The sequence below is a fragment of the Physella acuta genome, unplaced genomic scaffold (assembly GCF_028476545.2).
Source record: "Physella acuta isolate Inbredline_101_S28 unplaced genomic scaffold, ASM2847654v3 ptg000640l, whole genome shotgun sequence".
In the NCBI taxonomy this organism is placed as follows: Eukaryota; Metazoa; Mollusca; class Gastropoda; family Physidae; genus Physella; species Physella acuta.
In genome coordinates, this window is record NW_026732159.1 from 66479 (window position 1) to 138567 (window position 72089).

Sequence of the window (72089 nt, forward strand, 5' to 3'; positions counted from 1 at the left end):
TGTTCCATTACTTTTGCTTCAAATGTTCCATTACATTTGCTTCAAATGTTCTATTACATTTTCTTCAAATGTTCCATTACATTTGCTTCAAATGTTCCATTACTTTTGCTTCAAATGTTCCATTACATTTGCTTTAAATGTTCCATTACTTTTGCTTCAAATGTTCCATTACATTTGCTTTAAATGTTCTATTACATTTGCTTCAAATGTTCCATTACATTTGCTTCAAATGTGATTGAAGTCAACCACACTGATACAAAGCTGGTTGGTGTGTGATTGAAGACGTGGTCAGCACAAAAACCAGGTGATGACGTAGTTACAACTAAACACTGATGACGCTTTGCACACTCAGTGGGTCAAGGTCATACAGATCTGGACATACCAGTGAATTCGTGGGTCACTACAACTACAACATTAGTGTTGGTTGTCTATAGCGATCTAGCTGATCCTAACAGTAACTTTGAAATAAATGTATACCAATTAGGGCTACATACATTTACATTTTCGCAATCTCGCAATTAAATTTCATCCGGTTTATTAATTTCTTGGAATAATATTTAAAATATCATACCTTATTGTAATGCAAGACTTGGTATTTCTTAGAAAAGATCTCGAATAAAAGGATTCGATTACAATCCTGACATTTTGTAACATTTTTTTTTTCTAAATCAATATAGCTACGTCACTTGGTGTAGTGTTGAAATATGTAGAAAGGTAAACCACAAGTGATCTAACAGCGGTAAGTTAGTTACGTATTGTAGATCAGTGGATTTGCTTTGCGATTTAGGGGAGGTTATCTAAAGAAATAATTAATAGCAAGAATTATTGGCGTGTCGTAAAGTGGTTCAGTGATTAAAGCGCTAATGAAGCAGTCGATAAGGTAATGATTGAAGTCCAACAGGATATGCTGGTCAAGTAAAATTAACATGAAAACTTTTCACTAAATGTGACCGCTCTTTTAGACTCTATATTACAACATACACAGTCAAATACACAGCTAAACGAAGATAAACATTTATGCACGTGTAAACAGTTATAAACAGCTATGCACGGCTGTATACAGCTATACAAAGCTATACACAGCTATACAAAGCTATACAACTATACACATCTATATACAACTATACACAGCTATATACAACTATACACAGATATAAACAACTATACAAAGCTATAAAAAGCTATACAACTATACACAGCTATACACAGCTATACAAGGCTATACTCAGCTATACTCAGCTATTCAGAGCAATACACAACTATATATGGCTATACACATTTATAAGCAGTTATACACAGCTATACTCAGCTATACTCAGCTATACACGGCTATACAACTGTACACAGCTATACACAGCTATAATGCCCTAATTCCTTGCTATGTAATGAGGGTGTGAGGGTGGAATTGTGCTGTGGCGGAGGGGGGGGGGGGGTTGTCAAATCGTGTGACAACGTGATCAGGTTGAAAGGTTGAACAGCACACCTTGTGTATGCCTTAACACTACAAAACGATGACATATTAATTTATTTACAGAATTTTTATTTGGATAAATTCTTTTTAAAAGTTTTAATAAAGCATAAGTTAGGCAAACTAATGTATTTTGACACCTTAATCGTTATGTAAGTTTGTTTTTTCTGCCTCAGCTAATGTATAATATTATTTCTTAAAATTTTAAATTACTTCCTTTTTTTTTAGCTTTACTTTTAAATAAACCAAAAGAAAAATGTAGGCTATTTAAGCACGATTTTTTTTGTCAACAGTAGTGAACGATACCATTATCTTCCACTGTTTAGGATCAGTGTCAACTCTAGGATATGTAAACAATATTAGGGAACTCCTGTTCATCAGACCGATTCAGTGATTACTACCACCTAATTATTTCTCCTGTTACAATGAAGCTTTAAAGTTAAAGTTCCCTTTTCAAACCTGACGGTCTATAAGGCAAGTGAAGTGGAGTTCACTTGTTTCAGTGACCTTCGGCATGTGAAGAGATAGTGTGGTCAGCACTATGCCCAGGCGCCTTTACTTTCCCTAACGTGAGTTAGGTACCCATCAGAGTTGGGTGGACTCAATGACAATGAAGCTTTACTTTAGGTTAAAGTATCTGTGCATCCATCTCTCCATGTGTCAGTCTATCGACTTAATATTTACTTTATTCATAAATAATAAAATGTAGACAATAATACACGTATGAAATATGTAACAGTCAAATGTAGGATGAATGTATGTTTTGAAGGAAGGTGTAAAAAGGCGATATAAATCTGAAATATATTGTGGGCAGGCGTATGCGCAAAAGAGGGGAAGTGAGAGAAAGAATAAAAAAAAGGATGACGAAACTGAAAGTCGTGGTTCTAGTAGTGTAGCTGCTATATATCTGATATCAATAAAAGACTGTAAAATCACCAATAATGTGGTTGGTATTTGCCTATAGTTTGTGCCATGAACCCAGTCATACAAAAGGGCTGTGACAAAATATTTATAATTACAAGCTTTTAAATGCACTAAAATTATAGATAAAATGAAATAAATTGTCTTTCTATCACCATAATTGATTGTAAATAAATTGGTCAATATGAAAATTTTAACACGTTTTATCGACTAAAGCTTTTACTTAAATAAAGTTTGTTTTATTATTTTATTTTAGTGCAATGAAAGGTTTAGATATTATTGCGTTGTCATCGGAGATCCACACATATACTATCTACAAAGAAATGAAAGCGGTAATCTATCGTTTTGGGTACGTAAAATCGACCGCGGCTATTAATGTACGAAAACGTTACCTCATTGTCAAGGCTGTAATAGAAGTATATTGTGATATGTTTGTGTCAAATATTATAGATAAATGAATAATAAGCCTAAATCAATGGCTAAATATATTAATATAGGCCAGAAATTAACTTTAAACAACAGTGTCTGCAAGCAAGATTTGCTATATAAACAGCAGCCATTTGTAAAAAGGAGTGACTTCCGCCTGAATCTCGCGCTATAAGTCTATAACAATAAAACTTTAACAAGATGGCTGCTATAGTAAATGAGCATGGTTGCATCTGTTGGAAACATCGCTGGTGTTCATTTATTACTGAAAAGTTTTAATTCAATTGTTTAAAACCAGGTACATAAATGAAACAAGGAAACATTTTGGTATTTTTCAAAACATAAATCCTCCTCAAAATGTGAAATAATTATTAAAATGTAAGGAGTCACCTGTTTTTCACATTACTAGTCGCGGGCGATTTTACGTACCTAAAACGATAGATTACCATGAAAGCGCTCATTTTGAACCGTGTTAAACTTTAGATAACAGATTTGACTACAAACAGTCACACTACCACATTTACCGACCCACATATGAAAATTGTGACTAACAGACTTGTAAAATATCAACACTACAACCCAAACTCCTTCAAACAGGAAACAGCAGCCGATAAATTACCTATCTAATCATGACACGGAAACATACTCAAACATTGTTTACATTTGAGACAGTTCAAAGAATTAGCGGGCACTCTACGGTGTCTCGCGAAACTTTAAAAACTCGGATCGTTTAACTAGCCAGGTGATGGTAGATAGCGGAACAATTTAATCCAATAAAATATATGGGCTTCGATGTATAATGTGGTTAAGATTTATAGACGGAGACCCTATGTGGTAATATACAGCTATAATGTTTCATGTGCGAGATTACTGGGGATCAGGATAAACAGTATCAAGGCGGTTTTTATGATATACGGCACTGTGCATTTTTTAGACGATTGCTAGAATGTTTGACTTACCAACGCTCACTCGGAGCATAGAACAGCAATATAATTATGTGTGACGTTTATAATTTAACTTTTGACACAGCGGTGTTTACAGAAATAAAAATGTATTGCATTATATATAATGTTGTGTGTTGATTGCTTCCCATTTTAACAATGAATTTAACTAAGGGAAACAAATTTACCAAATCTTTTAAAGCACGTCGAAAAAACAAACAGAAATTCAAAAGTAACAAACTAAAAGTGAAACTAATTGTTTTTTAAGACATTAAATACTAATATAATTTTTTTTACACAAATCTTTGTCTAATTTTAAGTTTTTTGGAATTTAAGAATTATTATTACACTACAGCTATAAATAAAAGTAGGAGTATTATTAGATTCTCAATTTATAGACTAGAAAAAAAAATTGGTGTAAATGATGTTTAGAATGAAATTTTGAATTAGACAAAATTATATTTACGGTAACCTATTGTATGCAGCCCACACTACTCTCCAAACAAAGGGCCTTTATGTTATATAATTATTTTTACTTTCCAGACCCCTCCCAACCCGGTGTACCATATTGAAACACCGTTTTTTATATTTTAATTTTCTATGGTATCGAGAGTGTTAAAATCTGAATACTGGCAAGCGGTTTTTTTTTCAATAGAGAAAGGGTTAAAATACAAGGAAAGGGTTTGTTCCGCGATGCCTCACAATTCTTCCGTTGTTGTTTTTAAGTTAAGGTGTAGGGTAGTCGTATGTCACGGCTATACAGGCCGAGAGGTGAAACGTGTTAAGAACATTTGTGAAAGTTGTTAAGTGGGATATTCGATTTCAGATAGTTCTAGGTTGTGATGTTGCTGTTGGTCATTAGCGTTGTGGTGTTGCTGTAGGTAATCAGTGTTGTGGTTTTTTTTTTGTGTGGCAATAGTGTTTCTGAAGGTCATTTATGTTGAGACAATCTATTGAGATTTGAGAACTGCTTTCATCTAGCTGAACAGTGCATGCGTATGTAAAAAAAAAAAAAAGCTGTCGTCTGCCTTCCTCGACTTCTCTCTCCTGCCACCGTGCCCTACAATCTTGTATCTGACAGGCCTTTGGTTCCTGTGAGATGCCCATACTATTTCAGTGCCTTTGTTGCGACTAGGCTCTTAAGTTTTCAGAGGAAACAATCACATTAGTGTTCCTTTCACGGACCCTATCATTGTACACATCTAGACATACATAACAAAAATCACACACAATTGTCTTTAGAGATATACAACAACAACTCCTTTGTTTACATTTAGACCTACATAGTAACAATTCCATTATTTACATTTAGGTATGCATAACAACAATCCAATCGTTTACATTTAGACCAGTGGCGTGCAGAGGGGGGGGGCGGACGGGGCCCAGGCCCCGGGCATCCACCACTGGGGGGCATCCAGCGGAGGTAAAAAAAAAAATTTTAATTAATTAGTTTTTTTTTTTTTTTTTTAGTAATTTAAAAACTGTTGTGATATGTCGTGTCATGGTGTCATCGTAACTTTCCATATGTTTTGCGATCTCACTCAAAAAAATTGTAACACTCAATCGTCTGTCAGCCGTTTTAACATTACACTGTCCGTATGGCAAAACTTATATAGAAACAGCGGGCATCAGTGAAGGGTAGTCCTGCGGAAGTCAATGATATTCCATTAATAAATGTGTGTCATATTTATTTAGTATAGTGTAGGGGCATCGTTTAGAGTACTTGTGACCAAGTTATTCCCATGCACTGTATTAGGGCATCTTTAAAGTAATATGCGCGTATTCGTTATACTCATTTTCAAGGACATCCGTCGAGTAATTAAATCATATTTATTTTTATACACTATAGGGGCATCTTTAAAGTAATTATTCGTATATTCATTATAATATATTTTATGAGCATTTACTAATATGCCCACTTCACTTTATAATACATTTTAAAGGCATCCATACAGTAAGTATGCCCATCTTCATTTTATATATTGTAGGGGCATCTTGAAAGTAATTAAGCTTATATTCATGTATTACACTCGAAGGACATGCAACAGTAATTACACCAATCATCGTTGTTAACATTGGGGGCATCTCTAAAGCTATTTTTTAATGTACTTCTTCATTATTATCCATTTTAAGGGCATCCAAAGGGTAATTATGCCCATATTATTATTAAAAAATTTTGGGGCATCTTTGGTGAAATATATGGCCATTTGCAGTGTAATAACTTTTTTTTGTTAAATTGTATGGGCAGCATTCAGTGGCGTAGCTAGGATTTTCGGTCCCGTATGCAAAAATTAACAATGTTAATGTAAGTCGCCCGCCCTCCCCCACACTGAATGCCACTGCCTGTACACTAAGAAAGGACTTGGGGCCTTTTTTAAATTAAATTATTTCTACAGTAGAAAAAAAAAACTTGATTTCATTAATTTTTTAAAAATTATTTATATAAAATAAATATCAAAATTCCAATGTAAAAGTTTTAACTTTTTAAAAGAAGGAAAATGGCCCCTATTTGCATTGGGCCCCTATGCCTTGCTTACTCTAGCTTTAAGGTAGCTAAGCCACTGACAGCCATCAGTATATTTTTTTTTCATGCATTATATAAGCATACTTAAGAATAAGAATGCCCATATAATGTTTTTGATACACTGTAGCGACAATCTTAAGAATACGAATCAACATATTGTTTTCGATACATTGTAATGATATCATTCAGAATAATTGCGCCCATATTGATTTTTACAAATAGGAGGAGCATGCTTTAAGTAGTGTTAAAGTTAAAGTGTTTAACTCTGAGTAGAGCTTTCTTTAAAGTAATTGGGAGCACACGCAGAGCCAGTTTTATTTCAGTTAATAGTAGAGCTATCTATAGAGTTATTGAGCCCATAATGATGTAATGAAATGTGGGGATGCGGTGTGGGTTTTTAGGCTATGGAAGCCGTTAGTGGATTATCCCCCACCTGAACTAGACAGACGTACTTGGGTGTTAAATTTGTGAAAACGCGTCCAAGCCTAGGGAGGGTCTGACATAGCATAGTGGATTTTTAAACACAGTCCGATTTAGAAATGTTTTTTTAAGCTGGCAGCTTTAGTGGTCATCCATTTATGACGTCCACACGGGGGGGGGGGGGGGGGGGTCCGAAAAAAATTGACTTTTGTGGACGCGTGTGGACAGGGGGAGGGGGGGTTGGCCCAATGTGGACGTCCACACATTAAATCTAACATTATTTTTGGTAGTGTGAAAGAAAAATATTTCCTAGCGAAGCTAAAGTTCAACTATCCTATCTCTCTGGCCCTTTAACCACCCAGCTTGGGTCTATGCCCTGGCTTAACCTGGAATACAATAAGATATCCAATTACAAGTTTCCCACATTTGCATCCCAGGTCAAATACCAGGCGACCACTTCTCTAGGTAGGCTGGGTCATCCCAGTTCAGTTGTGAGACGGGAGAGGGGTGGAGGGGGGGGGGGGGGGGGTTAGCACGCTGTCCCGGTTCAGGTGTGGGACACGAAGGACAATAAAACACATTTGTACCAGTATTTGTAATACTATATACACTCAGAGTATATACACACTTAATGCAGTAGCTTGAGTAATAGTGGAAGAAGATTATGCAAAAACTTATAGTCAGTGTGGACGTCCACGGGATGGGGGGGGGGGGGGTCCGTCAAAAGTGGACGTTTGTGGACAGGGAAGAGGGGGGGGGGGTCCAAAATCCCAAAAATGTGTGGACGTCATAAATGGATGACCCCTTAGCCAACCAAGGTACACTTCTGTTATATTCAAGGTTAAGATAGTTTGAGAGTATCTAGCTAGCATCACCCATCTCTTTAAAGAGTTGACGTTTTGACCAAGTGGTTTAGAGAGAAAAATCTGAAACATCTCTAGTTCAATGCACACTCTCACCTGTATTAGTTACACTATAGGAATTCCTAAACAGGCCAAGAGAGAAACATCCCATTAATAAAGGCGTATCTGACGCCCTAATTGCAGACACGGACAGCGTTTTTGTCCCTGCGGTCCCGGGTGGTAATACAATACCGGATGAGACTCTTTTGTAGTGCATCACAGCCCACCCCCCCCCCCCTCCCCACCACGACCCGTCCCGCAATTGTCTCCCCCCCCCCCTTCTCCCAAGTTCCAACCATTCATTCCATTTGGATTTAGCTGGCTGTAGTCAACGTTTTCATCTCAATTAAGATAAGTACATTTTTTTAAATAAATGGTGTATATATATATATATATATATATATATATATATATATATATATATATATATATATATATATATATATATAAGTATTTATGGGGGCATCTTCCGCTTGATTTTGCCCCGGGTATCTACATAGGTCTGCACGCCACTGATTTAGACCTACATAGTAACAATTCCATTATTTACATTTAGGTATGCATAACAACAATCCAATCGTTTACATTTAGACCTACATAGAAACAATACCACAATTTACATTTAGACATACGTAATAACAATCCAATTGTTTACATTTAGACCTATAAACAATCCTTTTTTTTACATTCAGACACAGGCAATCCCATTGTTTATATTTAGACTTACATATTACCAATCCTGTTGTTCACATTTTAGACATACATACCAACAATCAATTTGTTTACATTTAGACAGAGGACCTACATACTAAAAAAATTAAGTGTAGACAGAGAACACAATCCCATTCAAGCATTCAACCTACACACATACAATCCTTTACGTAAAAAATAAATAATTAAGAGAGCACTTTAACTTAAAGTTACACATTGACAAACACTAAATATAAACAAGTTGGGCAATAATTCTCCCATCCCTAGTCCACCCCACCCCCATTCACCCCACCGGGTAGTATTTCGTCTATCCTGGTTTCAAGTCAAACCACTTCTGTCACAGCCTCTACTACCAGATCTACTAACAAACACATAATCCCCTAGCCGACGACGCATCAGCAGTTAATGGCGTCACTCGCGGTCGCGCGCTGCATACTCCGCGGCACTTATGCCCATATTTGGAAGGGTTCCCGCCCAGCCTTTCCAAACAGGTAGGCTAAGTAGGCCGCTGTGTCACAACTGCCCGTATTTAAAAGATTTTTTTCCCCACTTGCATTCATAACATTACGTTTACTGGATGTGTGTGTGGTGAAATTGTGGACTTTTACTTGAGGGAAATTTTGGACTTACATTTTTAACAGGTAAACAAAAATAATCGATTATATACGATATATTATATTATAGGCCTTTAGTTTTGATTGTAATAAATTTAAGAGAAGCCTAATCTGCATACTGAATTTAGACGTAAGCTAGGATTAGTTATCAATTTAATTTTTAAGGTTTGCCTAATCTACATACTGAAATTAGACGTAAGCTATGATTATTTGTTAATTTAATTTTTTAAGGGAATCCTGTTCTACTTGTTAAAATTAAAAACATGATTATTTGTTATTCTTTTTTAAATTGTTGTCGTTTAGTCTATAGTTGTTGAATGTAATACTATACACAGCATGTAAAAGCGAAAGTTTAACAGCTAGATTTAGGTTTATAAGTTTATGGTTTATGCTAAGGTTAGATTGTTGCTTAATTTAACAGGTTGAGCTGACCCAGCTTTGTAAGCCGCAGCACGGGATTATGTTTAAGATTAGATTATCTATTATCTTCTCATACGCCGTAAGGTGTGCTAGCAGTGTGCTGTAACATTCACTTGTCAATCAGTCACATAACTCTCTACACAATCTATCAACACGTTCCTTTACACAATCAATATAGCACCAACACTTTCCTTTACACAATCAATATAGCACCAACACTTTCCTTTACACAATCAATATAGCACCAACACTTTCCTTTACACAATCAATATAGCACCAACACTTTCCTTTACACAATCAATATAGCACCAACACTTTCCTTTACACAATCAATATAGCACCAACACTTTCCTTTACACAATCAATATAGCACCAACACTTTCCTTTACACAATCAATATAGCACCAACACTTTCCTTTACACAATCAATATAGCACCAACACTTTCCTTTACACAATCAATATAGCACCAACACTTTCCTTTACACAATCAATATAGCACCAACACTTTCCTTTACACAATCAATATAGCACCAACGCTTTCCTTTACACAATCAATATAGCACCAACACTTTCCTTTACACAATCAATATAGCACCAACGCTTTCCTTTACACAATCAATATAGCACCCAACACTTTCCTTTACACAATCAATATAGCACCAACGCTTTCCTTTACACAATCAATATAGCACCAACACTTTCCTTTACACAATCAATCCATCACCCAATACTCCTCTCTCCTCTCTACAATTATGTTGATTGGGAGTGGGGGGGGGGGGGGGGGGGTGGCAACACAGCATAATATTCGCTCTGGACTACATAAACTAGGAATAAAAACAAAACAAAAACAAATGGCATTGAATTAACAAAGTGGTGTGGGGGTGGGGGAGATGGGGAAACTGATTGGACAACTCCAATACATCAAAGGAAGTCTATAATTACCGTATCGATTAATGAGCTCCATATAGTTTGTACAATTTTAACTTGATATTGGTATAACAACAGTCAGCAGTGACGTACCTTGCTAACATAATAAGGTTTCTAATGACGAACATGGCAAACACCATTATGTCTCTACCTATACATATTTATCAACATCTATGTCTCTAAATGCGGACACTATCAACTTATTTATGTCACAAAAACAAAGTAAATCGTCGACATTATCCTGTCTCTAACTACGAACATCGTCAACATCATTCTGTCTCTAACTACGAACATCGTCAACATCAGCCGTTCTCTAACTAAGAACATCGTCAACATCAGCCTGTCTCTAACTACGAACATCGTCAACATCATCTTGTCTTTAACTACGAACATCGTCAACATCTTTACGATTTAAAAACATCCTTCACCATCACAGTGCAACAAACACATTTATATTTAGACGTCAAGTTGGTTTGAAAAAACCGGTTCCCAACAATCACACGTCTACTAAAGCTTTGTCGCCTGTCTCACTAGGGTAGTTGTTATATACAGGTTCTCAACAATAGCAACAATCATACATGTTGATTACATTTTTGTAGCCTTACACACTAGGGTAGTTGTAATATACAGACACGAAACAATGGCAACAATCATACATGTTTATTGGAAGCTTTGTAGCCTTATACACTAGTTGTAATATACAGGCCCCAACAATAGCAACAATCATACATTATGTTAATTACATTTGTGTAGCCTTATACACTAGGGTAGTTGTAATTTATCCTTTCAATTCAGAAAGGAATAGAACAAAGAAAACATAACTCAAACAAGAAAGATAACTCGAATGTAAAATACTAGCCAGCCTGTTGCATTGGCTAATGAAGCGTGGCGATGTACGATAGAGTATTGCGATGTGGCTAGCTTGTTCAAACCTATTGACCTACTGACAAGTAGAATTTGGTTTTGATGTAACATTGACTTCTATGAGAGTGACGTCACTAGGTTTAGTAACAGCTGGAGGTATGGTTGGTTGATGCCCCTTCGTCACCCCCAGTGTTTCTGGGGGGGGGGGGGGGGGGGCGGTAGCCTTTCTTCGGGGGGGGGGGGGGGCGGACACTGTTAAAAGTATATATTTTCTATATAAATTATAAAAATTTCATTTCGTTCGGGGGGGGGGGGGGCGGTAAAAAAATTTTCGGGGGGGGGGGGGAAGGCCCCCCCCCCCCGAAGAGATGTCTGGAAGAAACTCTGGTCACCCCCCACACCACATACAAACACTACATTTTTACATTTAAAAAATCTATTCTCGTCTAAAAAACTAAACAACACCGAAAACCATAACGGCTGTCGCTATGCAGGGAGTCACATGACCTACCCCCACCCTAACCCCATCAACGCTCAATAAACTGTCAATAGATCGATATCAAGGCTATGCGTGGAGATAACTGGAAATCGGGAGCTTGTTTCAATCAAATCAACATCAGACAAATTCATCCAACGTCTTTCCCAATTATTGAACTAGCGACTCTGGATAACACGTTCAGCCATAGGCCTACATGCTGATAAAAGGCTGTGGGGAAACAGTAGCAATAACACTTGCTTTAAGTTGAACAGTAAACTTAAAAGTGAAAGTTTTTTTATCTGCCATCTTTATAAAAAAACATGTGCATAATGATAATTTCGTAAATATATATATATATATATATATATATATATATATATATATATATATATATATATATATATATATATATATATATATATATATACCGAGACACGTATAGTAACATATGCCAAGGTCGTAAAATCCATTATACTTTTAACTTTCGAATTGTCAACGATTGATTTTTGCCTCAACCCCCCCCCCCCCTCCCCTTTTCCCAAACATCTGTTTCCTAGTGTGTATGGTTAAGTGGGAGAGAGTTGGGGGGGGGTATTTAGTATTCTATTGATGACACGATGTAAGAACTATCTATAGCTAACATCTGGCTGTGCCAGTAACCTGTAGCTGCAGCTATATTGATGATTAAGACTAGGCTACCTGCTTGTGGCTACCCTCGTGTAGCATCTACCTGTGGCTACCTTCATGCGAGATTCAGCAATCATTTATTTCTCGACAAAGAAATTCAAATTGTTTATAAAACAGTTCTTGTAACAGTTTTTGCTGGAATAATAAAGCTTGTCTTTTTTTCTGAACCTGGACTAAATAACTCATCCATTATCCATTGATCCTTTATTTAGAACAGTAAAAGTTTTCCTTCCAGACCTAAAGATCAATAAAGCAGGTGAAGTAGAGTTCATGTTTTTTTACTTCGCATATGAACAGGAGGTGTGGTCAGCACCAAGCCTAGCCGCTGTTTACTTTCCCTATAGTTCCCGGTACCCATCAGAGCTGGGTGGACTCAGGGATGACGTACCTCTGTCTCGTGTCCACGGAGATCCGAACTCGAGACTTTTGGACAAGCAGTCGAGCGTTCTACCACTCATCTTTTGTTCAGATTTTAGATAAATAATACGTCATGTCTTGGCCAACTGTCTAATTTAAAATTATATAATTAGAAATTATCTAATACATCTGATCTAGCATACTAGGATGTATACCTAACCCTAGTCTTAAAATAACTAACCTTAACTCTTTTTTTTTAAATTCTAGCATCGGATTACATTGTCTCCCCTCTCTGTACATAATCGTGTGACGTCATCAACATGGCACAAAACGAGCATGCGCAACAGAACGGAACACAAAACAAGTAAGTTTACAGTTGTCCATTTGTAGACGTCTGTTTTGTTGGACACTATGTCAGACACTACGTCAGTCACTGGAATTCTTTGAACAGTGGAGGAAATAGGTAATAGGGTCACGGGTAGCCTAGTTTTATAATTGAACGTCTCGTTTGTTTGATTGTTTTTTGTTTTTTTCTAAACAACAAATGCCTCACGCAAAAAAAAAAGGATACAATGTCGTTTGTGCCCTAACCTGAAATTTGTACTACTAAACCAAATCAATCACAAAATATCATTTCTCGCGATACCAGATCACCCAATAGGTATGTTCGACAAGAATAACAATAGAACCTATTTAGAATTAAATTTAGACTTTAAATATGTTGGCAAAAAAAACAGAAGAAAAAAAACCCAGCAAAACAAAAGTGAATAGGAATAGTTAACTCAGGTAGTAAACTGCAATGCATCATTCCTCCCTCGTCTAAATACACCCCCCCCCCCACACACACACACTCCCACCCACACCTTTAAACCTGCATGTCAGGTAGACCTATCTATCACGTTTACTTTGTTACCCTACACCCCCCCCAACCCCCTCTAGACAGATGACATTAGATTCACTGGGTGGCTTTTATTCTTTGTCACGTGACCGACACCTCATCAAACAAATGAAAACAAATATCCCCCACTGTGACGTCACTTCCTGACGGGTTCTCTATGTTGCTTTGATAGATGTATCGGTGGGTGTCAGTCAAGTAGCTATATGCTACCTTTGGTAGCTGTAAAGGGATTGTCAGTAAAAAACGTTTCTATCCTACATTGGTAGGTGTTAAGGGATTTTCAGTGAAGAGATGGTAAGCTCCATTGGTTAGCTTTATTGGTTGATGTAAAGGGATTGTCTGTGAAGGGATTGTAAACTCCATTGGTGGATGTAAAGGGATTGTCATTGAAGGGATTCTAAGCTCCGTTGTTTGATGTAAATGGATTGTCAGCAAAGAGATTTAATGCTCCTTTGATAAGAGATTATCATTGAAAGGATTCTATACCCAATGCTAAATGTTAAGGGATTGTCATCTACCAATGATCTATTGGTAGATGTAAAGGGACTGAGGCTGTAGTATTTTATGCCACATTGGTGGATGTAAAGGGATTGTGTGTAGAAATATATGATCCATTGGTGGATGTAAAGCGACTGAGGCTGTAGGATTATTTGATCCACCGATGGATGTAAAGGGTGTGACGGTGAAACCGTTTAGGCCTAGCTCCACGTTATTCTTACACCACCCCTTACCTGCTCTATACTCCCCCCCCCCCCTCTATACAACTACGTACATTCCTATCTTTCGTCCCCCTCGCAGGCCCCTCTCTAGTTGGCTAGTTTGTCCACGTGACACACCGCCAATGTAAAGGCATATAAGGGGATGCAACAAAGGGATTCTCGCACTCTCCCAGCACTGAGCTCAGCTGGTGGTGTCGCACGCGGCGTTGGGGCCGTCGGCCCGACCTCCACGTGTTTTTCTGGGTTTGGTTTTACTTAGTTATTTCTTACTTTTACTTAACTTTACTTTTTATATGCATAATTGATTAACAGTGTATCAAGGAGTTTTAATAAATACCATATATAGATATTATCTTGCTGTCATGTATTTTTTTCATAAACACTATACATTGTTACTTTACATTGTGCTAGTCGATGACTTACCTGAATTACTTAACTTTACACTGCCCGTGCCTTAGCCCACAGGGCATTTAAATACTTATCTGACCTAAACTATTCCTGCCTGTGATGTAATTCCACGTGGCAGTTGAGTAGATATTTGTTACCTGCTGTACTACTTTTATCCTGCACGTGTATCAGCCACGGAGCAGTAGATATATATCATACACAGCCTCATTCTATTTTACTACAGGCCGTAAACTGCGGGCATTGAGTTGACCCGTAGTCATCGGACCTGCTATTTTATTTTATTAACCGGCCGTAAACCCTTGCCAGAGACAAGAGGTCATCGGACCTGGTAAGAACCAATTATCATTTTAATAAGGCTGTGAACTCTGGGCATTGAATTGACCCTTAGTCATCAGACCTTAATAATATTACCTCTAGTTATACAATACTAGAATCTATATTCCCGGTAAAGAAGCGGCACAGACCCTCTTACCGGTTGAATACCAGCATTTCACTGATTTTACTATTATATCTATTATACGGTACCAAATATTTATCTTTTACCGTTAACATGGGGGCTCGTCAAACTAAATACTAGACACGAGTTAGCCACTCGTATTTGAATAAATCCTGCTGTTTCACATATTTGAATTTTACTGCTGTTGTTTACTTTGAATTTTCAGAAAAAATATTTCTGTGTGTTATTGCTACCTGCTCAAGAAGTATTCTGTACAACTGACGGCTGCACAAGAAAGGCAAGACCACTGGAATTGTAGCTAAGTGTCAAGTTTTAGCTTTTGACTCTGACTTACTACGTTGATTCCTTTAGTGGTACTTTTAAAACTGGTCTCCTATTCTTGTAGTTAGCTTAGTAGTCTATTATTTGCAGAATAGGCCTACTTCTGTTAGTCTGTCAAATACTTTTCTTGTAGTTAGTTTATTGTTAGGCGTGACCCGGTACACGGCTTGAGCACACGCGTGTCACGTTACCAGTGTCAACGGCCTAGCCAGGCTGCATAATGAGTGGCTCCACTAGCATCCCCGCCCTCATCAGGTACGCCATTGACTATGGCTACGAAGGGGCGGCACTCAGTGCATTTGTTAGACAAAGATACCAAGAGAATTTAGAGGACTTACAAGAAGAAGAGGAACGAAGAAGATTAGACGAAGAAGAAAGATTAAATGAGCTGCAGTGGGAAGAAGAAATTAAATTAAAAGAGAGAAAATGGGCTATAGAAGCCAGGTTCTATGAATTTGAAAGATCGGAGTGGGATAGTATCAAACCAATAGCAAAACAAGAAGACGAAATGTTAGCAGATACCAGCATATCAATAGCTGAGAAAATTATTATTTGTAACGAACGTATAAGAAGAATGACCGAAATGAAAGCACGCTTGCAGATAGCCGAGCAGGCGATGCTTGAGCAGCTGAAAAACATGACCATATTAGGACCTGAACCAACACCCGCTACACCAGACACACCAACCCTGCCACAGGGAGAAGATAACACTCATGATGCTACACTGAGCCATAGCAGCAACTTCGTTAAAATTACTTCCCCTGCCCCGACTGAATCATCAATAAACACAGCACCGGATGCTTCAGTCGACCTTAATTATGCAAACAACCCAACCACTGAGATTGTCAGCCTTATCGGCCCCATTGTTATACCTACCACACATACCAAACCTTACCAGCCCCTGCCCAGAGGGAAAAAATTCGCCGACGAGAGGAGGATCGCTCTCGGTCCTGAATTACCTGTCGCAGCTATACAAGGGGCAGATAATCAACAAAGCAAGTTACAATTATCACCCTTAGCAACAAAATCTGGTTCTCGCCCCTTGCGGACCGAATCAGACTTATCGTCCCCAACTAACAGCACAGTCAATTACTGCGTACCTGGCCAAAACAAGAACTCTAACGCTCAAATTGGCCAACGCAGACAACCTCGTTGGAAGCCCCGCCCTCCTACATACAACTTGATGAAACAACGGTCCAAGGACACCAGCCTAAGTTATCGGGAGACGTGCCGTTTGCTCTATAGCTGTTGTGTCCATGTCTACCCATCTCTAATTACTGGCGCTTCACGTTTTGCCACCCACCCCATTCTGAGTTTTGACAAGTCACTAAGCATAACTTAGCTAGTTAGACTTAGGGTGGAATTTCTTAGTAAGTCATGGTCGATTGCCTGAACTTAGCTCAAATCCAGCCTTGCACTTAATTGATGCAAGCTGCACAGTTAAAAAATAATGAAGCTATTTTATGACTTACTTTGATATATGTTGTATACACAAGCATTGCTTTTTAAAAAAAATTCTATGGGCATTTATCATTGTCATATCTTATGTAATCATAACTTCATATCTATGCATAAATTTGTTGGTTTCCCTTGTTCTTGCAGTATTTTTCACAGGTTTCCACTGACTTCTTAGACCTGGTTGTCATACTTCTAAAACAGAACTTGGCGTTAGTTAATTTCCTGAATACAATGTAAACTTATACTGAACAAAAAAATGTCATTATTCACCGTTGTCTTATTACAATTTACATAAAAACAATTTTTGTTTTCTATAGCCTCTAATGGCATATCACAATGTTGTAATTGATGTTGGACTAATGTATACTCATTTTGCCTGTCAATGGCCTATGTTTCAATGTTATTAATTTTCGTCTAAAGACATTGTTATTTACATTTTTTGCTTAACTATACTTTGAAAGACACATGAAAAGATATTGTTTTATTTCTGGTCCGCTGAAAATTGCGTTACCACGAAATTTTAGCGAGGAAAGGGGGTGTGACGGTGAAACCGTTTAGGCCTAGCTCCACGTTATTCTTACACCACCCCTTACCTGCTCTATACTCCCCCCCCCCCCTCTATACAACTACGTACATTCCTATCTTTCGTCCCCCTCGCAGGCCCCTCTCTAGTTGGCTAGTTTGTCCACGTGACACACCGCCAATGTAAAGGCATATAAGGGGATGCAACAAAGGGATTCTCGCACTCTCCCAGCACTGAGCTCAGCTGGTGGTGTCGCACGCGGCGTTGGGGCCGTCGGCCCGACCTCCACGTGTTTTTCTGGGTTTGGTTTTACTTAGTTATTTCTTACTTTTACTTAACTTTACTTTTTATATGCATAATTGATTAACAGTGTATCAAGGAGTTTTAATAAATACCATATATAGATATTATCTTGCTGTCATGTATTTTTTTCATAAACACTATACATTGTTACTTTACATTGTGCTAGTCGATGACTTACCTGAATTACTTAACTTTACACTGCCCGTGCCTTAGCCCACAGGGCATTTAAATACTTATCTGACCTAAACTATTCCTGCCTGTGATGTAATTCCACGTGGCAGTTGAGTAGATATTTGTTACCTGCTGTACTACTTTTATCCTGCACGTGTATCAGCCACGGAGCAGTAGATATATATCATACACAGCCTCATTCTATTTTACTACAGGCCGTAAACTGCGGGCATTGAGTTGACCCGTAGTCATCGGACCTGCTATTTTATTTTATTAACCGGCCGTAAACCCTTGCCAGAGACAAGAGGTCATCGGACCTGGTAAGAACCAATTATCATTTTAATAAGGCTGTGAACTCTGGGCATTGAATTGACCCTTAGTCATCAGACCTTAATAATATTACCTCTAGTTATACAATACTAGAATCTATATTCCCGGTAAAGAAGCGGCACAGACCCTCTTACCGGTTGAATACCAGCATTTCACTGATTTTACTATTATATCTATTATACGGTACCAAATATTTATCTTTTACCGTTAACAAAGGGATTGTGCATGATATTCAGGTAGATGCTGAGCGAACGTTTTATAAGGCGAGACGTCACGAGCTCTTGAGGTCCCGGAAGAATATAATCAAGTGGCGCATGCGCATTCTGTGCACGCCGGGAAGGGGACGTAATGTAGTTGTGGAAGATATAAAGTAGTTGTCTAAGAAAGAATAAGAAGGTGAAAGTGAAAGATGTAAAGTAGTTGTCTAAGAAAGAATAAGAAGGTGAATATGAAAGATGTAAAGTAGTTATCTAAGTAAGAATAAGAAAGTGAATTGAAGGCATGTGTTCATAGTAGTTCACGTTTAGTATAGAAGCAAGTGTGTTTTATAACTACAGCACAGTGTAGCACCAACTATATATATAGGGATTCTAAACACGAATATAATACATTTTTATTTATATGAACGTTTATTTAAAGAATTCGACTTTCGATGTCATACAATTGGGCAGATGAAGTAGAGTTTCTTGACCTCGGCATATGAAGGGATAGTGAGGTCCCCACTATGCCCAGCCACCTTTATTGCCCCCCAACGTAAGTCAGGTACCCATCAGAGCTGGGTGGACTGAGTCACAAGTCGAAAACGGAGATCCGAACTCTAGACATCCGGGCTTGTAGTCAAACGCTCTACCGCCCCACCATAAAAATATGCATAAAACAAAACAAGACAGGGGGAATCATTCAAAGTTGAGTACGATGGAAAGGTGTGATTTTGTCCATTTCCTCTTCAAGAGGCCCATAGGAATGATGATAATGAAAAAGAACGGTGAAAACTAATTAAAGTAATTCTAATTATGGTAAATGAAAAGGGTATTTTAGTCTACTTCCGTGTGAAAATGACAACTAAAGTACCGTTTCATTTAGGTGGATGGCATTTTATATACAAGTATCAGTTACTGTATGTACATTTCTAGTAACGATTGAGCAATTTCCGGTAATCGGAATAGGTACTTTACTAATTTTATTTCCGATTTCTGAAAAAAAAAATAAACCTAAAGAATTTTATAATTATATATCACATTCATATGTAAATGTAATGTATTATATGTTACGTATCTTAGTTAGTAATCAAATTTAAAATTGTTGAATCTTATTGAAAGTTTTAATTACGCTTATAACTTAATGAAGGGGCCAGCGTTAACTAGTAAAGAATGTAAACTATGCGGAGAGACGTAAACAACCACGTGGGCTGGGGCGCTGTCGGGGGGTTAGGCTGGGGTGCTGATGGGGTTATCTGTCCGCCGAGATAACGGAACCAGAATCGGCAGCAGGCGGAACAGTGAGTTCCTTGAGTCCGGGAGTCACGTGACTTCATGTGGCACCTTCTGCAGGGTGTAACACTAACAGTGTGTCTGGGCATGTTAGTGTGACACTTTCAGGGTGTAACACTAACATGCGAGTGAGTAAGGCACCTTTAGGGTGTAACACTAACAGTGTGTCTGGGCGAGTTAGTGCGACACTTTCAGGGTGTAACACTAACAGTGTGTCTGGGCGAGTTAGTGCGACACTTTCAGGGTGTAACACTAACAGAGTGTCTGGGCGAGTCAGTGGGAAACCTTCTCTAGGGTGTTAACACAAACATGCGGGTTAGTATGACACTAACATGCTAGTTAGTGTTACACTAATACTGTCCCGAGCGCTTAGTTTCAGCACACTAGCATAACGACTGCACGAGTCTCGAGCGTGTAGTTTCAATGTACGAGGCCACAAATGATTCACAATACGAATGATTTCACTTTACGTATCACAGTGTGTCTTTATAAACTGTCTCGCAAGTGTCACCACATGTAGTTCCATTCTGCCCCCCCCCCCCCCCCCCCCCCCCATCAGCTGTACTTTATTTTCAACTAATCTCATTCTACAAATAAGTCAACCAGTAGGCACTATATTCCCATTTTTAGCATGGTAAATTTTTATGAACGTACTCGCATTTCCTCCTTACCCACCGCACGCCATTCTCTGCATACATGTTTATATTGTTAACTTTGATCAAGAAGTTTCCTTGTATAGAGTTGCTACCAATACAGCGTTACTCTACTCACTCTACGTCAGCATGTACTGGTAGCAATATAAAAAACACGTGATCATTTGCGTATTTATAAAAATCTTCTCTTTGATTCCGACTTCTCTAAAAAAAAAATTTATCTTGGTTTAAAGAAAGTAAAATATCTCTTTAGTTCAAGCGATCCATTGGGCAGATGAAGTAGTGTTATATGTTTTTTTTACCTCGGCATATGATAATGAAGGGTGGTGTGGTCAGCACTATGCCCAGTTGTCTTTACTTTCCCCAACGTAAGTCAGGTACCCATTAGAGCTGAGTGAAGACAAACACGATACTACAGTCGCAAGTACAAACTGAGATCCAACTCGAGACCTTTAGGCTTCGACCACGCCGTCCCTTGATTCTAGCTTGCAACATCTTTATTTTTCTTTTAATAATAATTTTTAAAAAGATTGAGGTTGTTGGCATATATTTCTCGTGTGACATCATCTTTCATCAAATTATAAGGCAACATCTACTTCACCTGATAAGACAGGTTTTTGATGTAAAACTCATTTTTTTTTACACACTTCGTTAGCGCGTGATAGCGTACGTCATTAGCTCGTGATGACACGTGTCTTCAACACATGTAAAAATAAACACACGAATCTAATCGTGGTGTCTGTGTTTGTTCCTGTGTGGTGTGTCTGTGTATGTGTCTGTATGTGTGTGTGTGTGTGTACATGTGTCTGTGTGTATGTATGTGTGCATGTGTCTGTGTGTGTATGTAGAGGAACGAACTAGAATTATCACGTTTACTTAACTGGCAACTTTTTTAATGCTTTACGTTTTTAAATTAAAAGTTTATCTGCTTGTGTTTATTACGAACCCAGAGCATTGACCGTAGCCGGGTTGTTTTTTTTCCTGGAATATTTTGCTATCAAATTTCCGGCATCAGGAAATATCACGAAATGTAGGGCCGTAACGTCCGTAAATGTTAATTTTAAAATATTTAGATCTTGATTTGGGTCGGCGAAGATTGTGTCTGAGTTAACTCAACGCGTTTAGAATGTCAGACAAACAAGGTCTAAGTTAAATTTGATTGGCCATTTCTTGTCCACGTGGCATCGGCACGCGCGATGACAAGATAATCTCCAAACAAATGGCGTCTTTTTGGAGGGAGAGAAACGGGGACTATGCTACTGGTATGGTGGGGTGCCATAGGAGAAGGATTGGAGGGGGGGGGGGGTGATGCGTAGGTTTATATCAGCAGGCATATATATATATATATATATATATATATATATATATATATATATATATATATATATATATATATATATATATACAGAGGCGTAGCTAGGGGAGGGCGAGGAGGGCGGCCGCCCCGGGCGCCGACCCTAGGAGGGCGCCAAAAGGGGTAGAAAAAAAATTAAAAGCTAATTTTAAGCTGCAGTTTTGAATTATAAACAGTCAAAGTAAAGAAATTTAACGTCTTAGAGCCTTGGCATACTGATTTAACTGTTTTCTACCTTGATTGTGTAACTGTAAAACGTATAACTTTAAGAAACAGTGACCGGAAAAACCGCTTTCCAGCTTTCCTAGATGGGGAGGGGGAGGCGCTTTTTCGAAGACTAAAATAGGAAAAATGCACAACGGATTAAGGAATAAATAACCGATATCACTCAGAAAAGAAACCCATTGAACTAAAGCGTATTTTACGACTATGTAACATGAGTTAGTGACGTTTAAAATCCGCTCGACCATTTTTGTTCAAGATCGCGGGGCGCTTTATCACTAACAAAAATCGCAGGATTTGTACTAGATCGGTTGCTAACTCTTAATGTACGATTTCACTACCCAGTTTTTCTAAGTAATAACGCGACTAGTTCTTTGTACGATTCTTACGATTCTCTCAACTTGATCGAGATAGATCAAATACTTTTACTTGATTGCATAACATCTTGCCTGGATCGCTGCATTATTAAAGAAAAATAAATATAACGGATTCTTGTATCGCTATCCGATCAGCATTTGTCGCATTCGGGCAATGGTCCATTCGGGCATTTGTCCCATTCGGGCAAGTGTCCATTCGGGCATTTGTCGCATTCGGGCAAGTGTCCATTCGGGCATTTGTCGCATTCGGGCAAGTGTCCATTCGGGCGTTTGTCGCATTCGGGCAAGTGTCCATTCGGGAAATCGGCCTTCGGGCAAACGGCTTTCGGGCAAGTGTCTTTCGGGAATTTGTCGTAGACCCATATATATATATATATATATATATATATATATATATATATATATATATATATATATATATATATATATATTTATATATATATATATATATATATATATAATAAATAAATAAATAAATAAATATATATATATATATATATATATATATATATATATATATATATATATATATATATATATATATATATATATATATATATATATATATATATATATATATATATATATATATATATATATATATATATATATATATATATATATATATATATGGGGGGGGCGCCAAACTGAAAGTTCGCCCCAGGCGCCGGAAAGGGTCGCTACGCCTCTGTATATATATATACCCGCGCAAATAAAATATTATTTTTTCGACATATAAACGTAAATCTAGACATCTCATCAGAGAGATATTTCAAATGAATGCAATGAATAGCCGCCTGTGTTAGATGGAGTTCTACAATAGCCAATTGTGTAGATGGCGCTTTATCTGAGGTTTAGAGGGCGGGGCGTACACTAGCACCACGTCAAGAAGACATCACTATCTTGTTGGTTCTACTGTCTGATCTCTGTTTTATTTGTGGTGTTTTTTTTTTTTTTTTTTTTTTTTTTTTTTTTTTTTTTTTTTTTTTTTTTTTGGCATCTAATTGAAAACCAGATTTATTTATTTTCAAATTTCACCCAGCAATAATTTAGTTGCTGTGTTTGTATTCCTAGAGCACAACTAATATGAGTTTAAAACTCTTTCTTTAGAGGCCCAATTAAGTCTAAGTATGACGTCATCAGTTTTTGTGTAGCTGCAAATCAAACCCTCTAAACACTGTGTAGCACGTGACTATACCATGAGATGACGGGGTGTGTTAAACAATGCAGGGGCTAAGACAATGGGCAGCAGATAGTTGAACATAGAAGGAGTAGGTGAACTCCTATTGCGACAACAATCCTGCAGTAGGTTTTTGTTTATGTGCGGCATCAAAACGGCCTGTGACAAAACGGCCTGTGACAAAACGGCCTCGTCACAACGGTCCCAACATAAGAGCACCGTCAAATCGACCCCGTTAAAAGGGCCAGCTACGAATGGACCCCGTCATTTAGGCTCCCGACAAAAAGGCTCCCGTCTATAAGGCTCCGGAGAAATAGTCTCCCGTCATTTGTCAGGAGCGTAAATGTCGGGAGCCAAGTTGTCGGGAGCGCATAATCCGCGAGTCAATATGACGGGAGCACATTTGATGGGAGCCATTATGTCGGGTCCTTTGAACGGGCTATTTTGACTGTCTTTTTGACGGGACCGTTTTGACTGTGCACCTTTTGTTTTATATCTCCTCAATGCTTCACAGTAGTCACTTCCTTATGCCCTCAGTAGTCACTTCCGTATGCCCTCAGTCACTTCCGTATGCCCTCAGTAGTCACTTCCTTATGCCCTCAGTAGTCACTTCCGTATGCCCTCAGTAGTCACTTCCATATGCCCTCAGTAGTCACTTCCGTATGCCCTCAGTCACTTCCGTATGCCCTCAGTAGTCACTTCCTTATGCCCTCAGTAGTCACTTCCTTATGCCCTCAGTCACTTCCGTATGCCCTCAGTCACTTCCGTATGCCATCAGTAGTTACTTCCATATGCCCTCAGTAGTTACTACCATATGCCCTAAGTAGTCACTACCATCTGCGATCAGTAGTCACTTCCGTATGCCCTCAGTAGTCACTACCATATGCCCTCAGTAGTCACTTCCGTATGCCCTCAGTAGTCACTTCCATATGCTCTCTGTAGTCACTTCCGTATTCCCTAAACCACCTAACCACTAAAATGCCCTAACATGTTCATGACGTGATATCCTTGGCAAAACAAATCAAACGTTCGCGATCCTAACCTAAAGATTTCTTCATCGGAAAACATGAGACACAAAAACCCGCGCCACTAAAACAAAACAATCGCAGTCACGTGATTAGAGAAAAGGGGGACAACCCAATCTTTTGTCACGGGTGACCTTTGCTTGTTTTCATGCGCTAAGTCTGACCTTAAGCCCGAGTCACGTGACATGGAGCAGACCTAAACTATTCGCTACTGTAGCAGTCAATGTGAATGGTCCGTTTGATCAGAGGTCGAGAAACGATGGACACCGTTTGACGCGGTGTGTCTGTAATACCGATCAAGATCCCTAACACAAACGCTGTTAGAACTCTAACCCCTACTTTCGCCCTATACAACCAAACTAGATTCCCATTTTTTGAGCAAATCCAGAACGTTAACAGAGAAAAGTTTTTAAAAAGATGGAATAAATAGCATTGAAAATCAAATGTACACGCTAAATCCACATAGCATTTGACGTCACTGATGTCTACTCCCCCCTCCTCCATCCCTCCCTCCCCCCACCAAGACACCCCCCCCCCCCCCCCAGTCCGAACGAAGAAATTGAATTTAAATAGAAAATATATACTTTTACCTGTGACCGACCTCCCCGGAATATTTATTTAGTCCGCCCCCCTCCTCTTCTGAGACTTACAAGTGCCCCCCCCCCCCCCTTCCGGAGAAAAAAAAGTCTGAAAGACACACTGATCCGAAGCAAAACATCTAAAGAAACAAAACAATACGCACCAAACAAACACGATTTCCCAACTGTCAACTTAAAAACACCCAAGTTTTATTTTTCTCGCCCTGAGACAAAAGACCTTCCTGTTCCTTCTTTTGTCGTCTGCCTGCTCGTCTGCAAGTCCTTATCTCTCACGTCTGCCATTGTGTCTTGCTGCCCCACGCCGCGGTGGCGAATAAAATCTTTCCAGAAATTTCTCTGCGATTTCGTTCCTGGTGTGTTTATTCAGTCGCATCTAGGAAATTGCGTTTGAGTTCATCGTATGAACTGAAGAAAAAACAAATATTTCGACGGTTTTTCCCGTTCTATCTTTTGTTTATAGCACGTAATCAGACTAGTTGATTTCACTTTAATAAGGGGGCGTCTCCTTTCGGCGTATGAGTTTTGCAACGAGTTAACTAAAACAAGTTTTAACACAACAAAATTAACCACTTCAGATTTCATCATCATCAATATGGGGTAGATGAAGTAGATTTCATCTGTTTCAGACACCTCGGCTTATGAAGGGATAGTGTGGTCAGCACTATGAAAAGTCGACTTTTTTCCCTAACGTGAGTTAGGTACACATTAGAGCTGGGTGGACTCAGCGACATGCTACTGACTTGAACCCGGATTCGAACTCGAGACTTTCGTGTTAGCAGTTGTTCTCTACCGCCAAGTCATATTTCATGCTGTACACATTTATGATATAATTTAAAAATAAAACGTTATTTAAATTTATATTTGGATTATTTTTTTCATCGAATAAGTTTTTAAAATCTTCTCTCCTATTAGCTAAACTAACAGACCAGCTGATCTTTACAAACTTTCCTATTACGTAAATCAACAGACCCATAAAACAAAACAAAACACCAATCCTTATTCTTCGTTCTGATACCGGCGTAACCTTGACCCCAGTTCCCCACGCGCATCCCACCTATCAGTTTTTATGAAACTCACACGTCGTTACCTACCTATGTTGTCTGCCCTCAAGCCAAACATTACTCACCCTCATGCCAGAATCGTCTCCCATCCCCCACAAATCCTGACTCACCAGAACTAAAAATATTTTATTCTAGAGAAGGAATCCTAAAGGATGAGCAGCGCTAGGGTATATAAGAGCGGTAAGTTTTAGATGTGAGTTCAATTCTCGTGTCCTTGCGGAAACGTTCAGTTTAATTAAGCTTAACTAATTAACTAATTAATTAATCATGCCTCAGTGTTGCTCTCTCGTTAATGTTCCTGCTAATTGTTCCTGTGGACGTTTGCTGATCCACCCAGATTATGAGTGAGTAATTCAGTTACATCTTCCATATACATAGCCTATACATATATATATATATATATATATATATATATATATATATATATATATATATATATATATATATATATATATATATATATATATATATATATATATATATATATATATATATATATATGTAAAGATATGTATATAAAGATATGTATATGTATATATAAAGATATGTATGCACATATGTATATATATATATATACATATATATATATATATATATATATATATATATATATATATATATATATATATATATATATATATATATATATATATAAAGATAAATATATATATGGCAAACTGTGTCTTATGTGCTAACCCCCCCCCCCCCCGTTAACACCTCTGCATCTCTGGCTGTATTAACTTACTATTGCATGTAGCTTTCCCCGTGCAAGTGAACAGTTAACTGCAGCTATTTCCCCAAAAACCACTACCCGCCCTGAGTAGTATTAAGCAGAAACAAGATCAATGTCCTAATCAAGGTGTTGAAAAAACTTGACAGTGATATACCCCAGTCTTGTCACACCCGCTTACACCCCAGCCTTGACTGATCAGCCCGAGGCTTTTAATGCCTGGTGTGATCTAATCATAAATCTTTTTTATCTCCGTCCGTTAACTTTTGCTAGATCTAGATACGTTCTCCTTGAGTTAGACTTTGATACGACAACACACTGACTAAATCAACCAATCCGTTATCGCGTCTTATTGATTGATGTATCTCAGCGTAAAAAAAATGTGATTGATTGGTTGAAAATATTATCCCTTTCTGTGTAGCAGGGTTATTTTTAGCCGCGTGTTTAAAAATAGAACGGGATTCTTTTGTATCTAATTCCCGTCTGTATTTATTTAGCCGGCGGAGGGAAAGTTGTTTCAACAGCTCTCGTCTGCCGGCTCGTGACGTGGAGAGGGTCACGTGGTTAATTTACCCACCTCCATTGGATGTTAACAAAACTTTGGCGCCTTTAGTCTCGTTACATTTTTTAACGAATTCGACACACGCACAATAAAATAATAAAAAATAAAAATACAACTGCATGCATGCAAACATTTTACACACAGCTAAAGCAACAATAATATGGCCAAGTGACACAATCTGTCAAGGCGTCAAGACATTTGATTAAATACCAGCGTGTGAAAGTAATGCGAAGTAATACCTCACCTAAATAACCATCACCATCTTCGCTACTTCACCTAAACCACCTCAAATATATCACTTACATCAACAACTACCTCACCTAAATCATCACAAATATATCACTTAAATCACCAACTACCTCACCTAAATCACCACAAATATCTCACTTAAATCAACAACTACCTCACAGATCTCACTTAAACCACCCACTACCTCACTTAAACCCTCATTTAAAATACCCCTACCTCACCTAAATCACCACAAATATCTCACTTAAATCAACTACTACCTCACATATCTCACTTAAAACACCCACTACCTCACCTAAACCACCTGTACTACACCGTCGATTCACCTGTATAAAAACACCTCATTTAAATTCATAACCCTCTGATGACGTAGACAGGCAGGTATGTGTCGAGTTTGATCAGCACACAAACTTGGCGTCAGGTGTGTGTGTGTGTGGGGGGGGGGGGGGGGGGGGGCTCAAACTTTAGACTCAAATCCCATGTGACCCACCCATAGTTTTTTTCTTGGGCTCTAATTAGTTTTTATCTCTGCATATTAATGAGTGCTTGTTTACACCTGGCTACCTCTCACAACCTGGGAGAGGAGTTAAAGCTCAGAGTTGACACAGAGCTTAAGCTCCGTGCGAGCTAATTTGAGAGAAACTACCTCTACGCTAGTCAACAGTATCTACTGTACTAAAAGGGACTTCACTTAACTCTATCATAGAAGGGACAGCTCGAAGCTGACTTTTCAATAAGTCTTGACGATTGCTTACCACGACATGGCTAAAATGAGTCCCAGTTTGAAATGTTATATTAAAATGACGTTTTAAACAAAACCATTATTTATTAACTTTAAGCAATAGCTTTTAAATAACTTTATCAGACAAAGCCTTTAGTTTTAGCTTCGTCAAGCTATTCCGCAGATGTAACTAGATAATTATTTTGAACTAGATCACATTAGTGAAGGTTTTTACATTTAGCTGTCTTGTTTACATATATATATATATATATATATATATATATATATATATATATATATATATATATATATATATATATATATATATATATATATATATATATATATATATATATATATATATTAACATGAGTCAACTTTCAATTTTGGTGTCTATGGAGAGGTGCCCCAATCCTTTGGGTCTTCGCCACTGTGCACACATGCTATTCACTCCACTCAACTCTAGCTTTCTTAGTTACAAATATATATATATATATATATATATATATATATATATATATATATATATATATATATATATATATATATATATATGTAACGAGCGAACAGTTACCCTGCTCGCAACGCCACATGTTACGAGATTATTTGCCTGTAGTGCCAAATGTAACGAGTTTAACCACTCATGCTACACAACATCGACTACAGTAGAAATACTCGAAGATGCAGGTTCGCTATTGATCCTTTTATTACATGAATCAAGAAATGCTTCAAAATAACACAATGAATCAACAGGAATGCTTCACAATAATAGTCTGAATCAACTGACCCCTAACAGTCCTCACTAGGCTTCATATAACTGAATCCACATGTCTATCGTCCTTCTTAACACAAAATACGGCTAACCCGTTCTATCTCCAACTTGATATGTCACACAGACTGACTGATCTAAAGCGAGCGATGAAGAGAGGGGAAGAGAACGAGTTCAGCCGTCCCCTCCTATTTATCCCTTGTATTCGTACTCATCTTCGTACTTGTATTCCTCCGTAATCGATACTTGTACTCGATGTCTCCGACCACTAGTTGCGCAGTTCTAACGTACAGTCCGTGTCATCAACATCTGCATCCTATCAATCAAAGTTGACAGGCCGTCTGAATCCCCTCGTACCGTTTCCCAAAATAGCACGCGTTGGCTTTGAGATTGTTATCAGTCCGATCCAATAAGCCACCTGCTATCGGTTGCGTCAGACTGTAATACTGCGTCTCGGCTTATCGTTCGTTATCAGATTTGTGACTAGTAGCTAGGCCCACCCTAGCTACATCCACCCCTGCCTTTTTTGTGTGTTTTCAACCACAAACAACGCCTGGCAGGTGCACTCCTCCAAAGTCAATCGCACAATCGTAAAAAAATTCTATTGTTCCACTCACTGTCCACGACGTTCCATTCGTATACGATTGACAGTTATACCTATTTCACATATCAACTGTGTCTACATCGTCTTCCTGAGACACAAAACAGTTCTAGAATTCACATCCACCCTTCTCGTTTGGTGCCTTCACCAGTTCAGTTTTATAGGTTTTTGCACCGTCTGTTCTCATACCAGCGCGACCATGAAAGACTTGATGGTTGCTGACAAAAAATTTCGTCTTCCTTCTGTTCCTCAAACTTCTCCGCGGACCACTTATCTGATGGTCTACTGTCTCTCTGCTTCTGGAAGGAACGGGATCCTCTTTGTTGCCGTTATCCTCCACTTGTATATCGCGGTTGTTCTGTTGATGGTGATATGGTTCCGGGATGGGTATGTGAATTTCCGTTATAGTTTCCGGTTCCCTAATTGTCTTGGATTTCCTTGTGTGTAACTGCTCTTCTTGCCTATTCCAATATTTCTTTAATTGAGCAATATTCGCCCACCGATCCGGTTTGGCGTGATCGATGGGTCTTATCTTAAAGGGGCCACCTGCTACTTTAGGCATCTCCACGACTTGCCATATCTCCTGTCCCCAGAGATCGTGGATTTTGTTTCTGCCTAACGGGTGGCTACGCAGTAATACCCTGTCATTCAGTTTGAGTGGCGGGTCCTTCGTCTGTACCGGCGGTTCCCTTCGCCGTGCTTCATGTTCTAGTCTTTCCTGTACTACCCTGTACATTTCTCTAATTCTTCTCATATGTTCATTCACATATTCCAGTGCGGTGTATGAGCCAGTCATACTCTCCCTTTTTCCTAGGAACAAATCAAGAGGGAGTCGAGCCTCCCGTCCGAACAGCAACATGTATGGCGAAAAGCCGGTTGTGGCATGGGGTGTGCAGTTGTATAGATATACCAACTCTGGGAGAAAATCAGGCCAACGTTTTTTTTGTTCAGGTTCTAGCGTACGCAGCAAATCATGCATGCTGCGGTTGAACCGTTCACACTGTCCGTTTCCTTTCGGATTAAATGTGGTTGTTCTAGATTTGTTGATCCCGTAGTGGCTGCACAGTTGGTTAATTACTTCTGACTCGAAAGCCCTTCCTTGGTCAGAGTGTAATTGTCTTGGTATGCCATATTTGATGAACCAATGTTCTATTAAGACCTTTGCCACTGTTTTGGCAGTCTGATCTCGTGTGGGCACCGCCACAGTCCATTTGGTGAATACATCAGTCATTACCAACACATGTTCCGTCCCATCCGATGATTGCTCCAACGACGTAAAGTCCATAGCCACAATCTCTAGTGGTTTTGTCGCTAGTAGGTGTCCTGATGGCTGTCTCATTTTGACAACTGGCATTTTCGCATGCTGACACCTCACACAAGCCTCACAATGGCGTTTGACCTCCATTTCCATATTGGGCCAGTAACACCTCCGTCGTAATATTTTGTGCGTCCTGTCCTGACCCTGGTGTCCTGCCCTGTCACGTGCCAACCTTAGCACTTCTTCTCGTAACTGTCCAGGCACCACCACCTGGTGTATTGTCCCATCAATTTGGTCATGAATTCTCCGCATGAGAACACCATCCTCTATACTGAGACGGTCCCACTGACTCAGTATTTTCTTTGTTTCTCGACCAAATTGTTCTCTTTCCCTTCTTCCTGGGAATTTTTGTTCCTGGACGTATTTCAATAGCGGTTGTAAGCCACTATCCGTTCTCTGGGCATCTCTTATCTTTTTGTGATTAAGGCAATTAAAATCACTACTGTCCATATGTCCGGGCTCTGTGGATATGTGCTCCACCCCGATCTGCCCGTTTTGCATCACTTGTACCCCATGAGGGATATCTGTTGACGCTCTGACCTCACATATTCCTGTCAGCGTTTCTTCCTCATCACCCGGTCTCTCGTAAGGATTCCTTGATAAAGCGTCCGCATTGCCATTGGACCGCCCCGGGCGATATTTTATCTCCAGGTCAAAGAGTGCCAATTCTGCTGCCCATCGCTGTTCGATGGATCCCAACTTTGCTGTCTTTAGGTGACTCAAGGGGTTATTGTCAGTGTATACCACACATTTAGCACCTAATAGATAGTCCCTGAATTTTTCAGTCACAGCCCATTTTAATGTCAAAAGTTCTAGTTTCATGGCGCTGTAATTTGTCATGTTCTTCTCTGATTCCTTCAGAGCTCGACTGGCATACGCAATAACCCTGAAACCTTGTTTTTGTTGTTGTGATAGCACAGCTCCCAGACCTTTAGAGCTGGCGTCGATTTCTAACCGAAATGGTTTGTCAAAGTCCGCGTATCCCAATATCGGCGCCTCTGTCAAAGCCTTTTTCAAGAGCTTAAACGAGTTCAGGCATTCATCAGTCCATAATTCACCTATCCGGTGTGTTTTACCTTTCTTTTTCTCCTTACTGTGTTTCTTTGTCATTTTGTTTACCAAGTCATGCAACGGTGCGGCAATTTTTGCAAAACCAGGTAGAAATTTTCTATAATAGGAAGCAAAGCCCAAGAATGATCTGACCTCTACCGTAGTTGTTGGTTGTTTCCATTCTTTAACAGCTGCAATTTTATCTGGGTCAGTGGCGATGCCATCCGACGAAATCACATAACCCAAAAAATGTACCGATTTCAGACCAAAGCAGCATTTGTCTGGGTTCAGCCTTACTCCTATCTCCCTAAGACGGAGAAACACTTGTTCTAATCTTTTTAGATGGTCCTCCCAAGTTTTTGAGTAAACTAGAATATCATCCAAGTACACCAACATTATTTGAAATAGAAAGTCACTCATAGCACTCTGCATTACTCGCTGGAATGTAGCAGGTGCATTAGTCAAACCAAACGGCATACGGGTCCACTCGTACAGTCCCAGTGGAGAAATAAATGCCGTTTTATGTTGATCGTTGGGGTGCATGGCCACTTGGTGGTAGCCACTAGCCAAATCCAGGGTAGAAAAAAATCTTGCTCCCCCCAACGCATCAAGACACTCATCAATACGAGGCAAGGGGAATGCATCCCTTCTTGTGATATTGTTCAATTTCCGGTAATCACAACACAGTCTTATCTCCCCTGACTTCTTTTTTACCACTACTATCGGTGCCGCATACGGGCTTGTACTGGTTGTAATAATTCCCTTTTTTAGTAGATCATTCAGGTGTGCTTTCACCGCCGAGTAGTGACTTGGTGGTAATCTTCGGTAGGGTTGCGCCACCGGCTTGTCTTGTAGTAAGGGTATCTGGTGTTTGATTACTTCCGTGTACCCCAAATCACCCTCATACGAGGCAAATATATCACTGTATTTATTCAGCAATTCATTTAGTTTTGGGTCCTCAGTTTCCGGGAATGTATATGATCGGCCATCCTCTTTCTTCACCTCGGCCGTCACATTGACCGACCTAATTGTTACTTCATTACTGCTGGTATTGATCAGTTCGATGCACTGTGCCGACCTTTGTACCTCGACGTTCTGTGGTACTCCTACCAGAGTGTTAGGCGGTATAAAAATTTCCTCATCCAAAACATTAGCTACCAACCCTTGAACTAGTCCGTTTTCCGCTGATGTGTATGTCCGCAGTAACACGACGCCTGCCCTCAGTGCGGCGCCACATGGTTCTATCATCACATCGCCATTTACACTTCTATCACCGATTTGTAATGTGATTGCCTTGACCGTGTTTGCCGGGACTGCTGTCCTTCCTCTGGTCTTGGCAAACCTGGCCAACTTGGATCCCCGATCTGATGTGGGCGATCCGACAATATTTGTAAGAAATTCTGGCAACTGGCCAAGAATATTCATGCCCAACAGGCAAGGTATATTTGACACATTTGTCTGTAGGTTGTGTTTCGTAACGAACACCCCAACCTGCTTCAACCTATGTCCCGCCACCACGACATCCGCCAGAAAATAACCACAGTATGGAATGGTTAATCCATTAGCTGCCGTCAGGCGCATGCTTGTGTCACACCTTAACCTATTGTCTTTTCCTTTCATCCATTTGGTGTAAAATTGTTCCGTAATTGTCGTCACCTGGGAGCCTGTATCCACAATTGCCTTCACCGCGATGTCCCCAATCGTAATCACCATTTCGGGACAGACTCCCATCATTTTGCTTCTTGGGCCATAACCTCGCCCCTCTGTAGCCTGGCCCTGCCTTACAGAGGACGACCGTTTCCCTGGCAGTACCGTGCCATATGTCCGGGTTGTGAACAAGACAAACAAATTGGTCGGCCGTCGGCCGTCCATTGGAGTGATGGCTTGGCAGGACGCGGCCGTCCAACCCGTCCCTGTTTTGTCCCGTTCTTTTCCTGATTCTCAGCTGTTGACCTGCTTTCTAACCTCTCCAAACGTTGGTCAACCTTATCTAGGTGGGCCAACAGTTGAGCCATCATGGTCTCCATCGTGTCGGCCCCTGTGGGTGGGGATTGTCTCTGTTCAGGCACAGAGACTTTGTCCACCGAACAGTTCGATTGGTCCTCATCCTCGGACCTGCGGATCGCTGAGTTCCTGACCTGAAGGAAGGTCAACTGCGGGTCTTTGTGGACCTCCTCTTCCAACTCTCTTCTTAGGATCGGGGTTGCCAGCCCCTCGATGAAATGGTCCCTCAGTAGGCGCACATCAATGTCAGGTGTTTTGACCTTTACCGAATCAAAGGCCCTGTTCATCCGGTGTGAGTACTCCATCACACTCTCCGCCAATCTCTGCCTTAAGCCTACGAACCCTGCTAGCAGTTGCGATCCCGACCGTCTCTCCCCAAAGGTCTCCATAATCAGATCCAGCACCTTATCTGGATCTGATTGGATGGTTTTATCGTGGCATTTGACCTCTGCCCTAACCGTCTCTCCTATACTGCCCATCAGCAGTCTTAATCTCTCCTCTGGTGACATGCTTCTCGAGGCCCAGGCCGCTTTGACCTCTTCACTGAACCTGTTGGTTAAAGTTGGATCACCGTCCCCGTAAAATTTGTTAATGTAGGACTCTCTGGGTAGGACCACTATATGGGTCTGCTTCTCGTCCAGAGTAGACATTTTATTCCGTAAGTAAAACAAAAGAGTTCTTTCTTACCGTGTGTATATGAAAAAAATTTTCCTCGATTTTCACAGTTCCTGAATGTCAGAATTCACACACACACTAAACACAGTTATGCACAAGGTTGACTATGGGTGCCTAACTCGGCAAGTCTAGTTGAATTCATCCTGTTCGCAGCGCCAATTGTGACCTTCCCCGAGTCTATCCTGCCCGACGACGCCAATTGTAACGAGCGAGCAGTTATCCTGTCCGACGACGCCAATTGTAACGAGCGAACAGTTACCCTGCTCGCAACGCCACATGTTACGAGATTATTTGCCTGTAGTGCCAAATGTAACGAGTTTAACCACTCATGCTACACAACATCGACTACAGTAGAAATACTCGAAGATGCAGGTTCGCTATTGATCCTTTTATTACATGAATCAAGAAATGCTTCAAAATAACACAATGAATCAACAGGAATGCTTCACAATAATAGTCTGAATCAACTGACCCCTAACAGTCCTCACTAGGCTTCATATAACTGAATCCACATGTCTATCGTCCTTCTTAACACAAAATACGGCTAACCCGTTCTATCTCCAACTTGATATGTCACACAGACTGACTGATCTAAAGCGAGCGATGAAGAGAGGGGAAGAGAACGAGTTCAGCCGTCCCCTCCTATTTATCCCTTGTATTCGTACTCATCTTCGTACTTGTATTCCTCCGTAATCGATACTTGTACTCGATGTCTCCGACCACTAGTTGCGCAGTTCTAACGTACAGTCCGTGTCATCAACATCTGCATCCTATCAATCAAAGTTGACAGGCCGTCTGAATCCCCTCGTACCGTTTCCCAAAATAGCACGCGTTGGCTTTGAGATTGTTATCAGTCCGATCCAATAAGCCACCTGCTATCGGTTGCGTCAGACTGTAATACTGCGTCTCGGCTTATCGTTCGTTATCAGATTTGTGACTAGTAGCTAGGCCCACCCTAGCTACATATATATATATATATATATATATATATATATATATATATATATATATATATATATATATATATATATATATAATCTAATGTGCTGACGTATATCCCAAACATCTTAGCCCCCCCCCCCCCCCCCTCACTTAAATCTTCAACATCTACTTCGCTTTTTCATTCCTCAAAACACAATTTTCTACAAGCAGTCATTTGACTCCATCAGTCTTTAGTGAGTCTTTACCTAATGCCATCTCTCTAACCAATGCTCTACCCCCCCCCCCACATGACCCACCAAATTTACCACCCCCACCCATCTACTCCACTCCCCCACCCCTTACCCTTGTACCACGACCGCCACCTTGACAACCCCACTTCCAGCTGTCAAGTGTCAAGTTCAGTAACACGTTTTTTGTCATGTTCAAGTTGTGGGGGCTTGTCACCGCAACAGTGCTAATGATGTCACGTGATTAGTACATGTGTTTGTGTCTGTGGGTTTGTGTGAGGGTGTCTGTCCGGGGGTGTGTGGGGGTGTGTGGGGGTGTGTGGGGGTGGTATTGTGGTCGCCTAAACAACTTCGGTGGCTATGTCTATGGAGGAGGGAGTAATGGGGGGGGGGGGAGGATCATTGTCACCACCGCACCATTGTGGCCCTGCCCCTCTTACAACATCCGGTTACTCTTTCTCTCACCTGCCTGCATGTTAACTTCCGCCATGTTGGCGTCCAACACCTACAGTGTGGTACCTTCAGAGAGGTCATTAACCCCAGGGGTCACTAACCCGTATGGATGTAAAGATTTACATTAGAAGAATATGTAAGCTTCTTGAAATGTAATAAACTATACTTAAAGTTATGTTTTAGTGATAACACTTGTGATAACTATGGTACAATACCCAAATTAAACCCAAATTAAGATTTCCATACACTTCATTAAAATTTCCATACGAGTCAATGCCAGACTCGTTAAGGATGGAGAAGTCTAGCCCAGTTAAGTTTGTAAATTCCTCTATTGATGTATTACATAGCGTCTCGCCCAAAACAATGATGTACGGCGCTGATTTGGTGCTGGCTTACGCTCCACAGGGAACCACGACAATTAATTAATTACTAATGACCTATTTTCTTCCCCCCAGAGATGAAGCTCTGTCCATCTTCGCCAAGTACCAGGTCAGCTTCGCCAGACGGCTCAAGAAACCGGAAGCCATGAATATGCTAATGACCGAGTTCAACCTCACCGAAAGCGAGGCTGAGATTTTCTTCCAGGCCTTCGATAAAGATCACAACGACGTGCTTAGTCTGTGGGAGTTCCGGCAGTTCTACCAGACGATTGGTGCCAAGTGAGTAGCTATTTATAGCACAGGGGTTTCCTGGTGTGGATTACACCGAGCATGCTCATTCACACAAAAAAACCGAATGATTTGCTATTTATAGAATGGGTTTCTCCACATGCATTGAGCATGATTTCTTGTTTACCTACATCCTACGTATAAACTATTTATAGAACTTTCTTTTTCTTTCATGATGAACGTGCTTTGCTCACCTGAAAAAAAAATTTGCTATAAATAGTTCGGATTCCCTCTTCGGATTAAACCTTGAAACATTAAAGCTTGGTCTTTAGAGTATCTAGGCAACCTTTATCAATGCCAGATTTAATATGTTGGTGAAAGTAAAAAAAAAAAAAACGCTACATGCATCATAGTGCTTGATTGACTCAAATAAATCTAGCGGTTAAAAAATATTTGAACACAGAATTTGCGTGGTAAATGCGTTCTCTACCACCTCATGTCTGTGTAGACTGTTAATAAACCTTATAGAAAACATCAATCCATCCCCTCCATAGTCTGGATGCTACAATGGTCATTTTGACCAGCTGTCTCCATGATTCTATACCCAATGACGTCATTAGTTCCCCCCCCCCCTAGTATTAGACCCGTCCATTCCCTTAAATCTTTTTTTGTCTGTTTTTTTTTATTAAACTTATCTCGTGCCTTGTAAGAAAATCTTGTCAAAATCAAAGTTTTTTTTTAAAGCAAAGCAGAGTTTCTTTCAGACTTTTTTCTCGGGGGTGTGGGCTGCCGAGGGGGGGAGGGGTTATGGGACACTGGTAAAAGTATATACTTTCTGTATAAAATATAGTTCGTTCAACCCCCCCCCCCCAAGCTATGCCTAAAAGCAACATTGAAGCAAAGTAACATAATTTTTTTTTTTTAATTTTCATTTATCAGACCTGTATTCTAATTAGAATTTAGAATAAAACAATGTTTAGGCTGTCCTTTCATTAATGTTGACCTTGATTTGCTCCACAGCGCGCATGACATGATCGAGCTATTCCGGAAGTTGGAACAGGAAGGTTCCGGTACTGTGGACATCGACAAGGCCTTCGACGAGCTGCGGGCAGCAGACAGCGGGAAGGGGAAGCTATCCGACGACGAGATCGCCATGTTTCTACGTACCACAGCCGGGGACTCTAAGACCATTGACCTCCACAAGTTTATCAACATGATGTGCAGGCTCAAAGTTTACAAAGGGATGGAGTAAACATCGGGACTATCACGTGACTGGGGAAAATAAATGCGGATCGGATGTTTGTGAATGGATTAGTGAGGATGAATAAGTAAATGTTGGGAGCGGTGTGACGTCATGGCAATGCAAACGTATGTGGCGTCATGAATGGGCGAAATTTTTTTTTGACGTCATGACATTGCAAGTATATATTCTGTACATACAGTTTAATCCGACATATCGTTGAACTAGCCCAGGTATTTAAATACATATATCACATTGTATGTACATTTATATTTACACTTTAAAATACATTGTTGGAAAGCGTTAAAGGGAAATAACGCTGTTAATCTTAATAGGTGTTTTCTTTTTAACAGTTCGCTCCCTTGGTTGATAATTTTTATTTTTTTTATTTTATTAAATCAATGGAAATTCTTTATTTCTAAAATAAAATTAGTCATTTGGGTATTAATAATACCTAGTTTTAATTTACAAACTTAAAAATGATTTTTCTTTTAATTTTGGAAAATATTTTAAAATTACCCAAATGGATGTATTGTTATGAGTGAAAATGTTTGCTTTTTAAAACTTAAAACAGTTTAAAAATTGATTTCGGTAATAGTACTAGGCATAGTTATTTTTATCGCATTCTTGAGCTATTGCTGCAATGTCCTCTGTTATTGTTATATTTCACAACAAACTACGTCCCTTGTTGACATTCCAACCTTTGCTTTAAGACGCAAAATAAAGTCAGCTCTTCTATAAAAAGCAATAAACACTTGCTCCACGCCCCTTTAATTTAGATTCCTGGATGGTTTTTTCTATAGAAATTTGTAGCTGCTGCGTTAGTCAGAGAGAATCTCAAACAGTATCACACAAGTGGTGTAATATTAGTGGTTTTCATTTAAGTGATAGATCACATGTAACTAAAAGCATCTAGTCAAAAAAATGGACTGGTTTTAGAAGTTGTGAAAGCATTTGGCATGACAGGAATGTCAGTGTGACATTTGACATGACAGGAATGACATTGACAAATCTGGCAAGGGAGGACTGTCAGTGACACATGTCAGTACATGCCAATCATTGTCTACCACACACTGCCCAGTGTCACGTGCCTCAATGCTGCATACTGGGTCAGTCACATGACTTCTTCAACCAATCATATAACTTGGTATCACCATGTCTCAAGTCACATGACTTCTTCAACCAATCAAATAACTTAATATCACCATATGTCTCAAATGCTGTCTCTCCACACATAATAAATGAACTGGAACACTCAATTAACACAACTACATATGAATGCCATTTTTAAAAAAAACATTCTAAGTTTTACACTTAAGATTGCAATGTATGCAAAATGACCATATTTTTAACAATTTCTATTGTTTATATTTTTAAAAATGTAACACCATGTAAGACCTAATACATAAAAATTCTGACTAAATTTGTATTTACAAATTTAACTTCTAGATAAGTTTAAAGCAATACATTCTGAAACTGATCTATGTACCACTGTGTAGCATTCGGCACCCGTGTACAATTTTTTTTAGAACCTTTGTGAGACCCTCTTGATATGGAGCCCATAAAATTTTTTTCAGCATGTTTCAACATGCTGTTGTATTTAAAAATGTATTTCCTTGTTAACTTTGAACCAGGGATATTGTACACTTGTGACAATAAAAACTATTTTACTTCTGTGTCTGGGTTTGCATTTCTTTATGTGAACGTAACTTAATATTCACTGGTGCTGATGGTGTTATTTTTAGATAACGACTTCAGCTGGTCGTAAAAACTCAATGTAGCAGGAACTTACATATGCTATCTTTTGCTACATTTCTTACAAACATTATAACTTATTTAATTCAGTGTGTGGTGAAAGTACTTTTAAAATAATCTTTAAACTTAAATTAGATTTTAAAATTATTTATGAACATCTCAGTACAGATGAAGGAGAGCTTCTTTTCATTTACACAAAAACTGAAACAATTTACATTAATTCTTCCTATTCATTGAGTTGTCTGTGCTTTTAAAGGGGTAGATTTTTTAAAATGTTGTTTTGATATGGCCAGTTACTTTTAAATCTTATATATAGTCTATCATACATTTGCCGCAATAGGTGACTAGATAGATTTAACAAAAAGCCAGCTTGAATTAGTTCAGTGAATATCTCATTGATATAGTTTTATTAAATAGAGAATTTGTCATTCAGATCATGTGTCATCGGTTGTGTATCATTGTCATACAGGTTCAGCCTTTGTCATCAGATACTAGTGCTTGTGTCTTCTAATGTCAGTGTGTCATCTTGTGCCACAGCTGACATCATCTGTTGCCACAGCTGATGTCATCTGGTGTCAGGACTAATGTCATCTGGTGTCAGGACTAATGTCATCTGGTGCCACAGCTGATGTCATCTGGTGCCACAGCTAATGTCATCTGGTGCCACAGCTGATGTCATCTGGTGTCAGGACTAATGTCATCTGGTGCCACAGCTGATGTCATCTGGTGCCACAGCTGATGTCATCTGGTGTCAGGACTAATGTCATCTGGTGTCACAGCTGATGTCATCTGGTGCCACAGCTAATGTCATCTGGTGCCACAGCTGATGTCATCTGGTGTCAGGACTAATGTCATCTGGTGCCACAGCTGATGTCATCTGGTGCCACAGCTGACATCATCTGGTGCCACAGCTGATGTCATCTGGTGTCAGGACTAATGTCATCTGGTGCCACAGCTGATGTCATCTGGTGCCACAGCTGACATCATCTGTTGCCACAGCTGATGTCATCTGGTGTCAGGACTAATGTCATCTGGTGTCAGGACTAATGTCATCTGGTGCCACAGCTGATGTCATCTGGTGCCACAGCTAATGTCATCTGGTGCCACAGCTGATGTCATCTGGTGTCAGGACTAATGTCATCTGGTGCCACAGCTAATGTCATCTGTTGCCACAGCTGATGTCATCTGGTGCCACAGCTAATGTTATCTGGTGCCACAGCTGATGTCATCTGGTGTCAGGACTAATGTCATCTGGTGCCACAGCTGATGTCATCTGGTGCCACAGCTGATGTCATCTGATGCCATAGCTGATGTCATCTGGTGCCATAGCTGATGTCATCTGATGCCATAGCTGATGTCATCTGGTGTCAAGACTAATGTCATCCGGTGCTACAGCTTATGTCATCTGGTGTTAGGACTAATGTCATCTGGTGTCAGGACTAATGTCATCTGGTGTCAGGACTAATGTTATCTGGTGTCAGGACTAATGTCATCTGGTGCCACAGCTAATGTCATCTGTTGCCACAGCTGATGTCATCTGGTGTCAGGACTAATGTCATCTGGTGCCACAGCTAATGTCATCTGGTGTCAGGACTAATGTCATCTGGTGTCAGGACTAATGTCATCTGGTGTCAGGACTAATGTCATCTGGTGTCAGGACTAATGTCATCTGGTGTCAGGACTAATGTCATCTGGTGTCAGGACTAATGTCATCTGGTGTCAAGACTAATGTCATCTGGTGTCAGGACTAATGTCATCTGGTGCTACCGCTAATGTCATCTGGTGTCAGGACTAATGTCATCTGGTGCCAGCCACATCCTCCTCCTCCTCCTTCCCCAAGAACCTGCTACAGCAGAACGACGCCTCTGGTAGGTTTGACAGCGCCACGTGAACATCTTGTCTGGTCAATGTTCCATTACAGCTGGAATAAAACAATTTTTTTACAACTTTTTTTTTTATTGCTACATCTGCATCAGCTGAAAAATCACAAAATCATTCAACCATGACAAGAATGGGTCATCTGTGAATTCTGTGGACTACCCTTGTTGGAGACAATAAAAGCAACTGAGCATAGAACTGACCACACTATGATTTCATTATGCTGAGGTGACAGAAACAAGTGGACAATGACACATAGTTCTATACCAGAAAAATATGGACCATAAAACCTTGTTCTATACTAGAAAAATATGGACCATAAAACATAGTTCTATACTTGAAAAAAATGGACTATAAAACATTGTTCTTTACTAGTAAAATATGGACCATAAACCATTGTTCATTATTAGAAAAATATGGACCATAAAACCTTGATCTGTACTAGTAAAATATGGACCATAAAACCTGGTAAAATACAAGTGAAGTATGGACCATAACAAATTGTACAATGTTTAACAAACCTGGGTGATTGTGAATTGACAGACAGAGACTCCCTTAACACATCAGCCGTGAACTCCAGCATTGCCTGAAAGAGAAAACAACATCAACTTCTTCAGAAACAAAACGAAAAGGTTCTAAACAGACATTTTGTAACAGAGGATTCCAAAAATAAGACTTGCTTGAGTTGCAGGTGGCATCATTTCTCTTGTAGCAGCTTCACTGTGGCTAGCATCTAAGTCAAGTGTTTTGAAACTACTTAAATATAGTAGACTATTCTGACTAGGTGGATTGTCTAATTAAACTAGGTGACAAGACTATTTTGACTTGGTGAATTTCTGACTAGGGAGAGACTATTCTGACTAGGTGACTAGACTATTCTGACTGGGTAACTAGACTATTCTGACAAGGGAAGACTATTCTGACTAGGTGAAATGCCTTTTTAACTAGATGGCTAGACTATTCTGACTAGGTGACAAGACTATTCTGACAAGGGAAGAATATTCTGACTGGGTGACTAGATTATTCTGACTGGGTGACTAGACTATTCTGACTAGGTGACTAGACTATTCTGACTGGGTGACTAGACTATTCTGACTAGGTGACTAGACTATTCTGACTAGGTGACTAGACTATTCTGACTGGGTGACTAGACTATTCTGACACGGGAAGACTATTCTGACTAGGTGACTAGACTATTCTGACTAGGTGACTAGACTATTCTGACAAGGGAAGACTATTCTGACTAGGTGAAATGCCTTTTTAACTAGATGGCTAGACTATTCTGACTAGGTGACAAGACTATTCTGACAAGGGAAGAATATTCTGACTGGGTGACTAGATTATTCTGACTGGGTGACTAGACTATTCTGACTAGGTGACTAGACTATTCTGACTAGGTGACTAGACTATTCTGACTAGGTGACTAGACTATTCTGACTGGGTGACTAGACTATTCTGACTAGGTGACTAGACTATTCTGACTAGGTGACTAGACTATTCTGACTAGGTGACTAGACTATTCTGACTAGGTGACTAGACTATTCTGACTAGGTGACTAGACTATTCTGACTAGGTGACTAGACTATTCTGACTGGGTGACTAGACTATTCTGACTAGGTGACTAGACTATTCTGACTGGGTGACTAGACTATTCTGACTAGGTGACTAGACTATTCTGACTAGGTGACTAGACTATTCTGACTAGGTGACTAGACTATTCTGACTAGGTGACTAGACTATTCTGACTAGGTGACTAGACTATTCTGACTAGGTGACTAGACTATTCTGACTGGGTGACTAGACTATTCTGACACGGGAAGACTATTCTGACTAGGTGACTAGACTATTCTGACTAGGTGACTAGACTATTCTGACTAGGTGACTAGACTATTCTGACAAGGGAAGACTATTCTGACTAGGTGAAATGCCTTTTTAACTAGATGGCTAGACTATTCTGACTAGGTGACTAGACTATTCTGACTAGGTGATAAGACTAATCTGACTAGGTGACTAGACTATTCTGACTGGGTGACTAGACTATTCATGCTAGGGGAGACTATTCTGAGTAGGTGAAATGCCTATTTCAACTAGGTGATTCCGACTGGGTGACTTGATTATTCTGACAGGGTGACTAGACTATTCTGACTAGGGGAGACTATTCTGACCAACAAACAACCCACCTTAAAAACCATTTCAGCTGCAGTCAAAGCCACAACCCCAGGGACCAGTTCTGTTGGTCTCAGTCTCTGGCCTCGCTTTGAGAAGAATAAAAAGTTTATTCATTTAATTTAAATACATTTTTACTTTAACTAAAAATATTACACATTTAATTTAAAAACATTATTAATTTAATGAAAGAAAGATTATTAATTTTATTTAAAAAGATTAGGCCTATTAATTTAGTAAAGAAAAATGATTTATTTTTATTTTAAAATATTCTTTATGTAATTTACAAAGATTCTATAATTAATTTTAAAAGATTATTAATTTAATTTAAAAAGATTATTAATTTAATTTAAAAAGATTATTAATTTAATTTAAAAAGATTATTAATTTAATTTAAAAAGATTATTAATTTAATTTAAAAAGTATTTAATTTAATTTAAAAAGATTATTAATTTAATTAATAAAGTAAAAAATTATTATAATATCTCGCAATTATTAAAATATGACCTTCATGAATAGATGCCTTAGACAGATACTGAAGCTGAGATGGCAGGACAAAGTGCCGAACTTGGAACTATGGAGGAAAGCTAGGCAGGAGCCTATATGTGTGAAAATAAGAAGGAGGAAGTGGCGCTGGGTGGGTCACACACTGTGAAAGGCTCACACAAATGTTACACGCCAAGCGCTTGAGTGGAACCCCCAGGGAAAGCGGAAGAGAGGGCGCCCAAGACAGACCTGGAGGCGGAGTCTTCTTGAAGAACTGAAGCCAATAGGGATGTCTTGGGAGATGTCAAAATTAATAGCCGAGGATAGGAAGAAATGGAAGGAAATGGTGGAGGCCCTATGCTCCATAAGGAGCAAAGAGGACTAAGTCAAGTAAGTCAAGTCATTAAAATATGCCACAAAATAATAAAATCACCACAAACAAAACAATAAATAAAACTGGAAAACTTATAGTTTACATGACAAAGAATGAGAAGGTCTGAAAATATTTCCTGAAGATTTGAAAAACAACATGGCTGCCTTACCTTTCTGAGCTCATCATAAACAAATATGGCGCCCTCTGTTGGTTCAATCCACTGTACATTCAGAGAACACTGATCATTGTCCTGTTTACCTGCAGGACATTGGTCATTGTCCTGTGGGACCAGAGGACACTGGTCTTTGTCCTGCTTGGCCAAGTTTACTTTAGGAACATCATCTGTCAATGATTCTATTGTTAATTCAGTACCCAAGTAGCAGATAAAAAGTGTAGGAGCAGTGGTTGATTGTAAGTAAAAAGTAAAGTTCTCTTATCAAACCTGATGGTCTATAGGGCAAGTGAAGTAGAGTTCACTTGTTTCTGTGACCTCGGCATATGAAGGGATAGTGTGGTCACCACTATGCCCAGCCGCCTTTACTTTCCCTAACGTGAGTTAGGTACCCATCTGAGTTGGGTGGACTCAGGGACAGTCTACTGACTTGAACCCAGATTCGAGCTCGAGACACATGGGTTAGAAGTCCAGCTCTCTACCGCTAGACCACTCCGTCCCCAGTGGTTGATTGACATGAAGAATAAATGCAAGTTCTGTATGTATAGTAACATTTCAAATGAGCTTTATAAATATTTCGCTTATCTCAGATATTCAACATCAGTCTTTATATTTTGCCATACTTTTTCACTTCAAAAAGTTCCAAGTTTTACATTCTAAAAGAGCGAGATAAAAAAAATGTGTATAACCAGAATTAGTAACATCGATCTCATCATCCACCCCACCAGCGCATGCTGCTGTCAGGTCAGACAATTTGGACATTATCTCTGTCACTGGTGTGTATGACGTCCAGTTTTCTGGCTTCATTTCCTGCCTCACCGGCTGCTTCTTTTCTGGGGGAATAAACCAGTTTTTGTGTTACTCTAGTACCAGGTGTGTGTGCATGTGTTTTGATTCAGGACAGGCTGCTTCTTTTCTGGGGGAATAAACCAGTTTTTGTGTTACTCTAGTACCAGGTGTGTTTATGAGTCTGGGTGCTTTGATTCAGGACGGGCTGCTTCATGCTGTCAGTTTTTTACTTGGGTTATAGAATAGATGGCACTGGATGGGGCACATCCTAAGGATGAATCCAGATCATTTAACAGGAACAGTGCTGAACTGGATGCCTCAAGGAAAAGGAAAACAGTGAAGGCCAAGGGAGACGTGGCGGAGCAGCTGGCAGAGGCAGGACTGTCATGGGGGACTCCATAGGAAAATTGCAGGAGACTGACAAAAGCGGTTAGAGCTTTCTGTGGCATCCTCATGTGTAATGGGTACAAAAGGGAAAAGATGATGATGATTATAAATGTGTATAGAACCAGGATTGGTCAAGTTGCTACTGACTAAATGGAACTTGACTGAATGAAGTCTGCTCTAAATGAAAGATGTCTGTACTGAGTAAATGTCTGCATTTGGTGCGTGAAATCTGCTCTGAGTGAATGAAGTCTGTAGAGTGAATGAAATCTGTATAGAGTGAATGAAGTCTGTATTGGATGAATGAAGTCTGCATAGAGTGAATGAAATCTGTATTGGATGAATGAAGTCTGTATTGGATGAATGAAGTCTGTATTGGATTAATGAAGTCTGTATTGGATGAATGAAGTTTGTATTGGATGAATGAAGTCTGTATAGAGTGAATGAAGTCTGTATTGGATGAATGAAGTCTGTATAGAGTGAATAAAGTCTGTATAGAGTGGATGAAATCTGTATTGAGTGAATGAAGTCTGTATTGAATGAAGTGTGCATTGATTGAATGAAATCTGTATTGAGTGAATGAAGTCTGTATTAAGTGAATGAAGTCTGTATTAAGTGAATGAAGTCTGTATTGAGTGAATGAAGTCTGCACTGATTTGAACAACTTACCAACCACACAAGGACTGAAGGCGTGGAGCCTACACCAGTTGACCAGCTGGCGTGTCGTCATCAATCTCTCACCACAAAAATCTGTCCTGTTCCCCAGGCACTGTTGCAAATACCTGTTTACAAAACACGCTCTGTGCCACTGAAGAGAATCATAACAAAGCTTTATAATGAAATTCTTTAGTTAAAAATTATTTTTTTAATCCGTCTTTTTTTTTTACTTAAACTTGCAAATCTTTTTTTAAAAAACCAAAATGGCAATGTGTTTTTATTCATTATATAGCATTGACCAGATTTTTCAAAATCATAAGCCCATGTTCAATAAAACAAAAAATGTGCACACATTATGAGATCAATTAAACAAAATACAAACCTCACAAGCTCTCTGCTTCCCCACTTGCCAGGAGTTCCACTGCTCCAGTGATTCAGCACAATATGGGTGGGTTAACCTATCTGTGTCAGGAAAATTTGATTTAACTTTAGTCGTTCAGTATCCCCTGCTTTCATTGATTTGTTAAATATTGTGGTAAAAAAATAGGGTAACAGTCCAGTAGGTTTTCTGACCAATCGTTGATACACTAGATATTATTTTGCTTTTGCATTTATATCAATTGTCCCAGGATGATCAATGTCCCTGGATGGACACAGGGACATCCAACAGACTAGGGTCAGATGTCCACCAGATCTGGATGGACCCAGGGATATACAACAGAAGCAATCTAGGAAGTAATCTCAAAACTGTTTCTCTTCTTCTTCTTCTTTGTTCTTGATTTAAGTGTTGGGAGGGATCCCCTCCAACACAATGAAGTATATGTGTCAACTGGTTATACGCGGTTGAGGCCATTGACTACGATTTGAGCCAGTTTTTCTATTTGGATTTGTTCCCATAGCCTTTGACCAACCAATAACAAACTACAAGACAGCAGTTGTTTGATTTTGGAGTTGTCTCTCCTAGTAGAGTGGCTGTCCCCAGCTAGTGAGCCTGGTATGCCCGAGGGTTCAAACTTTTTAGTTTTTAGCAACCATGAGCTTTACCGACTCGACCCCACCGACCCCCAAGACTGTTTGATATTATAGATACTTGTCAACTTTGAAAGAGACACTCAAGCCTTTACTTTCCCTAAAGTGAATCAGGTATCCATGAGAGCTGGACTCAGAGACATCCTGTAGTGTGGAGCCTGGACAGAGATCCTAACTCTAGACCTTTGGGGCTTGCAAGTGTATGTTGTGGGTTGTTTGAATTTTATGTATGTATGGGGTTTTGTCATAAACAATAATTGCTATGAAATGTTGGGCGTTGTTATAAACATTGTGTACTGTTAATAACATCTGTTGTCTTCTACCACAACACAAGAGAAACGAGCGCTAGACTTACTGACACCAGCCTGTATGAGAGGGTGAAGTCTGCAAGCTACTTTTAACATGGCTGTTAGATTGGGGTAGTCTGTAGGTCTGAGGGGAAAAAAATGAACAAAAATCTCTTTAAGTTATTTAATATTACCTTTATTCAACAGTTTTAAAATTTACAAATCAGTTTCAAATGTAACAAGTAAGTAGAGTACTCTAAATCAAGAGTTTATTTATTTCTCTGAACTTGGTGTATGTCAAGACAGTATGGTCAGCCCTATGTACAGTCACTTATATACTTTCCCAGACTAGAGCCAGGTACTCATCAGAGCTGAGTGAACTCAAAGGATGTTCAACTAACTAAAGCTTAGTCTTCCAGGTTAGTGATCATTAACCTTTAATGCCCGATCATGTCATACTCCAATTTAATAATTGTTTTTGTTTTAAATGTTAAGAAATTACTTGATTTTAAAAAAACTTCCATTAACAATTTTTTGTTTTTGTCCAGTCACATACATTAAAAACCCAGTGTAAACTTTAAATAAAATTCTATGTCATATAATTTCTTACACTGACCAAAGTAATTTTGTCTAAATTACAATATTAACAAATTTCATATGTATATATACTTGTACAAAATAATTGTATCAATCTAAAACAGGAACTTCAATAAACACATTGGTGTTTAATTCTCAGCAGGAGCAATAGTTTTACAAAATGTATTTGACCAAATTGCTAAAACAAAAATGTGCATAATTTTTATTGCATCTATCACTTACTCACAGCTCTTCATCATATGTTCCAACCAACATACAAGCTAAAGTATACAAAAACAAAAAAAGCTGCACTGAGACATTAAAAATAAAAAAGTAGAGTACCAAAATCACAAAACAAATCTATCGTGAATAAATTTTTTGTTTGTAAAAACAGAAATTTAACCGTAAAGCTTTGTTTTGGGGAATAGCTGAATACCCTGACAGTGCAAAAATTATGCTTGAGTTTAAAAAGCAAGCACATCTGGACTTCAAATGCTTACTCTATGCAACTCAATTACTTTTTCTTTTAAAGTCTTAAAATCTACCTTTTCAACATTGTAAACTTGGCCAGATAAACTTATAAAGGCCAAGCCATTTTGTCTAGGGTTATTTACATATACTGCACTCTTTGTTTTAACCAAATTATTTTTTAAAAAGCTCAAATTCACATTTTGTTACAAATCTTACAACAATTAGTGAATACATTGCCTAAAACATAAACAGCAGATGTACAAATAAATGGCACCTATCACATGCAGCTCTCAACACCACATTCACACTAAATCTGACTCACATGAGTGGGGGGATCTCATCCGCCTCCCCTTCCAGTCTGTCTCGCGCTGGTGGCAGCAGCTTTTTAGATTTCAGCGAGTGCCTGTCATACAGCTCTGGGTTTTCTTTGAACGCCCTCAGCACCTCGTACTGGCTTTTCTTCCTCTCCTCCTCTGTGGGGAATTTTTTCTCCACCGACAGGCCAGCTGTTTTATAGTGGTTCCTGCCGTGTTTGGTTACCCCCACGGCTGACATTTTAGGGTAAGGGTTGTGGGGAGCAGGGTTGGTCATGTGACTGTGCGTCACTATGTGTAGGGGGGGAGTTGGTTGGTTGACGAGCGAAACGTTTTGCTGCACGACAAAGTTTTTTAACAGTGAGATCTGCTTGACAGGTTGTTGGAGAGACTGGTTGGGGGAGACAAAGGTCAACGAGACTGGTTGCGACGAGGACGGGGCGATGTGGTGGTGGAGTTGTGAACTTGTTAGCTGGACGATGCTGTCGTTCACAGTCTGTGTGGAGCCTGGCTGCTGCACTAGCAGCACCTGATTGGTTGCTTTATTTAGCACCAGCTTCTGGTTGGGGGAGTTTGTCAGGAGGGACTGTGCAACCTTCTGGTTGGTGGGCGTGGACTGAGGGCCAACAACTCTCCCGGTGAGCAGAGAGACTTGCCGGGGTGCGGCCGGTTTACCAGCCGGCGAGGTGGGGGTAGCGCTGGAGTTTAACACAATCAGTTTTTGGATATTTGGAGAGCTCCTCTCAGTCTGCTGAATGTTGGCCACAGAGATGGGAGAGGAGACAGCCCCTGATGACAGCAACAGTAAGGGCTTGCCATTGTGGGCTAGTGTCGCAGCTTGTGTTAACATGCCTGGTTTTGATAACATCCCAGTTTGAGTCAACATGCCACTTTGGGCTAACGCGCCAGTTTTTGTTAACAATTTAGTTTGAGGTACTGCGCCAGTTTGGCTTAACGTGCCAGGTTGTAGACCAACTTGAGTCAACAAGCTTGAAGAGTTTTTGACAGCCAGCAGAGAGGTGGTCGGCCTGTTGATACCAGATGGGGCATTAATCACCGTAAAAGCTGTGGTCACCTTTTGCTCAGCACTTAGGGCTGAAGCAGCAGGGGACATAGTTCTGTTGCTTAAAAGACTGACTGCGGTGAGGACGGGTGGGTTTGGTGATGATGTGCCATGGCTTGACACAGCTGCTGTGTGCGTGTTAAGAGAAGTTCTAACTGCAGGTTTAATCAACGACTGGCCCCTTACAACAGTCAGCACGTTGTTGGTTTTGTTCACTGGCCGGACACCAGACGGCATCAAACTGGACGAGGTTGTTCGTATTGCTGAGGTACCCACAGAGGTCACCCTTGAGTTAGCCACAGAGCTGGTTAATGATGTATCCAGAATTTCCGTGATGTTGTCTGAAGATACAGGTACTGAATCACTACCAACATCCACCATATTTTCATCAGTGTCATGAGCTATCGTAACATTGTAGTCACTGATGAGTTCAATGTTTTCTTTCTTTAGCTCCATCTCCAAGCTTCCATCAGCAATGTCATGATCCACTAGAACATGTTCATCAACAGAGCTACAAGTTCTCTGAGTACCACCCTGCTCCCCACACAACATCGTATCTACAGTACTACTTGTGGTCAAGTCTTCTTCAACTGTCACATTATCAAAACACTTCGCTGATGGTGGTTTTTGTGCTGGACTTTTACCACTTGTGGTTTCAATTGTCACATTTTCAACCGAGCTAGATGTGGTTTTTCTATTTTTAGCAACGGCTGTGGATTTGTCTGTCTTTACCTCAACAGACTTGCGAACCGCCACACCATTTACACCAGACGTTGTGGTTTTGTCTGAACATACATCTGTAACTGTCATGTTTTCAGAAGATTTTGTGGGGGCGGGTTTATGTGCGCTGAAGTATTTATTCCCCGCTGGTGATGATGAGATGGGGTAAGATTGTGCTCCTGTGTGTCCAGTCATACACAATGAAGCATTTGATGATACAGTGCTGACTCCGTTCTCAAAGAAATCTCTCTCCAACTCCACTTCAACAATCTGCAATAAAATTTATTCACATCAACAATAGTTATTATGGTACAGTGTGGTCTAGCGGTAGACTGCTAAACCCAGGCCTGGATTTGAATCCAGGTTCGAGTCAGTAAAACATCCCTGATTTCACCCAGCTCTAATGGGTTCTTAAATCTAGTCAGGGAAAGTAAAAGCGGCTGTATAATGCTGATCATACTATCCCTTCATATGCCGAGCTCACAGAAATAATTAAACTCTACATCACTTGCCCCATGGACGGTCAGGTTTGAAAATAGTTAGTTTACTAACAACCGTTGTTAGTTAGAAAAGGTGTGGTAGAATGTTAGAACACTTGATCTAATAACATCTGGGAGTTGGGTTCCTGGGTTCAAATCTATAGAATGTTTAAGTACACAAAGTTCTAATTACTCGAATCATCCCTTATAATGCAGACATCTAAGAAGCTACAAATAAACTACCCTTCCGAATTCTCGCAAAGAGAATTGTTAACTTTTAACAAAATCTGTAATTTTTACACAGTGAACAGTTTTATTGTATAAATATTTTGTTCCACAAACTTTAAAAGTAAACAAAAGTTAACTTACTGTTTCTGCACCGGGAGTCTGCAGCCCTGTAAACGTTTTGTCCAGCTGTAGCAACAGAAAGTGCAAAAAATTTTTTTTTTAAATTGTTTGATCAATTGACTTAAAACAATGTCAATGTCACTTTGGTTAAGCTATCTATTTTGGCGACAATAAAAAATGAATTTTTCTTTAGCAGACTTGTTTGGCATCTGACCATTAACTAATTAACTTTGGAAAAATTGAATCACTTTAAATTTAATCCAACATTCAAGAAACAACTTATCTTGAAAACAAAAAAGCAATTTGAATCTAATGCAACACAATATTCATTAACTATTAACCTTGATATTGTTTATGATGACAGATTATGTTACCTTGAAATGGTGTTTATGATGAAAGAAGTTACCTTGAGATGGTGTTTATGATGAAAGAAGTTACCTTGAGATGGTGTTTATGATTATAGAAGTTACCTTGAGATGGTGTTTATGATGAAAGAAGTTACCTTGAGATGGTGTTTATGATTATAGAAGTTACCTTGAGATGGTGTTTATGATGAAAGGGGAAACCTTGAGATGGTGTTTATGATGAAAGGGGTTACCTTGAGATGGTGTTTATGATAAAAGACGTTACCTTGAGATGGTGTTTATGATGAAAGAAGTTACCTTGAGATGGTGTTTATGATGAACTAAGTTACCTTGAGATGGTGTTTATGAAGAAAGAAGTTACCTTGAGATGGTGTTTATGATGAAAGAAGTTACCTTGAGATGGTGTTTATGATAAAAGACATTACCTTGAGATGGTGTATGATGTCCACCTTCTTGTTACGACTGTCAATAAAATGGAGCTGGACCCTAACAGGAAATTCACCCCAGCCTCTCCTTGTCAAGTGGAAGGGGGGAGAGCTGAAAACAAACAGTTTAGTTTTAGATGTATCAAGTGAAAGGGGGTGAAATGAAAACATAGTTAACACGCAACTGGAAAATTTGTCAAATGGCTTACCTGTCCTATGAAGTCATTTGGCTTACAGCTGTGATGTAAGCTGTTAATGTGACTTACCTGACTTCAACCAAGTCAATTGGCTTATAGCTGTGATGTAAGCAGTTAATGTGACTTACCTGACTTCAACCAAGTCATTTGGCTTACAGCTGTGATGTAAGCCGTTAATGTGACTTACCTGACTTCCACCAAGTCATTTGGCTTACAGCTGTGATGTAAGCCGTTAATGTGACTTACCTGACTTCAACCAAGTCATTTGGCTTATAGCTGTGATGCAAAAAGAACCAGACTTTCTTGACAAAGTGCGATATGTCTGGATCTGACCTGGGACCTCTGACGTACATCATCCACTTATGGCTGGACATGTCATTGGCCTCGCGGTGATCTACTGGGATATACCTGTGAGACAAGAGAGACATGCTCGTTACATTTACTAATTTCATTTATATTTAAACATCTCTTATAGTTAGAGGCAAATGTAATTTTTCAACTTTAGTCAATGGTACATTCTAATTGACGTGATCAAGAAACATGAACTCTACTTCATCTGCCCTATGTTAGATCTGAAAGGGGAAGTTTACTTATAATTCAAACTATCAGTGACTTGATGGCACGCTCAAAATACTTTCTTCAATCAAAGATAAATTTCAAATCAATTAAACATAAGCCACTCCTTTTAAAAAGTACCTTTAATTTTACTGCAGATCAATAACATATTTAGTTTAAAACTGAAATTAACGTTGACTTTTTTTTACACTAAATAACCAAACTTACTTAGATATATTTCCAACAATTATCTTTCTCTTGATTTTAAAGCGAGCCCGCCTGTCATCGTAACCATCTGCTTCAGACAACCCTGACTTGTGGAGCTGCAATTTTAAAAAATTAAATATTTTGTTTTTAGAAACGGATCACTCAATTTTCTAATCTGCGAAGTTATAATTGACAACAAATTCTTGAGAAAAAAATCATTTTCCACAAATCCCAATTTTAAAAGAGGAGCAAGAATTAGCTACGGCCATAAAAATAGAAGAAATTATCAATTTTCTCAACAACAAAAAAAAAACCAATATGTTTTGTACTTCAGAAAAAAAAGTTTCTTCTCAACTATTTGCTATCTGTATTATAGACCTACCGAACTCGATGGTGTAGCCTGGAACTGTTTTGAAATTGATGGATCTGTGCCATTACATACACGCTTTGCTCTTTCTTTATCTGCACAAATAAAACAGAAAATACAACATCTTTACAAAATATAGCTTGAGTAAAAATAAAAGCAAATATTTCTGTGATCTTAAACTTGTTTTTATAATAATAATTTTTTTTTTACTATAATGGGTGAATTACACACCCAAACAAGAATCTGTGTCCATAGCCTCAGTCTGATGCTGGCTGGATGACCAAGCAGAATTACCATCCTGGTCACATGGGGCTTTCCCGATGTACTTCTTAACAGCAGGGTGGATACTGGGGGGCGGGGCATTCAGACTAGATACCTGCGATACCATGTTGGAATAAAATTATGTGAATAGGCAGTGAAGAATGATGACTAAGATAATAATTTGTATCAGTAACCATTTCCTCCACTCCATGTTACAGTCATTTTATGGTATGAAGTAAAATAATTTATAGAACTAGTGTCAATTCATTATTTTTAAGTTTACAGGTTATTTAATCTCAATGGTTATTTGTATTCAAGTTAAATATTTTTTAATTTAGCGCAATAAAAATTACTTGATTTAAACAAAACTTTAATTAAATTTTGTGTGTAGTCATCAGTCGTTAAAAAAAGCAAAATTACCTGAGATGATCCGGACTGGTTAACTTGACCATAATAGTTAGCAACAATACAAGCTCGCAGTCTGTCCATCATCAGTCTGGCTTCATTGAGGCGCTGTGGAGTTAAAGCAATAGGTAAATTTTAAGGTACTGCATCAGTCTGGCTTTATTGTGGAGATAAAGCAATAGGCAAATCATACAGTACTACATAAGTCTAGCTTCATTGAGAGCTGTGGAGATAAAGCAATAGGTTAAGCATACAGTACTGCATCAGTACTGTGGAGATAAAACAATAGGTAACTCTTAAGGTACTGACACCCAATAGACCATAGAGCATGTCGTAATTACTGCCAGCATTTAAGCTGGCTGAATATTGTGTCAGTGTAAAATTTTCAACATTTTCTGGATACTTAATGTCTATACAAATTGTCTTTCTTACTATACCAATATTAGGACCAACAGTCCTGCTAATGCTATAGCACCACAAGCCACTTACCCTATCAACCAGCTGGAGCTCTGACTCTTTGCTGTTAATTTCTCTTTGGAACTCATTCTTGACAATGTTTTGAATACGGCGAGATACAGCTTGTTTGGCTGTAAAAGAATATGACATATAGCAGTTCAACATTGCAATGATTAAACTTTTTAAGTGTTTTGGAGAAGTAATAAATAAAATTGTCAAATCAGTATATCCTAATTGAGTTTCTTCCCCACTACAAATTTTTAAAACCATTAGCTATTCTCCATAAAATGCACACAGAGTCTCTGATTATACTAAAATAGTGATTTATTCATACATCCACAGAACAAAATGAGACAGAGCTCAAACATAAAAATGAATTACCAGCACAGTATAACAAAAAAAAACAATAAATTTAAATCATTTCATATGCACTATCATATCATTGTCTAGCCTTGCTTACTCAACCCCTTTACATATACACAAGATAAGCAACCAATAACTGAGTTAGTGGGTAGAGATCTCTATGCATACCATCTTCCTCAAGAGCTCTCTGTCTTTTTGTTTGCTGTTCATCAACATCAACATAGTCTGGATCAACTTCTTCAAATGTGCGCTTTTGATTTGACATTTTAGTCATCTAAAACTGAAGGGGAATAATTAGAACAGTCAGGACTAACTACTTGAATTGTGCACTTATTATTTGCCATGTTGTATGAAAAACTGAAGGATTTGAAATTACTTGAATGTAGAAAAAAAAATAATACCAAACAATATCACACACACATTGGCTTTATATAACAGAAAATGAATTTTTTAAATTAAGAAAAACAGATCTTTTTTTCATAAAAACCCAAAATATTGTCTCATTTTTAAGAAAATACATCCATAATGATGAGAACTAAGTGTACAAAACTTTTGTGTATTTAAAATCTAATTTGAGTAGGCCATAATGTAAGCCAATTTTAAATTCTTTAAAACAATGTTTTTGTACCAAATGGAAAAAAATAATTTTGTTCATTCTTTATCATCTCAAAGTGTTTTTGTATGTTTTAATATTTAGAGCCCTACAATGGATTAATTTTTTTTATAAAACCAATCCAAAATATGTAGACTCTATATTTAGATAATATATCTCTAGAATCAAATAGTTTTTCATTTCGCTCAGTGCAATATTATAATAAAGTCTTACATTTTAATAAATAACGAGATTTTGTGAGACAAACAATTTTCATTCATAGCCTTAGGAACCCCATCTAGAGATGTAACCAGAATTAAAATAGGTCCAGCTAGGTTTGGGTCAGAGGTCATCCGTCATTTGCGACATTTCCTCTTCTTCCACAATAAGACAATATAATAAATATGATTTCATTCTATGAAAGTGAAACCTCTAGGCCTATTTTATTTCTTGCTAGTATTATTAATTCTTGTCTGTATAGAATAGACCTAATACTAATAGTCAGATAGTGACTATACTAGGTAGCCTGTTATTTGTTCGTGACCCCTGACCCAAACAATAAAGTGGTGTTGTTTCATCTGTTAATACTACTAAATAGAGAGGGGAGTCAATGAAATGAATGAAAACTGCTACTCTAACTGAAATTCTTTAGGGCCTACTTAAATTTAATTAGTGGTTAATGAAATAATTGTTCTGTGTAAAAAGAAATGTTATTTTTATTAGGCCTAGACGTAGTTTTCTGACCACCTAATATCCTCCTGTCCAAATCACTAAATCTAATATTCTAATTATTTAAGTTGAACAGTGGACCTAATTTAAAGAGCAAATCTTCCGAAACTTAGATTTAGACTGGATTCAGATCTGTCTAACCTAAGGGATCTCTAAGGCTAAGAATGTTGTACTGAATGTGACGAGTGAAAGTCAGTGTCACAGACTACAATTTTGTTTTTCTATTTTTAATATGTGTCTGTGGTGGAGAAAACTTAATATTTTAAAAAATTAGAAACAAAACAGGTTAATAAAATAGTGCAAATATTAGCAGAAATGAGGCGTGAATAAGAGTTGGAATTTAAAAGTAATGAGTTGAGAGAATTGAGATAAATCTAGAAAATCTAGATCTAGAAATAGAGTTTAATTTAATAGAGTGACTGACACTGCCTCTGACACACACACAGACTGACTGAAAAGATGTTCAATCATCGAACGTGGTTTATCTGCTTACTCTAGCGGCTTAAGTATCATGTGCAATCCCGCATGCTGTATTCGTGCATTGATTGCCGTAAATCTTAAATACAGTTTGCTCCACTAATTGTAATTTGCCGAAAGCAGAAGAAATTTGAAAGCGAGCATGAATCTCGAACAAGCAAATGTGTACAATTTCTGTGAAATGGGGTGTAACTCTAAAATCATTTAAATTATTTTAAAAAGTGGATTGGATGCAAAACTAGCATTCTGTTTTTAGAACAATTTTTAATTACTTGAGCTTAAATTAATAAATGAAATTAAATTTGCAAGTGTAGTATTCGTATTTGTTTTAATTTTCAGTAGACCTTACAGATTAAAAAAATTAGTAAAATGCTACGTTCTTTTACATAATTTCTGTAATAGACTAGTCAATTTGATTTATTTTTATTGGCTTTTAGCATTAAAGAAAAAATACAGACAAAATATGTAAGTCTGTGTATCTAAGGGGGTCGTCCTTAAACGATGTCAAGTTTTTTAAAACGATTTTTTACCTCTCCCCCCCCCCCCCCCTCCCCTCCTTCCCATCGTCATACAACATTTGCAGGGAACCTATTCCCCACTCCACACACACCGTACACACACACCCTCGCGCTCAAGCACACACACCCTCGCGCTCAAGCACACACACACACACTGGGCTAAAAAAAATTCAGAGATATTTTCTAATAAACTATGAATAATGTATCGAGAACATCACATGGATCGAGTACATTTTCATTCAAAAAAGGAAGTTCTAAAAATCTTAGAATGTGTTACAAAGACAAAATCTTTAGCCAAGCGTGTCAACCTGGTCATTCAACCATGTAAAAAAAAACTGCAAAATATTATGTTTAAAGAAAATCGATGGCAATGCTGTAGGCTATTTATAGCTTATATTTATATACCAACTTACTAATATACCAACACAACTCAATATATAACAAAGGATAAACCACCCCTTCCCACTTTTTATAATACAATAGCTGCATGTTCTGGTGATAAAGAAATAATTCCTTCATTGTTCTTTCAGTTTTCTGTTGTTTTTATGAAGTTCACACGTCCGCTTGCCATTCCCCCCCACCCCCTATATAATACTCGTGTTTAGCTTCTACTTCTCCTCCCGTACACCGACATACAGTGGCGTAGCCAGGATCGTCTCAAGGGGGGGTTCCAATTTTCACCCGGAGACAAACTTTGGATTTGCACCCCCCCCCCCCCCCTCAGACTTTTGATTTGCACCCCCCCCCCCCCCTCAAACTTTCGAATAGCACCCCGCTCAGACTTTTGATTTGCACCCCCCCCCTCATACTTTATATAATAACCGAGGGGTCTATGGTGGGGGGGGGGGGGGTTATGACCCCCCCTGCCTACGCCACTGCCGACATAATATCAAATTAGATAAAGTCATCATAAAGTGGCAGAACAGATCCGGTCGACTGACTTTCCAGGTGGGGCGAGGAAATTTGCTACATGTAACAACAGGTTGAGCCACAGTAAACAATGGAGCCATGTCTAGGCCTCCTGGTGGTAGGCCGATATGTATATTTTATAACCCATTGAACACCCCGGGTGTAACATTGATCTGTTTTTTCAAGAATTGACACGATAGACGAAACCTGACATTAAAACTTATCTAAACAAAAGGGGAAATAACGATTGCATGCGTGAAGAGATATCGTATGATAGTAGCTGTAATTGGTTTTTATTGATTACTTCCCCTGTGATCGTAGGTTGCTCCATGTGTGTTTTCATGAATATAAATATTTTGCTCCTCTAAATAGAAGAGCTGTTGTTGGAAGAGGTAGGCCTACAGCATGACATCCTAATGAAATTTCAACCATGGCATCCTGATGACATTTCAACCATGAAACTATGACATTTTAACCAAGACATTCTAATGAAATTTCAACCATAACACCCTAATGACATTTCAACCACGAAACAATGATATTTCAACCAAGACATCCTAATGAAATTTCAACCATAACACCCTAATGACATTTCAACCACGAAACAATGATATTTCAACCAAGACATCCTAATGAAATTTCAACCATAACAACCTAATGACATTTCAACCATGACTCGAATGATAATTCCACAGTAATCTACAGTAACTAACAAACCAAATTGCCTGTGCTGTAGTGTGAAAGTTAGGCAAACGATCACAGCACTTCCATGACTTGATGGACCTAACTGCATGAGCTGTAGTGTGAAAGTTAGGCAAACGATCACACCACTCCCATGACTGGATGGTCTTCTTTCAACAGTCTAACAGGGAAGTGCGTAAAGGTAAGCCATCTTGCTACAGGATTCACACTTGAATGAAGATACGTGACGTCACTAAAGAAATCACACTTGAATAAAGATAAGATATCTCTATGGAGGTAAGTGGGGTGGGGGGGGGGGGCTTATGGGGGCGGGGGCACCCACCCACTTCTGTTCACACCTGGAAAAAATATTATATATATATATATATATATATATATATATATATATATATATATATATATATATATATATATATATATATATATATATATATATATATATATATATATATATATATATATATATATATGTAACGAGTCTATTTGCCTGTAGTGCCAAATGTTAACGAGTCTAACCACTCATTCTACACAACATCGACCACAGTATAGATACTCGAAGATGCAGGTTCACTATTGATCCTTTTATTACATGAATCAAAGAAATGTTTCACAATAATATAATGAATCAAAAGAAATGCTTCACAATAATAGTCGGAATCAACTGACCCCCAACAGTCCTCACTAGTCTTCACATAACTGAATGCACATGTCTATCGTCCTTATTAACACAATACGGCCAACCCGTTCCATAACCAACTTGATACTGATCCTGTCACTGTCTCTGATACTCCTCTTACTGACTGACTGATCCCCTACTCTACAGTTCGGCCTCCCCTTCTCAACTGTCGCCTTCCTATATATCCCTTGTATTCGTAATCGGATTCGTAATCGTAATCGTAATCGTAATCGATTCTAATCGTTGCATCAGAATGTTAATTACGCCGCTTCTGTCATACAGTCCGATTAATAAGCCATCTGCACTGTTGCGTCAGCCTGTGAACTGCGCAGCGGCTTTGTGATCGTTATCAGCCTAACACCTGCACTATTGCGTTGTTATCGTCTCTGGTAACTACACCTAGTTACATCCACCGCCGCCTTTTTTTGTGTGTTTTCAACCACAAACAACGCTTGGTAGGTGCACCTCTTTAATGTCAATCTCACCATCGTAAAAAAAATTTATTGTTCCATTCACTGTCAATGTCGTCCCATTCGTAAAAGATTGACAGTTATCCCTATTTCACATATCAAATGTGTCTACATCATAGTCCTCAGACACAAGGTAGTCCTAGAATTCACATCCACCTTTTTCGTTTGGTGCCTTCACCAGTTCACTTGTATAACTTTTTGAACAGTCTGTTCTCATACCAGCGCGACCATGAAAGAATTGATGGTTGCTGACGAAAAATTTCGTATTCTTTCTGTTTCTCAAACTTCTCCGCGGACCACTTATCTGATGGTCTACTGTCTCTCTGCTTCTGGGAGGATCGGGATCCTCATTGTTGCCGTTATCCTCCCCTTGTGTATCGCTGTTGCGCTGTTGATGGTGACATGGTTCCGGGATGGGTATGTGAATTTCCGTTATAGTTTCCGGTTCCCTAATTGTCTTAGGTTTCCTTGTGTGTAACTGCTCTTCTTGACTATGACAATATTTCTTTAATTGAGCAATATTCGCCCACCGATCCGGTTTGGTGTGATCGATGGGTCTTATCTTAAAGGGGCCACCTGCTACTTTAGGCATCTCCACGACTTGCCATATCTCCTGTCCCCAGAGGTCGTGGATTTTGTTTCTGCCTAACGGGTGGCTACGCAGTAATACCCTGTCGTTCAGTTTGAGTGGCGGGTCCTTTGTCTGTACCGGCGGTTCCCTTCGCCGTGCTTCATGTTCTAGTCTTTCCTGTACTACCCTGTACATTTCTCTAATTCGTCTCATATGTTCATTCACATATTCCAGTGCGGTGTATGAGCCAGTCATACTTTCCTTTTTCCCTAGGAACAAGTCAAGAGGGAGTCGAGCCTCCCGTCCGAACAGCAACATGTGTGGCGAAAAGCCGGTTGTGGCATGGGGGGTGCAGTTGTATAGATATACCAACTCCGGGAGAAAATCAGGCCAACGTTTTTTCTGTTCAGGTTCTAGAGTACGCAGCAAATCATGCATGCTGCGGTTGAACCGCTCGCACTGTCCGTTTCCTTTCGGATTAAATGTGGTTGTTCTAGATTTGTTGATCCCGTAGTGGCTGCACAGTTGGTTAATTACTTCTGACTCGAAGGCCCTTCCTTGGTCAGAGTGTAATTGTCTTGGTATGCCATATTTGATGAACCAATGTTCTATTAAGACCTTTGCCACTGTTTTGGCAGTCTGATCTCGTGTGGGCACCGCAACAGTCCATTTGGTGAATACATCAGTCATTACCAACACATGTTCCGTCCCATCCGATGATTGCTCCAACGACGTAAAGTCCATAGCCACAATCTCTAGTGGTTTTGTCGCCAGTAAGTGTCCTGACGGCTGTCTCATTTTGACAACTGGCATTTTCGCATGCTGACACCTAACACAAGCCTCACAATGGCGTTTGACCTCCATCTCCATATTGGGCCAGTAACACCGCCGTCGTAATATTTTGTGCGTCCTGTCCTGACCCTGGTGTCCTGCCCTGTCATGTGCCAACTTTAGCACTTCTTCTCGTAACTGTCCAGGCACCACCACCTGGTGTATTGTCCCGTCTATTTGGTCATGAATTCTCCGCATGAGAACACCATCCTTTATACTGAGACGGTCCCACTGACTCAGTAGTTTCTTTGTTTCTCGACCAAACTGTTCTCTTTCCCTTCTTCTTGGGAATTTTTGTTCCTGGACGTATTTCAATAGCGGCTGTAACCCACTATCCGTTCTCTGGGCATCTCTTATCTCTTTATTGTTAAGGCAATTAAAATCACTAATGTCCATATGACGGGGCTCTGTGGATATGTGCTCCACCACAGTCTGCCCGTTTTGCATCACCTCTACTTCTTCAATAGAAATGTGCAAGACTTCTACTTCTTTTTCTTCATCTGCTATAAGAAGTGTATTATTTTCAACCTTTTTCATTAGTTCTAATACTTGCTTTTCTAACTGTTGATTCAATAGCCTTTCTTTTTCTATCATTTCTTCTAGTTTGCCAACACTGTTCTGTTGTCTCATGTTTTTATTTTCTTCTTCAGCTAACAGACACTTTAAAGATGAACATTTCTCCTGTGCTTTTAATTTGCATGAACTTTCCCTATCCAGTTTCATCGTTAACATTGAGATCTCATTCTTAAGTTTACCAATTTCTTTCTTATCATAATTTTTCTCTGCCAACAAATTGTTCACTTGAAACTTTTCAACATCCAAGTTCATTTCACAGTTCATTTTTTCTATTATTAACAAGTCTTTTGAATTCTTAAGTTCTTCCACCAAGGCTATAGTATCTGTTAGCTTAGTTTCACAATTCTGAAGTTCAGAACGCTTCAAATCTAATTTTCCTTGTGTAATTTGAAGTTCTTTTTCAATATCTGATAATTTCTCTTCAAGTCCTGTTTGAGACTCTTTCATTGTTTGTCCCATTTTGTTTCTTAAGCCATAACCTCGCCACTCTGTAGCCTTGTCTTGCCTTACAGAGGGCGATCGTTTCACCGGACAGTACCGTGCCACATGTCCGGGTTGAGAGCAGGACAGGCCGATTGGTCGACCGTCAGCCGTCCACCGGAGCGATGGACCAGCAGGTCGCGGCTGTCCAACCTGACCATGTTTTGTCCCGTTTTTGCCCTGATTCTCTGCTGTTGACCTGCTTTCTAACCTCTCCAATCGTTGGTCAACCTTATCCAGGTGGGCCAACAGTCGGGCCATCATGGTTTCCATCGTGCCGGTCCCTGTGGGTGGGGATTGTTTCTGTTCCGGCACCGAGACTTTGTCTACCGAACAGTTCGATTGGTCCTCATCCTCGGACCTGCGGATCGCTGAGTTCCTGACCTGAAGGAAGGTCAACTGTGGGTCTTTGTAGACCTCTTCTTTCAAATATCTTCTTGCCATAGGGGTCGCCAGCCCCTCGATGAAATGGTCCCTCAGCAGGCGCGCATCCATGTCGGGTATTTTGCCTTTTACAGCTTCAAAGGCCCCGTTCATTCGGTGTGAATACTCCATCACACTCTCCGCCATTCTCTGCTTTAAGCCTACGAACCCCGATAGCAGTTGCGATCCCGACCGTCTCTCCCCAAAGGTCTCCATAATTAGATCCAGCACCTTATCTGGATCTGATTGGATGGTTTTATCGTGGCATTTGACCTCTGCCCTAACCGTCTCTCCTATACTGCCCATCAGCAGTCTTAATCTTTCCTCTGGTGACATGTATCTCGAGGCCCAGGCCGCTTTGACCTCTTCACTGAACCTGTTGGTTAAGGTTGGATCACCGTCCCCGTAAAATTTGTTGATGTGGGACTCACTGGGCAGGACCACAATATGGATCGGCTTTTTGTCCAAATTTTGTCCTGGTCCATCTGGAGGCAAAGGGTCATCTTCACCGTTGCCTATCTCTGGGCTATCTTTATCTGACTCAGATTGTTGGGCCAGCAGGAGTTTTTGTTCTTTTCTGATATTTAAAATACCACTCCTGCGTCTGTCATTCCCATTAAGGAAAAATGTTGCAGCTATGCAGCAGATAGTGTTGCCCAACAGGGAGATCATGACACATTTCCAGTGTCTAAGAGTTACATCTATATCTTGGTTGTCATCTTTGCCTAGTATTTGTCCCACAACCAAGTTGGAGATACCAATGCCAATTATCTGGATGCTGGTGGTCAGCCCCATAGCTGTCCCCAGGGTAGTTGGTGCTACAACTAGAGGTATACTGAGCCACATGCTTGCAGCCGCAAAAGAGCATGTGACACCAAGCCAGAATGATAATGAAAGGTGTCTCATCTCTGTTCTTTTCAATTTCCTCGATTCTGATTTCAGTTTTCCCTTTTATTTATTTCCTTCAAATAAAAAAAAGACCTTTCTTACCGTGTGTGTATGAAAAATTTTCCTCGTTCCTCAATTTTCACTGTTCCTGAATGTCCGAATTCACACACACAATAAACACAGTTATGAACTAGGTTGACTATGGGTGCCTAAAGCGGCTGGTCTAATTGAATCACCCTGCTCGCAGCGCCAAATGTGACCGAGCGTAGTTGCATCTTCTGCTCGACAACGCCAAATGTAACGAGTCTATTTGCCTGTAGTGCCAAATGTTAACGAGTCTAACCACTCATTCTACACAACATCGACCACAGTATAGATACTCGAAGATGCAGGTTCACTATTGATCCTTTTATTACATGAATCAAAGAAATGTTTCACAATAATATAATGAATCAAAAGAAATGCTTCACAATAATAGTCGGAATCAACTGACCCCCAACAGTCCTCACTAGTCTTCACATAACTGAATGCACATGTCTATCGTCCTTATTAACACAATACGGCCAACCCGTTCCATAACCAACTTGATACTGATCCTGTCACTGTCTCTGATACTCCTCTTACTGACTGACTGATCCCCTACTCTACAGTTCGGCCTCCCCTTCTCAACTGTCGCCTTCCTATATATCCCTTGTATTCGTAATCGGATTCGTAATCGTAATCGTAATCGTAATCGATTCTAATCGTTGCATCAGAATGTTAATTACGCCGCTTCTGTCATACAGTCCGATTAATAAGCCATCTGCACTGTTGCGTCAGCCTGTGAACTGCGCAGCGGCTTTGTGATCGTTATCAGCCTAACACCTGCACTATTGCGTTGTTATCGTCTCTGGTAACTACACCTAGTTACATATATATATATATATATATATATATATATATATATATATATATATATATATATATATATATATATATATATATATATATATATATGTGTGTGTGTGTGTGTGTATGTGTACTTGACATAGAATATATCTACTTTAACCAGTGTCCAACCCACCCCGGAAATTTTAAATACTACGTATTATCTTAAAACTAAAGATCATGCGTTTGGGCAAGAGCTAGGGCTATGAAACATATCTCTAAATGGATAGAATGTAGGCCTGTATGTATGATATACGAGTAAGGGCTAGGCTAGGTGTTCTGTATAAGAACAAATGAAATAGTCTTTGGACATGGGGACATTAAAATGTAAATTTTAAAACGTCAAATTAGTTGTCGGCGACGAAACACAACAGACTCAGCAAAAAGGCGTACCCATCAAAGGGTCCAAACAATACTACAGGGATCGCTTTGTCTGAAGCCCTTATGTCAATAAAATTTTATTGTCGTCTTAAAACAATGGCTTCCTGTATGTTTGTTTTCTGTTTACACAGAAGTAACGTCTAATCCGCATTAAACTGTGTGCCCTGTTTCTTTCAAGCACGTCTACCCCCCCCCTCCCCATTCCAACCCTCTCCCCCCCCCCCTCCCCACCCCGGAAAATTCACTACACCGGATGATTTAGTCTTCAACCCCGCCCCCGGAGAAAAAAAAGTCTGAAAGAAACACTGATTGTGTACACTGTTCAGGTGGGGTGGCATTGTGATACGGTAAACCCTCTCCCAAACATAAGCCCAGCTCCAACAGCGTGAGATTAACGGATTAGGTTAACGGTTAATACACATCAAAGTGTGTGCCCTGCTCGTGTAGGGTGGCAGTAAACCCTCACTCAGTTGAGTGCCCAGTTCTCACAGCGTGATGTAATACTGTAAGCCTTCGTGTAACAGATGATAAGATCCTTTTAGCCACACACTAAAAACAAAATGTTCAGTTAGCCTATGATCAATAACGCTGCTCCATCTAACCCAATCCACAATCGAAGGATGTAATAAAACCGTATCAATGTGTTTTTGCACGTATATAACAGAACATAATCACAAAATACCGCTGTTGGAGCATTATTTTATTGACATTACATACTAAAATTGTAAACAGGTTTCATACAAATCATCAATACAAAACAGTTCGCGTTCTTGATTAATGTATTGCGTTGTATTTTCCCCTTATTTCAATCAGGGTTTAATAACGTCTTTATAAATGACGCTACACTCAGTGCGTAGGGGAGGTTTGGAGTTCGAATCCAGTTTCATGTCAATACAACGTCTCTGAGTCCACCCAGTTATGATGGGTACCTGACACAAGATAGGAAGAATAAAATACTGGCGTAGTGTTGACCACACTATACCTTCATATTCCGAGTTCACAAAAAATATGAATTCTACATGGCCATGGACCATCAGGTTCTAAATGTGAATTTACTTACCGGCAGTGGCGTAGCGAGGTCGGATGTCACCCGGTGCGGCACTTAATGGTGCCACCCCCCCCCCCCCCCCCCAGAAACGTAGCGACTCTTCCCGGGGACAAACTTTCAAATTTTTTTATTTGCACCCCCCCCCTCAAGTTTTTCTCTATACATTTTGCCTTGGTGTCCCCCCCCCCTAAATGGTGTCACCCGGTGCGATCCGCACCCCCCTCCCTACGCCTTTTGCTTACTAGACACTACTTTCACCAACCTGCTTGTAGGCTTCATTGACGTCATGCCTCGATCAGTAAGTAGTCCTGTGACGTCATAAGAAATTCAGCCCACGAAATACGCGAGCCATGCGAATGTGTAATTTAGGTTTAGTGTGTGCACACATGAATTTTACCTTTTGATTAACATCACTTTTACCTTTTGATTAACATCACTTTTACCTTTTGATTAACATCACTTTTACCTTTTGATTAACATCACTTTTACCTTTTGATTAACCTGAAATCACTTTTACCTTTTGATTAACCTGACATACCTTGTGTTGTTTGATTAACCTCTAAATCAGTGGTTCTTAACCTTTCAGGGGGTACCGCACCCCCACCTGTTTCATATGCGCATTTACTGAACCCTTCTCAACAGCTCTGTCTTCCTTACTGACAAAATCCTATCTTGAATGCCGTGTGTCTTGACTTCCGCTAAACCCCTGTGACTAACTCAACGAACCCCTGGGGTTCGATCGACCCAGGTCTAAAAAACACTGCTCTAAATTGATTTCTGTCTGTCAGGGCTCAGCACTATCTCACATATCTTAACAAGACTAAAAAAAAAATTAGTTAACCTCAAATTGATCGACTAGCATTTGCCCCCCCCCCCCCTCTATCCCGAGGACATGGCATAAAGTTAAACACAATAGTACTGAACAAAACCTAGTACGTTATAACATTACTTAAATATGAAATGCCATAACAGAATTTAAGTTACGTTGGGAGATGAATTGTTTGCCAGCAGGCTGGGAGTCACCCGGTGTGGTCCGCACCCCCGCCAACGGTCTGGGCCCCAGCCTCCTTCCTTGTGGCGCCACAAAGCAGAATTTAAATTACGCGTAGAGGTCCGTGCCACCGCATCATGAATCTACGGCACACGTATTTAAGTTACTTTATCATGAATCAATAGAAAGAAATGTGACTCAAATGCTGTTTTTTCTCCATCATATACAGAGGCATCACAAGGGGGAGATGTCGGTCAGCACCAATAGATGGGATGATACTAAAACAAACAAAAACCAACGTATTTTATAGAGAAAACAAACCTTGGATTGGGAATCAAAATTTTTTTACACTTTAATTCATAGTTAGGCATTACCCTATGGGCATGGTCGTGTCGGGGGAGAACCACTCTTTCTTCCCCCCCCCCCCCCCCCCCCCCCATGAATAAACAACGTATTTGAGTTATTAAATTTAATATGAACAATTCTCCCAGCATAACGTGTTTGTAATTTTATTGCGTGAAAAATAAATGAACTTGAACCCGCTTATCAATATATTTTTTTTAATTCAAGGCAAGTATTTATATATCCATTAAATATCATTACAATATCATCATAAGAAAACAAATATATTCAACATTATATAATCAACATATGAACATCACATTTGTACATCAAGCCAGAATACTTTTTTTTTTTTTAAATGTATCCTGAGCCAAATGAGTTGAAACTTTTCATTAAATTATTGGTAGTTTTTTTTTAATACAGTGAAAGTTTGACATGCTATTCCATTTTAGAAAGGATTTTTTTTTTTAATGATTAACATAATAACATGCACAAGTCTTACACAAGGTGGGGTGGGAAGGAGGAAAGTGTTGTTATAAATGAATGACGTCTCGAAAGAATAATTTGATTTTTTAAATGTTAATTTCCGTTATTTTTAGCGGTGTTTGGAAATTTTTAGAAGTTAATTTGAAATTTAAATAATTACGGATTCAGGAGGTGGGGGGGGGGGGGGGGGGAGGAGAGGGTTTGGTGACCGCTGGCGATGAGGGGAGCGGGGGTGAGTGGAGGTAAACATCTACATCTATGATAACGGGACCCCCTCACCCATTTATTCATGATTAGGCAATCAAAATAAATAAGAAAAAAAAAAGATTATATTTTTTGGCTGACATCCTAGGGATTTGTCTTTCCCTTTTCTATCTGGAAATAAAAATGAAAAAATATTTCTCCGTATATTATTACTCAAGCAAATCCAATGACATTAGTTTCTACACACAAACATTGCATACACTACAAAACACGTTGGCAGTAAGATTTGATATAATCGATAAGTACAAAAATATAATTTGAAATTTTGAGCTAGAGGATAGTATAATTTACTGAAATAAGGACATGTATTGGTGAATAGAAGGAAAGTTTAGTGATCATATTTTAAGTGGTGGGAAGGGTGGAGGGTGGAAGAATTGAGACAACTTGTACTTTTCAAAAAGAAATTACAGGGGGGAAAACATGTTAACTTTGATTAAATGTTTATTTTTACTAGGACGAAAGTGGCAGTGGAGCTAGCTCACTCGGTGTATGGAAAATGTGGGGAATTTTGGCTTTTGATTAATGGTGAGTGACGATATGGGGAAGTGGGGTGTACATGGATGAACGTGTATGATGTCACATAGAATTCCTAAGGTCTGGAAGATCAATCCTTGGATTGTTTCACATTGATCTCAGTACTGAAACACTCAACTCGTTGATATTTATTTTTTAAAGTAGATTAAACGGAAACTAATTACCAGATAAGAGGCTGTGGGCAAATAATTAGAGAAGGCAAAGCTTTTACAATACAAAGTAAGGCCTAGTATATAATTTACAATACACGTTTAGTGGTATGGTGTTATATGCACATTTAGCTACATTTCCTGAACGTCAATAGATGCATATAGGTGGTGTGGATTTATTTTTTTTCAAATGAGAAAAGTTATGGTGAACTTTAATTGTGGAAGTGAGGAACATAAACGACAAAAGTTTTGACAGTAGTCCTACTTTGATTTTGGATTTAGAGGCTTGTTGTGATGGTCTGTGAACTGTCACTGTTGTTGTGTTAGGGGTGTCATGGTTTTTGTTGTCCTAAAGTCTGGGTTGTGGTATTGTTTAGGTTGTGGTACTGTCGAAGTTGTGGTATTGTTTATGTTGTGGTACTGTCGAAGTTGTGGTATTGTTTAGGTTGTGGTACTGTCGAAGTTGTGGTATTGTTTAGGTTGTGGTACTGTCGAAGTTGTGGTATTGTTTAGGTTGTGGTACTGTCGAAGTTGTGGTATTGTTTAGGTTGTGGTACTGTCGAAGTTGTGGTATTGTTTAGGTTGTGGTACTGTCGAAGTTGTGGTATTGTTTAGGTTGTGGTACTGTCGAAGTTGTGGTATTGTTTATGTTGTGGTACTGTCGAAGTTGTGGTATTGTTTAGGTTGTGGGACACTTGAAGTCGTGTTAATGTATTCATGGTGGTATTGTCAAAGTTAAGGTGCTAAGTTGTAATATTGTCAAAGTTGAGGTGCTAAGCTGTAATATTGTCAAAGTTGAGGTGCTAAGCTGTAGTACTGTGAAAGTTGAGGTGCTAAGTTGTAATATTTAAACAGTTGTGGTGCTAAGTTGTAATATTGTCAAAGTTGAGGTGTTAAGATGTAATATTGTCAACGTTATGGTGTTAAGTTGTAATATTGTCAAAGTTATGGTGCTGTCAGTTGTCTTGATATATAAGTTATGGTGCTATCTAAGTTATAGTACTAAGTTGTAATTTTGTCAAAGTTGAGGTGCTAAGTTGTAATATTGTCAACGTTAGGGTGTTAAGTTGTAATATTGTCAAAGTTATGGTGCTATCAGTTGTGTTAATGTAGGCTATAAGTTATGGTGCTATCTAAGTTACAGTACTAAGTTGTAATATTGTCAAAGTTGAGGTGCTAAGTTGTAATATTGTCAACGTTATGGTGCTAAGTTGTAGTATTGTCAAAGTTGTGGTGCTAAGTTGTAATATTGTCAGTTATGGTGCTGTCAGTTGTGTTAATGTATAAGTTATGGTGCTATCTAAGTAACGGTACTAAGATGTAACATCGTCTAAGTTGTTCTGCTGTCTCTAACTTGTGGCAGTGTGTAAGCTGTAATACTATGTAACTATTGTTACTGTTTCCCAATCAGGAAGTCTATGACTATGCTGTATCTACAATATTGCAAGCTGCCAGAACACTAGCACTATAAAAACTCATTAAATTATAACCTCTACTACATGTATCAAGAAAAAACCCTAGTGACTCATATCAATTATATTATGTAGACAATTTAGATAGCAATAAAACAGTAAATCAGTCTTACAGAGTATTTACAGAAGGATTTCATGTTTAAAGATATCTGGATATTAGTGATTTCTTTAACTCCTCAATAAATGGTTTTTGCTTAACCCAACCTTAACACTTTTACAGAACACACAAAACCACTTTTACAGAGCACACAATACCACGTTCACAGAACACACAAAACCACTTTCACAGAACACACAATGTGTTTACATCTGGACCCAAAGTGTAAGGTTCAATGACCTTGAGTGTCACAGTTTTGAAAACATGTTTATCTCCACTAGTACTGAATGATTTTTAATCCCTCACCCTCCGTAATAGACTATAAACAATGATCTGTTGATAGACGTTCATCTCACTATGTATGGTGATCTCCCCTTTATTCCACCCAGGGGGAACTAAGAGCTAAAGGTTACTGTGACACATCAACACAAATACTCTCTCCTTCAAGTGATTTATCTCCCCTCGTATGCAATATCTGCTTTTGATATTTATCGCCACTTATAAATCTCCCCAAATATGATAAATTGATATTTATTCCCCCTTAAATACTCAAGTAAAGTAATCTCTCCTTTGTGTTGTGAACTCCCTATAATATTTATCACCCATTTTATATTTATATTGATCTCCCCCATGTATCTCCCTTTATAC

The 72089-nt window shown here is 39.2% G+C and overlaps 3 protein-coding genes across 4 annotated transcripts in view; 1 reads left to right on the top strand and 2 right to left on the bottom strand.

The window, feature by feature from the left end:
* Positions 1 to 8827: 8827 nt before the first annotated feature.
* Positions 8828 to 40036, top strand: LOC131948340 (uncharacterized). 2 transcript variants are annotated; one of them, XM_059309917.1, is made up of 4 exons: positions 8828 to 8954; positions 12930 to 13026; positions 36968 to 37171; positions 38141 to 40036. In XM_059309917.1, the coding sequence occupies exons 2-4, from the start codon at positions 12983 to 12985 to the stop codon at positions 38370 to 38372; spliced, it is 480 nt and encodes a 159-aa protein (XP_059165900.1). In that variant the 5' UTR covers positions 8828 to 8954; positions 12930 to 12982; the 3' UTR covers positions 38373 to 40036. The 2 variants fall into 2 exon arrangements, with proteins under 2 accessions (XP_059165900.1, XP_059165899.1); XM_059309916.1 differs by lacking the exons at positions 8828 to 8954; positions 12930 to 13026 and adding an exon at positions 26428 to 26555.
* A 1808-nt stretch (positions 40037 to 41844) lies between these two features.
* On the bottom strand, positions 41845 to 57870 carry LOC131948342 (YEATS domain-containing protein 2-like). Its single transcript, XM_059309919.1, has 19 exons — positions 57723 to 57870; positions 56077 to 56188; positions 55579 to 55676; positions 55105 to 55197; positions 54655 to 54799; positions 54439 to 54518; positions 54078 to 54172; positions 53541 to 53702; positions 53098 to 53209; positions 52329 to 52373; positions 49706 to 51750; positions 48405 to 48481; positions 47403 to 47482; positions 47033 to 47171; positions 45880 to 46023; positions 45188 to 45360; positions 44174 to 44248; positions 42515 to 42579; positions 41845 to 42036 (listed from the first exon to the last, which is right to left on the bottom strand). The coding sequence occupies exons 2-19, from the start codon at positions 56180 to 56182 to the stop codon at positions 41913 to 41915; spliced, it is 3858 nt and encodes a 1285-aa protein (XP_059165902.1). The 5' UTR covers positions 56183 to 56188; positions 57723 to 57870; the 3' UTR covers positions 41845 to 41912.
* An 11228-nt stretch (positions 57871 to 69098) lies between these two features.
* Positions 69099 to 72089, bottom strand: part of LOC131948334 (beta-1,3-galactosyltransferase 1-like) — a 16372-nt gene continuing 13381 nt past the window's right edge. Inside the window, exon 2 of the mRNA XM_059309913.1 lies at positions 69099 to 72089. This exon is cut by the window's right edge and continues 3915 nt beyond it. The gene's annotated coding sequence lies outside the window, so the exon portion shown is untranslated.

Excerpts from the sequence above, each read along its gene's own strand:
- LOC131948340 (XM_059309916.1), top strand. The coding sequence starts at position 26,479 with ATGCCTCAGTGTTGCTCTCTCGTTAATGTTCCTGCTAATTGTTCCTGT. Across the intron at positions 26,556-36,967 it reads CTGATCCACCCAGATTATGA|AGATGAAGCTCTGTCCATCT; the intron begins GTGAGTAATTCA and ends TCTTCCCCCCAG. Across the intron at positions 37,172-38,140 it reads TACCAGACGATTGGTGCCAA|CGCGCATGACATGATCGAGC; the intron begins GTGAGTAGCTAT and ends TTTGCTCCACAG.
- LOC131948342 (XM_059309919.1), bottom strand. The coding sequence starts at position 56,182 with ATGACTAAAATGTCAAATCAAAAGCGCACATTTGAAGAAGTTGATCCA. Across the intron at positions 54,800-55,104 it reads ACCAGTCCGGATCATCTCAG|GTATCTAGTCTGAATGCCCC; the intron begins GTAATTTTGCTT and ends ATGGTATCGCAG. Across the intron at positions 53,703-54,077 it reads ATTGTTGGAAATATATCTAA|GTATATCCCAGTAGATCACC; the intron begins GTAAGTTTGGTT and ends CTTGTCTCACAG.